At 46.2% G+C, this 72,089-nt stretch overlaps 1 protein-coding gene and 1 long non-coding RNA gene across 4 annotated transcripts; both read right to left on the bottom strand.

Annotated features, from left to right (window-relative positions):
* Nucleotides 1–34,992: 34,992 nt before the first annotated feature.
* LOC142769075 (uncharacterized) lies at nucleotides 34,993–43,352 on the bottom strand. 3 transcript variants are annotated; one of them, XR_012885642.1, is made up of 6 exons: nucleotides 42,607–43,352; nucleotides 42,375–42,517; nucleotides 40,468–40,608; nucleotides 40,188–40,282; nucleotides 38,130–38,555; nucleotides 34,993–35,472 (listed from the first exon to the last, which is right to left on the bottom strand). It is a non-coding gene; the product is annotated as an uncharacterized LOC142769075 (long non-coding RNA). The 3 variants fall into 3 exon arrangements; XR_012885641.1 differs by having other exon boundaries at nucleotides 42,375–43,341; XR_012885640.1 differs by lacking the exons at nucleotides 42,375–42,517; nucleotides 42,607–43,352 and having other exon boundaries at nucleotides 40,468–41,169.
* Nucleotides 43,353–47,873: 4,521 nt separating this feature from the next.
* LOC142769074 (uncharacterized) lies at nucleotides 47,874–60,864 on the bottom strand. The gene is made up of 5 exons (XM_075871927.1): nucleotides 60,270–60,864; nucleotides 55,622–55,768; nucleotides 53,859–53,894; nucleotides 50,404–50,637; nucleotides 47,874–48,151 (listed from the first exon to the last, which is right to left on the bottom strand). The coding sequence occupies exons 1-4, from the start codon at nucleotides 60,609–60,611 to the stop codon at nucleotides 50,428–50,430; spliced, it is 735 nt and encodes a 244-aa protein (XP_075728042.1). The 5' UTR covers nucleotides 60,612–60,864; the 3' UTR covers nucleotides 47,874–48,151; nucleotides 50,404–50,427.
* Between the last annotated feature and the right edge of the window lie 11,225 nt (nucleotides 60,865–72,089).

Genomic DNA, 72,089 nt, shown 5'->3' with positions numbered 1-72,089 from the left:
ACACACACACGATGTCCGATGCATCTTTCCAGATGTACTGCCGAGAGCCACCTTGAAAAGCAGTTTAATTTTCGTTGTTTAAAACATCTGTCTTTTGAATGCTTTTTGTCATTGCTTTCGTCCAAGAACAGACGCTTTTACCGTTTACTGTTACCATTATTTTTAGTTGAAGCTGTTACAAAACACACTTAAACATGTCCGTTAGCAGGTGAACCCTTCAGAGGTCGAAGCTTGTTCACTGATGTATTCAGTTATTCTATAGCCTTTGTGGCGCAGGCTTCACACAGCTGCAGTCACGACTTTCTGCCTTTTTGTTCTTTATAACTATAGGATGGAGGCTCTTTCTGTGAACCCCGTATACTGATGGTCATAACGACATTTGGGCTACCGTGTCTTTGGCCGCTTCACTGACGTGGCAACACGCCGCTTCACCTGACTTGGCAACACTGGCTCGGTGAACAAACAGCTCTATGTACCACGCGACTCAATGCGCTGGTGAAATCTGGCGAAAACACTATCCCGTTTTTTGTGCCTGTGGTGGGCGTTGCTGCTCGATCGGTCGAGTATGGCAGTCGGTGTTTTGTTGTTTGAAATGTGCCTGCGCTCGTCCTTAAAGTTTTGCCAGTGCTGCCTATTGCGAAGATGCACTACACTGACGGGGAGACGTGCACATTGATACCGTGGTACACTCGACGTAAAGCGGTAAGTACCGCTCGAAGGTTCCCACGGACAGCGCGTTGTTAACTGCGTGAGCACTATAATAACGCTGCTAACCAAGTTTTTTTTTTTTTTTCGTGACAGGTCTACGATAAGTGAGCATTTGCTCACGTTGGAAGCATGCCTGTGCGTACTGTTTCGTCGGGATGATGGCAAAGTTGTGTGATGTTAGGTGCAGGCAAGTTCTTCGTTATTAGTGATGAACAGAATATGCGCGCGCGCGACTGTGATTCGTCGGCGGATTTGATCCGAGTTGTGGCGGCGCCCTTCTCTGTTGGCAGTTGTGTTTGGTGCCCGCTAGCAACGAGCCACTATTTTGGTCCAGGAATAGTTGCGCAAGGTTTAATAATCATTGAGCCAGTTAGCTCTAAGCGTCAACAGTGTCTAAGGCCCACACGCTTGGACGTATTGGTAATGCATGTGCACTGTTTTTTTTTTGGGGGGGGGGGGGTCGCCCAAAATGACCGTGGATGGGAGACAGGGACATGGTGTCCGCGTCGTTCTTTTTGGGTCCTTGTTCATTTTGTACAATAAAACTACTGTGGATGATCAGTGATAACGAACATATTGCTTCGTGTTACGTGCGCCCCTGAAAGCTCGCCTATACGTGATAATACAGACTATTTCGTTAAGATCGTACCGACGTTTTCATTCACCCGCAACGTAGACGGCGTGATACTGATACGTAGGCGGCGTGTATATAGCCGTTCGTTGAACTGTGTTTAAACGGATCTTTCATGTGTCGAGGGGGGAGGGGGGGAGGCAAATTGCCGTACCTGAACTGTCCAAGCGCTAGTTTGATATTTTCAACCTTAGTGCTGGCGTTAATTCCTCCACATTTTTTTAGTCTGCAAAGCTTTCATCATGTGGATCTTTCGTTATGTTGTTCTTGTTATCGAAAGTTATGTTCACCTAAACCCGCTTTTGGTGTTTGACTTCGCTGAGTACGTTTGCGTTCTCTAGTCACATGCTACAAAAGTTCTAACTTATCAATACCATTTTCTTTGATACACAGAAGACGCGCTCTAGTGTTATACATACTGCACGGTCTCCATGCATGTGTTGCCTCCAAAATGTCAAATTAGCCAGCATATTCGTCTGAATACACAACAAATATAGAACTGTTCTTCCTTCAGCACCTTGGCTTTGAAACAATAAATACATCAGGAATCAGTCCCACCAAATGATCTGATGTTGTGCAATCGTGTCGATACGAGCCACCTGAAAAACACTACTTCACCTTTAGTCGCAGCAAACACATACCTACACACAACTTAATTTTACACGTTACTTTCACTGGATACATGATGTGTGTACATACCATCATCAATGCGTAGTGACATTGCGCTTTTTTTGCAGCAAATAAGATGTTTATATGGTGCGCATCACATTGCGTTTCCTCTAAGAAACGCCATGGTAGATTTAAAGTACCATGGTAGATCTGCAGAAATATACGCGCGCCGGTGTGGATGCGTACATGCACCCTGCTCTATTAGTGAACTCATTCGGTTATTCGTCTACAGTTAATGTGAGAACAAACTGGCCCTTATTTGGAATAGGCCTATGCTCAGATATCATGTGTATCCACATAAAAAAAAGGGGTCCTTCACCAGGTTTGACGATTTTGAGCTGACGAGTGCGATGCATACATGGGCCGTTCGCGATCACGTGTGCCAAATTTGGCAACGCTACACGCCGCGGAAATGGGTCGAAATTCAAGGCGAACACTGGTTGCCCTGCTTTTTCGTGGACACACGCTCAGAGAATGACGGAATGACGTAGACAACGAAATTGCCCTAAGTATACGGTATATGCTTGATGTCGGTCCTCTGCGTAGACGACTGTGCTATGACGTCGCCAGTAGCACGTGACAAGGCGATAATTATTTCACACATGTGTAGTTTTGTGTAATTTGTTGCATTGAATATATGAATAAAACTTGAGATAAATAATGAGACACACACAGGTGATGTGTGCGTCTTTCATTTTTATCCCGTGAATTGCAACAAGATGCGGGGCTATAGTGTGCCTGCGTCTCGCATACGTTCGTGTCCCTGCGGTTAGCGCATCGAGAAGACGCCAGCCTTGGAAACAAAGTGGCTCTGCGCAGGGGCTTCCGAACCGGGGGGGGGGGGGCAGTGGGGACCACCTCCCTCAGGTTAGATACCATGCCCCCCTCCCCCTAACAGCTGCGATGATCCCTCCCTCTGCCCGCACACCTCCCATATACTTCCGGAGCCCCTGGCTCTGCTCGTTTCAGCACTCGTTATGCTCATATATTCACGGCGTCTAAAGCGTTTCCGAACGAATGCGCACTGAGGCATCCATCCCGCAGAAATAGACTGCAGACCACAAAATAACGGTGGTCAACAAAACAATGCCGCTCGTGTGCTGCAGGTTTGGGCTTTCTCGGGCCTCTGGCACATCATGCGCACGTGACCTCTTGCTCGGAGAGTGTGGGGACGAGATTTGGCCTGCGAAGGCTACGCGGGGCGAGCAGCAAGGGTTTCGAGCACACATCCTCGCATCCTGGTTCCACGCCGCTTCAAAATGCTGCTTTTGTCGGCTCGTAATGAACCGATCGAAAGAAACCTTGTGGCATAATTCTCTTCATCACACACATAACTACTATAGTGCCTTACTAGACTTTGTTATAGGGCCTGGTGAGGCGCTTTCTAAAGGTTCGTGTGCGGGCGATTATTGATCGGCTGCCGTCTTGTAAGATCACTTATACTACGTGAAGAGTGCAAAAAGAGCGTTCCCACACCCGCCCTAATGGCTACAGGCGGCGCTGCTGACCGCCGTCGTACCTCAGAGGTACGGCATCGGACGCGTTGTTCGAAGGTCGTCGCTTCGGATCCTGCCGGTGGCAAGTTATCTTTCCGTCCACTTTTCTTTCTTCACATTTACATTATAATTACTTTGTAACAACATCCCGTAAACTTTCCTTGGTAATATTGTCTGTTAGCTCGCGCTAATGATGTGTATCCATTAAAACGCTTACCTTGTACCATTATCGTTGATTTCCCTTGTGTTTGATTTTTAATGCATTTTTTTAACATTTGAAAAACTATATTGATTGAATGAAAGTGCTTGGAAGAAATTCAAGAGTGTACACTCGTCGCCCGTGCCACTAAAGACCGGAAGACTAACTCCGTTCCGTTCTGCAATATCTCTCTGTATCAGGGTTGTCAGTTGCGCTTATAATAAGAGGATTTGGGCTTCCTTCTACGCCCAGTCGCTTGTAGGATTTTTCCAGTCGCTTGTCGCGCTTACGGGGCTTAATTGCATTTTTCTAGGCATTATAGGTATATCAGTCATCAAGTTCACCAACACACGTTTGTCGTTTACTGATAGCGTGTTTCTCAATGACGCAATGTAGCTGAGTGTATAGGCCTGTTTGAAGGCCAAGATTAATCGCAGTGCCCCTCCCCCACCCTGTCTTGCTGATTCAATGCACGGGGTAGATTTTTCGCCCCCTCCCCGTTTTCGAAGTGACTACAGGCGAAGCCGGCTCCCCTGATTCTGTCCTCGTGTGCAGGCTTGTGGTTAAGTGTCGAAGTCAAAAATACGTTGGCGGAGTGAAAAAATACCGTAAGGCGAGAGCTGAGGTTCAGTGCACCTCAACCGCATATACCCCAGGCAATTCCCCGACGCTGGCTGTATCCTATGTAAACACGAATGCGCAGACATGAAACACACTCTTTGGAAATTCCCACACGCTACACGGCTTTTCGGGCACCGAAACCCGGACCTCCTTGAAATGCGTTTGCTCGACGCTCTGGCTAGCTCAGAATTAGAAGACCCGGTTTGGGCCATCCAGCAGGCCCGAGAAGCGGCGGAAAGGTTAAGCCTTACCGCGACCACCCGGCTGAACAATAGGCCCGGTCGCTAATCTGCAGGTTTTTAAGATAATGTTTTGTACATCCATTTATCCAAGCCTGCGTTCTACCGAAGGAATACTGCCCTGAGACGATGTTAAAGATGACTATGTGCTTTTGTTCGTAGTGGCGCATTTTTTGGCTCTACAAGACAAGAACATTACGCGATTTATGAAACTCTCCTTCGTACTTTAATGACATTTTTAAGCATAATCAAAAATATTGTCAAGAATCACAAAACTTAATTTTTCCGCTTGTTTTGACTTTTTTTTTTCATCATGAGTGTTTGCTTGCTTGCTCCGTGGCATCGGTCAACACTGCTCTGTATACATGATCTGATGGCGCTATATCTTGCAAAGAAAAAAGCGTTCAGCAAAGCACAAGGCATTGCTTTTTCAACAAACAGAAGGAAACAAACTTTCAAGGAAGCAGCAAATAAATGATGTAGGTAAAACTTTATTCTACCACTGAGCCACGCCAGTGCTTGGGACTTGGCAAACTTTCCTTGGGCAGGCTTGATGTCGGGGAAGCAATCGCGTTAATATGACTTATGAAGCGTTTTAAAACAGCGAAAGAACAACCAGTTGTCCCACAGTGCGAATAGCGTAACGAGTGGGTCATCCAATGCTCCAACTCATTACAAAAGCTTATTCTTGTTCACCTATTAGCTGTGACGCATACCTACTTCAGGCATAATTAATCATCGTCGTCAGCCACTGCATGATTGAATGATGCAAAGTTCCTTGCAAGTGTTTACCGGATACCACGCTTCTCAGAAGATTGACGAAAAATAGCATAGCGATTGCCGGTCTACTAACCTAATTTTTTTATTGTTAATGCCGTAATGTGCATCAAGCAAGTGTGCTTGCAGCAGTTACCTGATGAATGTTTAGAAAAGGCTCTGAAAGGCCACTCTTCTAGCTTTCTCTGTGACTGTGCTGAGTCTTCCTCGCAGGCCTTGCGTTTTTTTTTACCCACCAAGGGATTCGGACAGGTATGGTGTAGTGGGCATCAGGCAAGTGTGCTCGCAGCAGTTACCCAATCAGTGCTTAAAGAATCAGTGCTCCTATAGCTGCTCTTCGACTGTGAGGCTCGACTGTGAAGAAGCTGCCCGGGCTCAGGATCGGGCGGCAGTATCCTTATTGTTCTTTGAGAGTTCTTTATTTTCCGGTAACTGTATTGGTCTTTCTCAGCTGAAGCGAGTCATTCAATTTCGATGTCATTTTCTTCTCCCGGCCAAGGGCACTCCCCTTGGTTAGCTTCCACTCCCGCCAAGGATTGGCCGATAGACTATTTGTTACGCAGTGGAGCGAGAAGTGTCCCTGTGGCGCTGGTACCTACAGATGGGGGCAGTATTTCGATGAAGAACCCAAAGACGATTCAAATGGAGCTTCGAAAAGCTTTCGCATCCCCAGGAGATCACTGAGGTCCGCCAGTTTGATCGCGGAGGCATCCTGTGCTGTTCCGCAGATCAGGAATGCATTCGTGAGCTCCTGCAATGTTCCGAATTCGCAGCGCATCCGGTAAGCCTATTTATTCCGGCACACCTCGCATGCTCGAAAGGATTAGTCCACGGTGTAGACACAAGCCTGACACCTGCAGATGGGCTCGATTTGTTTTCGATGGCGGGTGTAATTTCAGTGTACAGGTGCACCCGTACAATTGACAACATAAAATCACCAACGGAATCGGTGATAGTGACCTTTTTAGGAACAGTCCGACCTTCTGAATTTAAGGCATGGCCACTGATATATAAGGTAGAGCCACTTTCCCCCAAACCCCTGCAGTGTTTTAAATGTTGGCGATATGGACGTAGCGTCAGAGGGTGCCGATCAGTTCTTAGATGCCGTCTGTGTGGTGAAAATCATGACAGCCGCTAGTGCAGCTCTGAGAAAGAGAGGTGCTGCTTATGTAATGGGGCGCACCCTGCAGACTCCGCAGACTGTGCAGCAAAAGAAAGGGAGCTTGCCATATTGGATATTGTAGAACGCAAGAGGTGCTCTCGGAGAGAAGCCGTTGCAGAAATGCAGGAGAGACCCAAAGGTTATGCAGGTGTTGCAGCACGTAATACCACCGCCATGGATGCATCTCTCGTAACATCTAGCGCAGAGGCCGTAGAGAAGGCTATGGAAAAGGCAATGGAACGCCTCGCAAAGAACCTTTTTGAAAGATTGGCACAATTGGTTTCCAATCAACTATCTCAAATTCTAGGTGTAGCATCTACGAACGATTGGGCTCCTCAGACATCATTGGTATCGCAGCGTACGGAAATAGAAAGTGCGACAACACGTCAGCGAGTGGTTTCTCCTGAGGCAGGGACTTTCAAAACAACGGAAGACGGTGATCTTACGGATGATTCGGAAGCATGTGCAGATATGGATATGGACTCTCATAAGGCTCTGAAGCGAACCCGATCTCCCCAATCAAAAAAACTCTTCGCATAACTCGAAATCTAAAAAGTATCTATCCAAAAAAGAATTCTTTGAGAACATGTCTAAGAAAGACTTTTTGCGAAAGGACATTTTGGACCAAGTAGTTTCTGCGATGGTTCTGTCGTCAAAATAGGTTCACTAACCATATTACAGTGGAATTGCAGATCTATATTTTCCGCAGCCACAGACCTATCATACCTTTCTTCACAACTTTCCCCGGATATTATATCACTGCAAGAACCCTGGCTTTCAACCAGCCAGAAGTTTTACCTAAAAAATTATCGGCTATTTCGATCGGACTGGCCTAGCAGAGGTGGTGGGCTTGCTGTCTTGATAGCAACTAAGTTTAGTCACAAAGCTACGATCTCTTATCGTTGTGTGACTCCAGATTGTGAAATTTTGATAGTAGACATAATATTACCAGACGCTTCTCCCTTGTCGTTTGTAAATGCGTATTTCCCAGCCGGGGTGCAAGACACACGAAGTCTAGACGATATGTTCTCTGCCTGCAGAAAGGATATATTAATCACTGGAGACTTCAATTCACATCATGTGGTCTGGGGTTTTAAAACAGATTTAAGCGGAAAACGATTGTGGGGATGGGCTATTGACAAGAATTTATCTTGTTTAAATTCGCAATCTGCTACTTTTGTCCGAGGTCTCTCTAAATCTGTAATTGACTTGACATTTTCAAGCTCATCTCTAAATATATGTTCGTGGCAAACTTTAGACTGTGCTACTAACAGTGACCACTTGCCTATTAGTTTTGTACTGAACTTTCCAAGAATACAATTCGCCGAAAAGGCCCGCTCATTCCTCAACTATAGAAAATTAGAAAAAGACTTGAGGGCTACTTTTGATCACCGCAAGGACATACAAGGTGACATTAGGGCTATGAGTCTGTGTGCAGTGTTAAAAAGATCAGTAAAAGATGCAACGTTTAAATTGGACTCGGCCACAAGAGGTGCTTTTAGTCCATGGTGGACTGAAGAGTGCACGAGGAGCTATAGAAAACGGAAAGCTGCATGAAAACAACTGCTGGTCAACCAATGTTCAAAAAATTGGTGTGATTATAAATTCGCAGCAGCAGACTTCAAACGCACAGTAAGTACAGCAAAAGATGGTTATAATATGAAACGACATGAGTATCTTTCTAGGGCTAAAAACAAAAAAGCGCTCTTCAGATTTTTAAGATCTCAAAAGATGTTACCACCCGCTGAAAATATTGACTCTTCTGTTCTTTCCCCCGTGAGCTCTCTGATTTAGTAGAAAATATTGCGAAAGGGCTCCAAGATAGATTTATGTCAACTATACCACAGCACACTGTTAACACAATGGCAGGCGAGGATTTCGAGGAGGTTACTTTAGATGAGCTGGCAGAGATAATAAGGCACTTATCTCCTTAGGCACCTGGACCAGACGGGGTAACAAATTCAATGCTAAAAGTAATATTCGAGATTTGTCCAACTGAAGTACTTAATCTGGTGAATTTTTCTTTGACAAAAGCTTGGATACCTGCGGAATGGAAGCTGTCTAAAGTGATTCCACTTCTTAAAAAAAGCAGGAAAAAGGATTCGCCTTGGACAATGTAAGGCCGATATCACTCACGTCAAATCTGGTTAAGCTAATTGAAAGAGTTTTGAATGCCCAGGTAATGAAATATATTATTATTAACGCAATATTAAACCCCAGTCAAATTGGTTTTAGATCCAGTTGCTCAATATGGTGTGCGCATGTTGATTTAGAGAGCCGAATACAACTGGCTCGGCGTCGGCGCCAATACTGTGCTTTAGTTACTTTAGATTTGGCTAAAGTGTACGATAGGGTTGAGCATTCAATTTTATTAAAACAGATGGAATATCACCACTTTCCTAACTACATCACTGCGTGGGTGTCGGAGTTTTTAAGAGGGAGAGAATATTGCCGCGAGGCGTATTGCGGATAGTGTTGCGCATGCCGATACCGCCGGCACGTGGCCTTATCGTGGTCCAGGATGCACCGCGACTCATTTGCGAAGATCATGGCCCGCACGTCAACCATTCGTTGATAACGAGATAGCGCCAGACGCTACGGCGACTGTATCTCGGATGGTGAACGCGCCTTGCGTTCCAGTGGGACATTTCTGTTACCCGACGGCCATCGAACGCGCCTTGCGTTCCAGTGGGACATTTCTGTTACCCGACGGCCGTCGAACGCGCCTTGCGTTCCAGTGGGTCATTTTCCGTTCCCCGACGGCCGTAGAGCGCGCTGTTCGCCTCCCGCTAAGCCGGTGTGTCTGTTTTCCTTTAGTGGGCGCAAGTCCGCCAAATAAACGGATCATCAGCGGGCCACTGACAGCACAACTGAAGAAGGTTAAGGCGGCTTGGGGCGGCCCGCAGATCCGCACAGCGGGAGGCCACCTCCTCACCCCATCGGGGCGATGTACTGCAAGGGTGACATTCGATGGTCACACATACCTTGCCACTTTCTTGGTGCTACCACAGTGCTCCCGTGACGTCATTCTCGGCATGGACTTCTTGACTAAACATCACGCGGTTATTGACCTGGCGTCCAGATCCATCAAACTTTCCTCGGATGAAGCCATAAATTCATACTCGGTACCACATAATCGCGCAGCCCTCCGTGTGCTCGAGAATGATGTGAGCGTCCCACCCCGATCAACGACCCTAATCCCCGTAACCACTGGTACTGCCGAAAATGCTCATGGTGTCGTCGAAGGTAACATACAGCTTTTGCTTGGCCGTGATATCGCAATCGCAAGAGGCATTGCGGACTTCCGGAATGGACAGGGCCCAGTGCTGCTAACAAATTTCAGCCAAGAACACCGTCACCTGGCCAAAGGCACGACCATTGCCTTTCTCGATGAAATCGCGGAAGTCAGTGACACCCTCGCCCTCTCGAATCCAGCGACCATCACCCCACAGACCCACAACTCGCAGCTGTCACTCGACATTAACCCTTCCTTGCCTCAATGCAAGCAGCAACTGCTCCAGAACCTCCTTCGACTTTATGACGAATGTTTCGCCACTTCTTCACAGGTCCGACACACTTCTCTGGCAAAGCATCGAATCATAACACAAGAAGACATCCGCCCTCTCCATCAAAGCCCTTATCGTGTGTCGGCACGTGAACGTCAGGCCATCCGAGAGCAAGTTGAGGAAATGTTACACGACGATGTAATTCAGCCATCGAAAAGCCCATGGGCGGCACCAGTCGTCCTTGTCAAAAAGAAAGACGGAAGTCTTCGGTTTTGCGTCGATTACCGACGGTTGAATAGTGTAACCAAGAAGGACGTGTACTCTTTACCAAGGATCGACGATACCCTAGATCGTCTTAGTGATGCAAGGTACTTCTCGTCCATTGATCTGAAGACAGGGTATTGGCAAATTCAGGTTGATGAAAGAGACCGAGAAAAGACCGCCTTCATCACGCCGGATGGATTGTATGAGTTCAAAGTGATGCCATTTGGACTTTGTTCCGCTCAAGCAACCTTCCAGCGTCTAATGGACACAGTACTGGCAGGTCTCAAGTGGCAAATATGTCTCGTATACCTGGACGATGTGGTAGTCTTCTCCTCCAACTTTAGCGACCACCTGAAAAGGCTCCGGACGGGACTGGACGCAATTAAGTCATCAGGGCTGACACTGAAGCAAGAAAAGTGCCATTTTGCCTATGAAGAACTACAGTTCCTTGGCCATGTTATAAGCAAAGATGGCGTAAGACCAGATCCCGAGAAGACAGCCGCTATCGCACAGTTTCCTCAACCGCAAGATAAGAGAGCAGTGCGCCGATTCTTAGGACTGTGCGCCTATTACCGACGCTTCGTCAAGAACTTCTCACACATTGCTGCCCCTTTGACGCAGCTGACCAAGTCGGACGCCCCTTTCAAATGGAAAGCTGAGCAACGTGAGGCATTCAAAGAACTTCAACAACGTTTACAGTCGCCGCCTGTGCTGGGTCACTTTGATGAAAATGCCGAAACTGAGATACATACAGACGCCAGCAGCATCGGCTTGGGTGCCGTTCTCGTTCAGAAGCACAAGGGCTGCGAGCGCGTCATCGCGTATGCAAGCCGCTCACAGTCTAAATCGGAAGTGAACTATTCCACGTCTGAGAAGGAGTGTCTTGCGATAGTATGGGCCACCTCGAAATTTCGCCCATACTTATATGGCAGACCCTTCAAGGTCGCAACGGACCATCATGCGTTGTGCTGGTTGGCCAGTTTGAAAGACCCTTCTGGCCGCCTCGCTCGATGGAGCCTACGGCTTCAGGAGTTTGACGTGAAGGTAGTCTACACATCTGGTCGTAAGCACTCCGACGCAGACTGCCTCTCAAGAGCCCTGTCGACGCACCACCAAGCCATGAAGACGACGATGCCTTTCTTGGGCCTATCAGCAGCAGCACCTTTGCATTACAGCAGCGCTCAGACCCGATCCTACAACAGTTGATCAACTACATCGAAGGAAAGGCCTCCATACCGCCTACACTGTTCAAGCGTGGGATATCCTCCTTCTGTGTGCAAAACGGGGTGGTAGTTAAAAAGAACTTCGCACCGAATAAGGCAGCTTACCTTCTTGTCGTCCCAAGCAGCCTCAGAGAAGAAATTTTACAAGCGTTACATGACGAACCCACTGCAGGCCACCTCGGTTTTACACGCACACTCCACAGAATTCAAGAACGATACTACTGGCCCCGCCTCTCCTCAGATGTTGCGCGGTACGTCAAGAGTTGCCGCGAATGTCAGCGCCGGAAGAGACCTCCAACAAAACCAGCTGGATTTCTCAAGCCAATTGAACCCCCGTCGAGACCATTCCAACAGATTGGTATGGACCTGCTTGGACCTTTCCCCACGTCAACATCCGGTAACAAGTAGATCATAGTGGCCACTGATTACCTTACCCGATACGCTGAAGCTAAGGCCCTCCCGAACGGCACAGCCGTAGAAGTTGCCAAATTTTTTTGTCGAATCAATTCTCCTCCGTCATGGTGCACCTGAGGTACTAATAACAGACAGGGGAACAGAGTCTACGGCTGATCTTACTCAGGCAATCTTACATTACAGTCATACCGAAGAACAACTGCGTACCATCCGCAGACAAATGGTCTCACGGAACGCTTGAACAAGACCATTGCCGATATGCTCGCTATGTACGTGGACCCAGAACACAAGACCTGGGACTCAATTCAGCCTTACGTGGTCTTCGCCTACAACACCGCGGTGCAAGAGACCACTAAAATGTCACCATTTAATCTCGTCCACGGGAGGGATGCCGTTACTACCCTGGACGCCATGCTGCCTATTGGCACCGATGAAAACAACCTAGACGTGGCCGCCTACCTTCAGCGCGCAGAAGAAGCCCGGCAGCTTGCTCGTCTGCGCATAAAAGACCAACAGCGAAACGACGCAAGACGCTACAACCTGCGGAGACGCGATTTAACATACAGGCCAGGTGACAAAGTTTGGGTTTGGACGCCCGTTCACCGCCGAGGATTAAGCGAAAAACTCATGCGCCGTTATTTCGGCCCATACAAAGTCATCCGTCAAGTGGGTGAAGTGGACTATGAAGTGGTCCCTGATGGGGCTAGCTCATCCCAACGACGCCGCGCACGACAAGAAGTGGTACACGTCGCCCGTTTGAAGCCCTATCATGCGCGCTAAAGGAGGCTCCCTGTTCGCACCTCTTGTTTTGTTTATGTGTGCGTGATTCGTGCTTATTTGCCATTTACTTTCGCACAGGCTGTCCTTTTGTTTTGGTTTTATTTTAAACAAAGCATCGGGTCGATGCTTACGTTGAGGAGGAGAGCAATGCCGCGAGGCGTATTGCGGATAGTGTTGCGCATGCCGATACCGCCGGCACGCGGCCTTATCGTGGTCCAGGATGCACCGCGACTCATCTGCGAAGATCATGGCCCGCACGTCGACCATTCGTTGATAACTAGATAGCGCCAGACGCTACGGCGACTGTATCTCGAATGGTGAACGTGCCTTGCGTTCCAGTGGGACATTTCTGTTACCCGACGGCCGTCTAACGCGCCTTGCGTTCCAGTGGGACATTTCTGTTACCCGACGGCCGTCGAACGCGCCTTGCGTTCCAGTGGGTCATTTTCCGTTCCCCGACGGCCGTAGAGCGCGCTGTTCGCCTCCCGCTAAGCCGGTGTGTCTGTTTTCCTTTAGTGGGCGCAAGTCCGCCAAATAAACGGATCTCCTTCTATTTCTACTAACCTCCCGGTCTCCTGTCTTCGGGCTACCCTCACTCTTACGTGACAATATTACTGCTTTAAAGATGGGTACTCATCGAATAGATATAAGCAGACACGTGGCGTACCACAGGGGGCTGTCTGTCGCCAGTTTTATTTAACATTTTCTTAAGCTCCATTCCATCAACTAAGGATATTCAGTTATATGTGTACGTGGACGATAATGCTTTCTTCGCAAGTAATACCGACCTTCAATCATTGTAACAGAGTCTACAAAATTATCTCAATATGATAGAAAGATGGCTTAAAAATATTCATATGATTCTGAATGTAAAGAAAAGTGTGCTTCTTGCATTCTCTTTTCTGCAGCCTATCAACATCTCGTTAATGTACAGTAATGAGCTCATTCCGCAGGCGAATTCCCTTAAATATTTGGGCATCATATATAATGACACATTAAATTGGAGAAGTCACATTGATGATGTGTACTTCAAGTTTTCTTCGTTCAGCGAACTGGGAGCGCAGAGAAAGCACAAAGGACGAAGCGAGGAACCACACAACACGAGCGCTCAACTAACAACTGATTTATTTTCCACATCGGACGGACATATATAAACACAAAATGCGCATGTCAAAAAAGATTATGACGAAATCAAGGGCAGCATGCGAAGCGTGTAATCAAGGCACATGTCTAAGGGTTATCTAGGTAGCTGAATTCACAGTCAAGTAGTGAGAGGGAAGGATGACTTATACATTGGTCCGTATTCCTGGAAATGTGATAGGCTTCAGAAATCTCGCGCGTAGTTTGATGAGGATGCCGGAACAGAACAATTGTATTCTCAAACAGAGGTTGGCACTTGCACGAAACGCAATGTGACGCTAAATGGGAGTAAGGTGTACTTTTCAACGAGCTTCTGTGTTCCCTGAGACGCACGTTCACACATCGGCCGGTTTGGCCAATGTACATCCGTCCGCAAGAAAGGGGTATCTTATATACCACTCCGGTGATGCACTTAACAAACTTAGTTACGTGCTTCTGGAGGCATCCTCTACCTTTAGATGCATTATGTGCCCTTCTGTGCACCATTGAACATATACTGGCCAATTTATTGGGTGCCGAGAAAACCACGCGCACACCGAACCGGTTTCCCACGTTTTTTAACCCATGGGCCATTTTATGAATGTAGGGGATTACTGCCGCGCGCTTCTTATTCTCTTCCTTGTTCTCTGAAGAAGTACATGTGCGTTTTTCATTATTTTTGACCGTACGCAAGAGCTTTTCACAGACTGAGGCTATTACGTAGGAAGGGTATCCCGCACCTATCAGCCGTTCCAACTGTGCTACGAAACCACTTTGCAAGGTATGCAGGCAACATTTTCCGAGGGCTGAACGTAAGCATGACATTACGATTCCGCGTTTAACAAGCTTGGAATGTCCGGAAGAGTAGTCTAGAACGGGTTTTTCAGAACGAGGATTATATCGCCAGCAAAGGTGCTTATCACCAAAAAACAGGGAAAGGTCTAGGAACTGCAATTTGTTATCTTTTGGAAGCTCGGAGGTGAACCGGAGGCCCATGCCTTCCTTCTCGAAACATGCCTTCATACTTTCAACGTCCACTGCTGAACACTTTTTGATGATAATCAGATAATCGTCAACATAACGGAAAACTTTTGTGCCAGGTTGAAGTTTAGTGCTTAAGGCTGCATCCACCTTCCCAAGAAAGATTTGGCTTAAAACAGGGGCCACACTTGAACCTATACACACACCTGATTTTTGCATGTACAGGTTCCCAAGCCATACGACGAAGGTGGACTTCAAATAGAACGTCAAAATTTCTAGAAAAGACTGAGTCGAAATTCCCGTGCTATTCCTGAACGATATCTCATCATTGTCTTCCACAATGCACTGCTCTACGCTGTTTAACAGTTGATCATGCGGCAAAGAATAATATAAGTCGACTACATCAAGACTAAAAGCTGTAACACCGGAGCATTCACATGTGTTGAGGTATTCAACCACGACACCAGAGTTTTTTGCGTGAAAAGGGTCATTTACGCGCAACGCAGAAAGATGTTCTTGCAGATACTGAGATACAACCAACTGCCACGTATCCCTTTCTGAAACAATCGCGCGCAGCGGCATTTCCGGTTTGTGTGTTTTAATGGAGTAAAAAAGTTCTAGCTCTACACCTTTCGCCTTTTCTACTGAAGAGCCGAGTTTTTCCAGGTTAAGCCTTTTCAGCAGCGATATCGCTCTAGTCTTTACTTCCTTGCTTTTTACAGAGAGTGGTTTAAAATTTCTTTCTAAGGCTTCCTCAGCCTTCTTGAGAAAATCTAGTTCATTAATGATAACGAAGAACCCTTCTTTGTCAGAAATGAGTACCCTTAGCTGATTGTTCAAACAAAACTTAACAACTGGATGAACGCGCAGTCTTCTACTCACATCGCTAACATTGCTCGAAGCTGCTTGAACACATTCTGTTACACACCTATAACGCTCTTCCTCCTTGGCCAGCTTGGAGACAGTCCTTGCTGTGGCAATCTTTTCTTCAGGTCGAAGGGTAGGTTCTACGGAGAACTTCGGGCCTTTTTGCAGAACCTGCTGAATTTTTTCCGGCACAGACACATCACTTAGGTTCAAGAAACGAATAGATATAAGCATGCTGCCCTTGATTTCGTCATAATCTTTTTTGACATGCGCATTTTGTGTTTATATATGTCGGTCCGATGTGGAAAATAAATCAGTTGTTAGTTGAGCGCTCGTGTTGTGTGGTTCCTCGCTTCGTCCTTTGTGCTTTCTCTGCGCTCCCAGTTCGCTGAACGAAGAAAATGAATTACCAACTGGCCCACATTTTGATCCTTTTGCAGTGTACTTCAAGGCAACACGGGCCATGGGGTGGCTACGGAAACTTGCAAACCGTAAAGCGGGTTTAAGAAGAGATGTGCTAATAATGATATATAAACTTTATGTGCGGCCCATCATGGAATTCGGATGTGTATTATTTTCTGGCAGCGCAGCTTATAAAATGAGACCCCTAATACTGCTGCAAAGAGAAGCGTTGCGTTTGTGTCTGGGTCTACCAAAGTTTGTTGCAAATAACGTGTTGTATATGGAAGCTCGCCTACCTTCTCTGCTAAATAGGTTTAAAATTCTTACTGTGCAAGCATTCTTAAATATATACAGTTCACACCAAAGACTCTCATTTTACGCTTTCATTCAAGAACCGACTTTATTTTTCGAAACCCATTGGTCGCGACTAAACACCATGCATATAGTATTTGCACAAGCGCTACTAAAGCAACTGAATGTAAAAATTAGACATATTGGTCCAATACACAACCTAAAGTCAATGCTTAGCATACAATTCGATGATACATTTCCTCATAACGCGAAACAATTGGCATATAGGTATTTAAATGACCAGTTAGCAGATTATCTAGCTCACCTAGAGATAAGCAATATCATAGCGACCGATGCATCTGTGTCAAAAGAAAAGGCTGGGGTTGGCATCTTCTCTCCTTCTTTGGACTGGTCCTTTTCGATTCGACTCCCAGATTATACCCCGGTATTCATTGCAGAATTATTGGCCATTGTTCTTGCCCTACGCGAATTACCCTCAAGCGAATCATTAGCAGTTATCATTAGATTAATTATGAGCTTGTAATGCACTTTCTGCGGCAGTAAATTCAGAGCTGATGAGTACGTTTCGGCATTTAGTACCGAAAAACGCAAAAAAAAACTGCATTTGCTATGGGTACCAGGCCACCGCGGATTATATTTGAACAAAATGGCGGACTCTTTAGCAGCAGTATCCCTGGGTGGGCCCACCATCCCAGTTTTGCCAGATACGGCTTACGTAACCGCGCTAAGGTTCCGAAATGCTTGCCTGCAATGGGGAAAAGGTAATTTGGATAAATTCAAAGATTTCGAGCATTTGAGCTATTGCTGGAATAAACAGAGGTGTGTATCTCGCCAGTTAGAGGTCACTTATACCAGATTGCGCTGTGCAGTTCCACAACTAAATTATTACCTTAATAAAGCTCGGCTCAAGGTGTCACCGCTATGCATTTGGTGCAACGAAATTGAAACAATTGAACATTTCTTTCTATTCTGTCATTTCTTGTTATTCTTATCAGAGAAAAAGATTTTTAGTAGCCCCAATACAAAAGCTAGGAATACAAGTAAATCTACCAGTAAGTTTATCACTTCGCGGAACTTCATTTGGTTACTGCCACAGGGATGTATGCTCCGCTGTGTTTGATTACATCAACGCAACTAAAATATTACCATGCTAGTGAACCACTACCTTTTCAGATCTTTAGTTTATAATTCGTAGTTATGTCTTTCAAAAACAAAAGATGGTTTGACCGCTTGCTCAGCAGACATTTTTGCTTTTTGGTAGTATTATTTTAAGCTACTTTTTCAGATTGGCTTCATTTTCAGTTTAGTTTCATTTAAGTATCCTGCCGCCCTGTTCTTGGCTCATCCCCCTTTGTGGGTAAGCGCCATCCATCAGAGGTCATCAGCATCAGCATCAGCTTAGAAAAGGCTCTGAAAGGCCGCTCTTCTAGCTTTCTCTGTGACTGTGCTGCGCCTTCGGCACAGGCCTGGCGTTTTTTCCACCAAGAGATTCGGGAAGGTACGTCACTGGGTCCCCGCACGACCCTATTGCACTACGCGTTCATGACGTCATGTAGTGGCATGACGTGGGCGACCAGGTCAGTGGCGATCTTCTGCTTGGCCTTGTCCGTTGAGCGCAGCAGTGTAGCCCATTCCTCTCATGTGGTAGTTTATTGTTGTCCTCCTGTAGACATGATTAAGAACTACGTGACATCGAGGAATCGTTCGTTCATTTGTCAAGTTCTGTCAGACTTTCTTCACACTTTCACTTGTCTGAACTAGAATGACCGTGTACGTGATCATTGCCCCGGCAAGCTGCAAATGGAAAGACATGTGATATTGAAGCTTTGCATATGCAAGCTGTTCTTCTTTTTGTTAGAAGAAGATATACAGACGCCGTCTTGTGTACACCTTTACATATCATTTCAAGAGGTGGGAAGCTACGTGCTTAAAAAGAGAGGCTACAACGGTCACTTGCCTAAGTCAACATGAATATTATGGCGCACACTCCACATTCTTCACTCGAAAGCATTTCTTCCAAATGATAAATTGAATTCGACCATTACGGGGTTGTATTTTAACCAGTGCAGTACAAGGTTGAACCTTAACTATCATAGCAAAAGTTCTGGCACCTACATCAGTACCTTTGGTTTCTGACCCTAAAATTTCCTACCAATCTTTTTTTTTTTCGTTCAAGACTGCAGTGTCAGAAACATACGGTATACGGGCGCATGGCATTTGGACATCTCCATTATGGAAGTTTAACAATGCTTTGCTAGAGTTTACTTGTGAACTATAGCTGTAACGTTATATGTGACAAGAGGAGCAAATTGAGCGATGACAACGTTAGTATTCATGTTGTCAGGCAACAGAGCAACATACAAAGTCAGAGTTATAAGCTCTGCCGTTTTACGTGCCAACAGGGCCACCATCTGATTATCATGTCGGTCGAGCTGAGGACACTTTAATGCCACGAAAATAGTTATTGCAGCCGGCCTTTACAACTCAGCGAAACCTTGCGACGCACGTCTTTCGGCCCAGATGCTCGTCGCGAACCTAGCGGTGACCTCGAGCAACTCGAGTTAGGGGACACACCTGCTGCGCTCGGTTGGACACCTGTCAATTCTATCACCGTGGCCCAGTGAAACGAGCTAGGCCTACTGCCTCTTGGTATGTTAGGCCCAATCTAGCACATTTATTATCATCTGCACGAACTAACATGCTTCGGGCTCGTCGCTAGGCCTAACCTCCACAAATTTTGTAGTCGCAACCTATTCGACCATTCCATCAACTATAGGCGGCGCAATGGTGCGTCGAAGTGGCGGACGAGACGGTGATGCCGCGAGCGTGAACGTCAGCGTTGCAGAGCGTGAAGACGCGCTGAGAGACTGAAGTGCGACGCAGATTATCGCCATGTGACAGCTTTGGAGCACGGCCGCATGGCGCCACCTGCGTCGCTGGAATGACCGAATTTTGCACAAATTATGGCCGTAACTGCTTTGTAAGAGTCGCTCGCTTTCTTTAGCTTCTTCACGGGCTGCATTGTAGTTATTTCGTTGTAAGAGCTAATCTAGCATAACCTGGAGTGGTGTGTTATACCCTCACCAGCCAGTTTTAATGTCTTTGGGACCTTGAGGATGCTCGAAAGTAAAACAAAAAAGCAGATACCGTCAAACATGTCTCTTTCTAGTGATAACGAACAGTTGACGGTGTTCCAGAGAAGCCGAAAAGCGGGAACTTTACATTATTTTTGTTTTATTTGTCAGTGACAGAAACAGAAGACAAAAGAACTGCCCGCTCATCTTCGAGTTAAGTGTGGTTGACACACTCCATAATGGAATAAATCTAAGAGTTCATGTAGTTTCATAAGGGCGGCCCGGTCAGTGGCGCATTGTGGAGCTCTTATCTTTTTTTATATTTGCATTCAATATATACTTTCAAGCTTCCTTGCTCTCGAACGTAGCGCAATATGCTTGGTACTTAAAGACTCGCTGACACTATAGCCTACAATGAAAGAATTAAGAGTGACTCTTCATTTCTTACTGAAACGAGCGTCGGTAATTTCAAGGAGAAGAAACCAGCGGCAGATAACGCCATCTCTCCGGGTTTCAAGGAACTCCTCAGAAAGATCACCTGCAAAAGTCGTATTGTTCGAGCATATGGTTCAAGCAAGCGGAGAATGTATTCAGTGACATGTGCTTGCTAACAGTGAATAAGCAGTGCGCTTGGGGGTCGACGAGCATCTTTTATCGGACGTATACATATGCAGGGTGATCCAGCTATATTTAGCGAGAGTTTCAAAATATGCGAATGCAATGACGACGCGACCAAGTGCCTGTTGCCGACTCTCGCCAGGAGCTAGTCATATATACTATACTTTTGAGTTCTGATTAATAGCTTACTTAGGCTACTTTCGTTAATGGACTTCTGAAGCAACGAAGCTGGGCAAACATTTCAGTGAGAAAGTTGTAGATTGGTTCACAAAACTTCCAATCGGACTGTTTCGAACCTATCTGTTAGTTATTATAGTGCTTTACTGTTTAAAACAGACGTCCGCGAAATACAAAGATACCTCGTGTCATGCCCGCCCGTGCGTCAGAGCGCACTGCGATTATAATGCTCCCTAACACTCCACATACTAGCGGCCATAGCAGTTGCGGGGTGGTGCTGTCTCGACAGGGGCGCGACAACGGTAGAGATTATGCGATAAACACGCTTTAGTGGAGACGCGTCCGCAGTTCGGCGTCTACTGAAAGTTATCGAGAACAAATGCGTACTTGGTCGACATAGCTGTCGCTTTCTGAGGAAATCACGACTTCTTGCAGGGTGCGTCGCACGTTCCGAACCTTCAAAGAAAGAGAAAAGTTGATGGTAGGGCACCGTTAGGAAAGTGACGTCAGTGTTGGACAACTCCGCGCTTTCATAGTGTCCCCTGTTCGTGACGATGAAGTAGGCGAAAAAGAAATGCTATTGCTCACTAGATTACATACAAATTTGGTTCCACAAACACATTCTAATTCGGTTCCACAAAATTATGGCACTTGACATTTGTGTTCACAATAAATGTGTCACATGTTTGCCCTCAATTGTTCTGGCACCCAGCAGAACAAAAAGTGTTTTTTTAGGTAGTTCTTGGGCCCTGAATTGGCGAACACGCCAAGACAACCCGGTTGTGTGTGATTTTAATGAAGGCACAGGACCATCGCTTCATGAACTCCTCCTCTCCCAGTGAAAAGAATTCTGATTCCAAATTGCCCGTTACAATTTATACAACCGCATTAGCAAAGCCTATTGATTTTTACGGGTCTTTCCTTGGTGCACAGCCAAGCCCCTGTTTTCCCACAACACGTACATGCCAGCGGTCAGCACTAGACGTGTAAGCGCCCAATTTAAACACCGTTCCTATTTGACAAATCTTTCTACACCCAACGGGAGGTACGCCCTGTCCACGAGGGACCAAAAAGTCTTGGCCACTCGACAGGTTAACAAAGCGTGCTCGTTGTCCTCGTTCATGCCGCAGTGCACGCACGATCGGACCGAACGTAGTGCCACTTGTACATTCGGTCCGCCGTGGGCAGGACAGACCACCTGTAACGCGACACGACATCCTGGATGCTTTACGGTAGCCAACTGGGCGTCAACAACACCCACGGAAAACCAGGGTTTTTGACCTCGCAGCCCGAGTTTACAAGTAGCTCTTCAGTGAGCTCCGTGTTACACACCTCCAGGATGGGGGTGTCCAGATTTAGCGCGGCTATACGCTTCTAAAATCCTAATACATGCCCGTAGAGGGGCGGCGGGTTCATCGCCTTCGGCCCCGCGGGTTGCGTCGGCAGGAACAAACTGCCTTGCACCCCCAAGAAATACATTGCCAGTTTCCTGGCGTGGTGTTCCTTTTGAAGCTGCAAGACCTTGAGGGTCGTCTTCAAGCATACATGTCCGCAAGGGCGACCACCGAAGGGATGTTCCATCCGCCCTTCTCGCGAGGCGATCCCAACTGCTCGTATTTAACGCGGTCTGTTTTGGCATTCCAGAAAAACCTAATTATTTGGGACTTGACCTTACGCGCGATTTGGTGTGGTATGACTACCGAGGTTGTACAAAACCGCAGGCGCCCAGTATATACGCCCATGAGTAGATATCGACATACGTAGTGCGGAAAGTTAAATTCAATTGCCCTGGTTATTTCCTGTTTTAGTGTTTTCACCTCCTCCTTCCAACTCTGGTTGGACACGCCAGTGGCCCTGTAATTTCTTCTTAGGATAGTTACATCGTCTACCACGGAGATTCTGTGCAGACATGTTACCGAGGATACACATAGAGACACAAAGACTTGCATTCATGCAAATAAAGTTTCGCTCCGGAGAGCTCTGCATAGGTTGAGAAACCTTTAATAAGGATGGTGGCGAGGCTGTCATCGCCCCTGTGATATATCGTGATGTCGTCTGCATAGGCAGCTACTTTAAGTGAGCCACTACCTGGGGTCTGCAACCCGAGGACACTTGGGTGTCTTTCTACCTGGACAATGAAAGGTTCAACTGTCAGCGCAAACAACAGGAGGGAAAGGGGACAGCCCTGTCGCACGCTTCGCGTTACCGGAAAAAAGCTACCGTTTCATCATTCATCGTTAAGTCACTATTAATGTCATCATACAGTTCCATGATTAGGTACACTAACAGTGTAGTAAAACCAAATGCCAAAAGAATGGCGAAAATGTATTCATGTTCTACACTATCGCATGATTGTGCCTGGTCTAGGGATGGAAGCCATCCCTTCGCTTGCCGCTGCCTCGTGTAGTCTATTACATATCTATTCAACAAGTTCAGGGTTTGACAAGTGGGCAGAACACAAGCTGGTACATATAAAAACGCTTTGTTCAGTGAGATTTCGCCCACAACACCAGTTTAACCCTAATCGAGGCGATCAAGACGTCGGCCGTCGGTTACCTGCTTGACTGTGAAGCGCGTCAGCTTTCATAAACGCCTTATCGAATCCTCCAGCGCTATTTACTTGTCCCAGCGTTAGATCGAAGACAAACCCTTCAGTGCGCAATTTGAGGGGATGAAGCTCCTCATGGTCGAGGTTTGTGCCCCAATCGCCATATCCAGCTGCTATATTCGGAGCGCTCACAAGAGGTGCAGCTGTGTTCTCGCTTCTAGTTTAAATGGAGATCACTAGATGGCTCTGCAGCGCTCGTTACATGCAGATGGCTCTGCAGCGCTCGGTTCAAGAGGACTTGTGGGGAATACTGGACACACTATAGGTGTGGAAGATGGAGTCACTAATCGTTTAAAGGGTATCTATAAAAGTAACAAGGTAGTTATAAAGTGAGAAAAAACGGTATCCAAGCCCCTAGAGGTGAAACGGGGGCTTAGGTAGAGGTGCCCCCTGTCACCTTTGTTATTCATGATGTACCTACAAGTATTACAGGCCAAATTAGAGGGAAGTGGACTTAGCTTCAAGCTCTCTTTCGTCAAACAAGAAAAACTCATTGAACTGGCACTACCAGCATTGATGTACGCAGATGATATAGTACTAATGGCCGACAACAAGGATGATTTGCAAAGATTGATGAACAGCTGTGGTAATGAGGGAGACAGGTTAGATTTTAGATTCAGTAAGGAAAAATCAGCAGTCATGATTTTTAATGATAATGAAGGTAGTGAGCTTAGGATACAGGAGGTCACGCTAGAGATAACAGATAAATACAAATATCTGGGCGTATGGACAAGCAATGGAACCGAGTACCTAAAGGAACACGAAATATACGTAACGACTAAAGGTAACAAGAATGCAGCAGTGATGAAAAACAGGGCACTGTGGAATTACAATAGGTATAATGTTGTGAGAGTAATATGGAAAGGGTACATGGTTCTGGGTCTGACGTTCTTGTGCATCAGAACAGAAGTTCAAGCAAGATTAGAAGTTAAGCAACGTGGAATAGGTCGGCTTGCTGTAGGAGCTCACGGGAATACACCGAATCAGGGAGCACAAGGTGATATGGGATGGACATCATTTGAGGGCAGGGAAGCTAGCTGCGAGATAAAATTTTAGAAGCGATTGAGAGAAGTGGGGCAGGAGCGTTGAGCTAGGACGGTTTTCAGCTACTTGTGCATGAAGAATGTCGATACAAAATGGAGGAAGCGAACCAAAAAATTGACGGGTAAATCCTTAGAAAACGGCATGGGGCCAAACCAAAAAGAACTATCAGCTAAGAAAAAGGTGAAGGAAACGGAGACTGACATGTAGAGAATTGGCATGAATAAGAAGTCCGCACTAGAGGTCTATCGAACTTTTAAGCAGGAAACTGTCAAGGAAAGGATCTAGGATAATACTCGGGGTAGTTCTTTACTGTTTGAGGCCAGGACAGAATTATTGCGAACCAATGAAGACATATCGGGCCAAATACAAAGGGGTAGACACGGTATGCAGTACATGCGGAGAGGAGGAGGAAACTGCCGAACACTTGATTATGTTCTGACAAGGGCTTCACCTTATAGTTCAGAATCATGACGCAGAGTTTTTCAAAGCACTGGGGTTTAGGTACAGGCAGGGCCAAATAAACTTTAAGCGGGTAGGATTAACTAGAAGGAGGTTATCTGATTGGTGGCTAAAGTCACGGCACGAGTGAAAATTAAACTATTCTCTGCAAAGTACCAATCCTATACTTCACTATTTAAAGGAAAAAAAAGATAAATCTAGTTGGTGGTTCACTAAGTATTACGGCTAGGTGGCATTAGCCGCCACCCGATCTAAAGAGTACTGCCACATCCGTCCGTCCGTCCGTCCGTCTATCCATCCATCCAACCGGCGCCTGCCCGCCCGCCCACCAGCCCGCCTACCCGCCCGCTCGCTCGCTCGCTCTCCGCGCGCTTTCTCTTTCTTCCGACAGTGGTCAGTCAGTGCGCTTCGTTCATCACATGAATTTAACCTTCTGCATTGTCAATAAGGCTTGACTTAATTAACCCCAATCTACTGCATGTAACCATAGCCGACCGCTTCGCTGAAGACACTGCGATGTTCGATTGGTCGTGCGGCGTTCGAGAACCAACGTCAAAAGTGTTACTCTTCTCTTTTTGCAATAATGCAACAATAAAACTTATTGCACACGCATCAGGAGCCTATGATTTTATTCTTTAACGAAACATGACTGCTTGCAGAACTATGAAGTATTTAAATGCATAAAAAGTACAATTGCTTCTGAAACGCATACAAGACAACACATTACTTCATTTTCTTTTTTGGAATGTTACATTGCGTGCCTTGGAATTGCGTTGACTCAGTTTGACACATTCGTCAAAAACGAATCGTAATTCTCGCCCCCTGAAAGGGATAAACTCAGTTGCTCATGGCCTGCGCGTCTTGACAGAACAGTATGAAGCAATTTGTAGCATTGAGGCCCGGCCTTTGGTGAGCTGTGATAATTTGTGTGTGTGCTTGTGTGTGTGTGTGTGTGTGTGTGTGTGTGTGTGTGTGTGTGTGTGTGTGTGTGTGTGTGTGTGTGTGTGTGTGTGTGTGTGTGTGTGTGTGTGTGTGTGTGTGTGTGTGTGTGTGTGTGTGTGTGTGTGTGTGTGTGTGTGTGTGTGTGTGTGTGTGTGTGTGTGTGTGTGTGTGTGTGTGTGTGTGTGTGTGTGTGTGTGTGTGTGTGTTGAAAGCCGACCACATAAAAACATAAAGGATTAATTATTGCACATTAGTTCTGCAGGAGGGAGGGTTAGGAAATAGAAATTGACCACCACACGTTTCGCCTCACAAATGTGCACGAAACTCCGTATGGATTTTTATAGGAACAAAAGCTTCTTCGTTGCCGATACATTCGTCCTGCTCCGGGGCTCGAACCCGGGACCAACGATTTTCCGGGGCCACCAACCCGGAGAGGCGTCCGTCCCAGGTCTAATTTTCAGCCCAAGATGAGTGTTTCGGCAACAAGAAAGCTTTCTTTCCCATAGAAATTCATGCGGACTTTTGTACGCATTCGTGCTGCGAAACAGGTGGAGGCGAATTTCCCGAATTTCACTTTCCCAGCAAACGAATAAACTTATGGGGCAATATATAGCTATCACTTTTTGTCCTGGACACTTACATTCACGAAAAAAGTTCATGTTGTATATATACTTATGACTTCAACCACTACGTCCTTTTGAAAGTAGTTTGAGCGTCCCCTTTCACATCAAATCTTTTACAGTATCCGGTATACTTGAACCGCTCCTCAGGGTAGAAGCTGGGCGCTGTATTTCAGCAGCAGTAAAGATGCTATATAAAGTTTCTGACTTATGTCAAGCGAGTGACGAAACTTTTCAGCAAAGTACATCGCGACGTTTTTTAACGCAGCTCAATTGTGGATGCTGGGTCGAGTTTTTGCGACGTACTTGAATTAAAAAAAAGCGCAAAATGCATATTACCAGTAAGAGCGCGTTTACACTAGAGCGACGTAACACTTACACAATCCTGACGAAGTCACAAAGCAGACGCAGACCATTGACCGACGAGTCGACCAACGATGACGCCTCAAAAGACAGCACGTCCTCGTAGTGTAACATGATGAGAAACCGAAAACACCAGCAAAACGTATCGGCAGACCGATTGCCGGTGTGTCTTCGCGAGATATGCTGCTGTGCGTAAATTTCCTTATGTCTTAGCTTCAAACGACCACGAAGGGGGAAATGATAGAAGAGATAACAATGCCCCCTCCGAGACTTCCACGTCGTTTGAATAAGCATCCTGCGCACCCCACGGAAGTCTTTTCTTCGGTTCCCTTTTGTGTAGCACAGCCCCGTCCCTTTAAGCCGTGGATTATGGCGGGGGCTGCGCTGCGTAGCCGGAGAGTTACAATGGCAGAGCAGGGAGCATTGCTCAAAATGAGGTGCAGGTGTGCAATTTCAGTCGGTGTCGCTGTGTGACTACGGAATGGGCCAACGAAAGATTGTGAGCACGACAAGGCGGAGACGGAGACTTCCAGAGACCATCGGGTGACTGTTTGTGTTGTTGCAGTGTAAATATGACGACGACAAGGCAAAAGACACTCCCGAAGACAGTATCCCAAAGCCATTGTATCCTAGACATACACTTATCTGAAATAAAGAGCTGATTGATTGATTGATTTCGATTGATTGGTTGATTGATTGAAGCCCCGATTGATCAGGTTGGACAGGTGGCTAAGGCCAGTGTGGTTCTAGAAATAAGTTCCCACGCATTGAAATGACTTATGTTTCATTAATATATTTCTGTTCTGTTCTCAAGTTGACGCTCGATAGTTATAGCGCGAGAACAAAACGACGACACAGAAGCAAGGACACTGTCTCTGTGTCGTCGTTTTGTTCTCGCGCTATAACTATCGTCATGCCATACCAACTAGCCCAAGCTGCCACACTTCACGTTCGGATTCGGCATGGCCCAGCTTGTGAGGAACGCGGCTGCGTGTTACCGTGGTAGTGGGGCCGCAGAGTGGCAGGCGCATGCAAAACCGCTGACGTGGATGGTGGTACTCACAGCGTTCTCTAGATGGACGCACGGACGGACGCATAGACGGACAGACAGACAGATGGACGGACAGATAGACGGAATCGTAAAGCGGGTATGTGCCACAGGGTGTACCTACGCATGATGTTGCTCTCGTGTGACACTAATTCAGGCTGTCACAAGGAGGTTGTTTATCTTTTCGCGCCAGCTTCTTCAAACTTTCGTCAAATATTATGGTATCAGAAAGGCGATCTCTGCCCGGCATGACCTTCTTTGTCGGCTAACCCTTTTCGCCTCATTTTTAATGTTCCGACTCGAATGAAATGCTTTCGTTTAACCTGCAAGAAATATGCATACATAGATGATACTTACTTCTCTGACCATTGCGTCGCTGAGAATGGCGATGTCCAGAAAGTCGAGGACCGCCGAAACGGTGTACGTAATGGAAAGCACGTGCTCCACCGTCCAGAACTCTTCGAAGAAATTCAGGTAGATGACGCTGCAGGAAGCCCAAAGGACCATGGCACCAGAGACCACTATAGCATGCTGCCAGGTCTCGTTCAGACTTCGCTTGATGTGCGAAATCGCGCCTAGGTTCAACCTGACCTTTTCGACCAATCGTGCTCGCCTTTCCGGGCCGATGTAGTCGTTGTCGCCGCTTCGCACGATGAGCCTGAGAACCGCGTGCTGGTGCTCAATGTACAGCCGTATCACTTCGCAGCAGGGCCTGATGACCAGGAAGGGAGCCGCATCGACCACGTAAAACACGAAGTTACCGGCGATGCAAGTGACCTTCAAGGTTGTGCCCAGCACTGGGCCGCAAGCAAGTTTGTCTACGAATTCGATCGAAAGTTAGCTACTGGTGCATACGTTCACAACAGATGCTGCTAGCAGCAGGAAACGGATCAAATAACTGGCATTTGTCGCTTTAAGACCATTCTTGGGTGCAACGAAGCGGACTCGCTGCTCGTACTTGTGCGATTCGTGAAAAAAATTCTGCAAGCTTCTCGCTTTGAGGAGCATGAGTGTTGCGTTCGGCGCAATCTTGGAACTGTCGAGGGCGCAAATGAGTACGTACAGGTGCGTTGTGAAAATCAGTTCGTGCACCAACACAGTGATCCAAAGCTCGTAAATATAAGCGATCTCGTTGATGGCGCACAGAAACATGCAAGCGGCGGAATAGATTAGGTAGCACTTTTTCCAGGAAAGGAACTGCTCTTCGGACTCCGAAGTCCTAGAACTGCGCAGGAGCAGAAGACCTAAATATTTGCAGATCCTTCCGTACCCCTTGAAGTGGCGCCTCATGAAGGACGACATAATGGTCGCTTTGACAATTTTTAAAACAATCGTCGTTTTTTTTTCTTTTTTGTGGGGAATCGGAGTGAGCAGTCGAGGACTGTATAGTAAACCGGAAGTTGTTGACGTCACACCGGTACTCTGCCATAGAAAAGAATGAAAATTGGAAGAGTTAGTAAACTGATATGCCTCTTTTTTGTTAGCACTATATCGTACTATATGTGAGGTCTATTAGACTTACTGAATGCTTAATGATGAGCTAGTATTTTGCTACTTTATTAATGAAGCAGGGTGCAAAAAAATTGTTCACGCACTTATAGGTGGAGGACGCAAACAAAAACCCGCTGAGTCAACTGTAAGTTGCTTCTTACGTTAAATTACGCACAGTTGTGTAAAAATATATTCACATGAAATCATTTTCATTATGCGTTCATGAAGCTTGTATAGTTTCTTAACTATACTTACTACCTAACGCTTCTTCAGAAGGAAAGGCATCCTAAATAAATGAATGTAGCAGATACATTATTCAGTAAAGGAAATTTCACTTCTGATGACTTATCTGTATTGGCTTTGTCTGTTGGAGCTCACAATTGTTCAAACAACCATCATAGTTTGATACCTATACATGCTTAGTTGTGTTTTTCAGTGTGCCGCGTACATCGGCAATCAATGCCGGGATGCAAATTACTTCGGGTCCTACCTAAAGTTGTACGCTTATAGATAAGCTGCGTCGCACGACACGTTAAACCGCTATAGTTATTTTTCTACCACGTTGCCAATTGTGAGCTGAAATAACTTGCCAACTGTTAGCCGGATCGGGTCGCCACTTACCTGAGCGCTGACTTCCGACTCTGCAAGTACTAATTGTGCGCGCGCTTAGTTGATATATTTGGCAGTTTCCGACCATGAACGATGCTCTTTCGGAAGTTTTCACCGCCACCAAACTGCCGCCCGATGTTCTCGTGCATGTCGGTCGCCCTTGATTCAGTTGCGTTACCATGGATATCATACTTCTAACCTCTTACGATTGCTTTTTGAGTCAGCACAGTGTTTCCCTCCCGTGGCTGCGCAGGCCAGACCGCAGGTCTTTCGCTGAGAGTATTGGATCTTTAACTCGCAAGAATCCCATCGATTTCAGTTGTCGCTATGCGTTTCGCGGAATGCGTTTTCTCGGCACTCAATACGTGGTGGGGACTGCACATTTTATTGCCGCAGGAGACGCCTTTTTGTGTGTGTGTATGTGTGAAACAGCTTTATTGCGTGCGATATCTGAGCGCGCGTCCACGTTCGACAGTTCGAACACCTACTTACTCGTTAATGACGTCTAACACGCGAGGCAGTATTTGACTGGGTCTCTTCATTATCGCTTCTAATTGTTTCGATGATGGATCTACATGTGCGCAAGCACACGGGTCGTAATGTCAGATTTGGCGTTAGTGTGGCGTTCGCCATGTCTGCAAAGAAGATCGGCGCGTAGGTCAGATGCGATAATAGAAGAAAAGCGGCTGCTCCGCCACGTGTTTGTTGGGTAAACGTTCGTTTCAGGCGCCGGTCGTAAGTCTCCATAATATGATGTTGGTGTATACAGGGCAGGTCTGTAAAGAAAAAAAAAACAAAAGAACACCTATACATAACGTGATCTTTACAGGCCGCTGGCATGATTGCTCAGTTTTGTTTCCCGCTAAAGCTAGACCAAAACGTTTGTGCTTTTACCCTCATCCCACCCAAGCCTAGCTCGACACAAGCAAAACGTTTGTCAAATTGGCATATTTTTGATGATGCATGCAGTTTATCCGTTTTGCCAAACGTTATGCAAGCCTACCTCAGCGTTTGTCAACCCGTGTCAAATCGTACGGTCATAAACGAGCGCTCAATCAAGCGCACGTCCCCGATTTCAAACGGTGCATGGTGTGAAATCCCGGCGCAAGTTTGTCGCGACTGGGAGCGCACAGCGAAAAAAAAAATAGTGACAGTTTCCCTGCAAGGATGAATCAATGAATGCGATAGCAAGAAATTGTAGTCCTATACGAAGTGAGCCTGGCAGGTAACTCCTTAGCATTCAATCTCACGCAACTCTACAAGACGCTGTTTTAAGAGAGCACGACCGCTCCAAGGACGCTCTTCGCACATTCTCTTCGCGTTGAAAGCGCAGCGCGTATACAAGGGTATGCGAGCCGCCCGCCGCCGAGATAGCTAGATAACGATCGCGCTAGCGTTACCACACTCGTAAAAGCAAAGGTCGCAGTTGCGGCTGGAGGGATTCATTCCCTCCGATCACGTCTTTTCACGCTCGATAAAGACGGGCAAGGGGTTTCCTGTCTGCTTGAGCATTCGACCGCCGGTTTACCAGCCGCTGGGCTCTTATCGCATGTGCCTGAGAGCGACGGATATCGGCCGGTTCGTTTGATTTCCGCTTCAGTCGCGCCCGCTCGCGTGCTATCACCAGCGTGTAGAAAGTACGATGCGCTGGGGCCCTGGGGGATCTTATCGATTTCGACTTTCTACGTGACATGACAGCGACAGCAACGACAGAAAGCCGTGGAGACGGTACGTGTAATTGCTATCGCAATAAAAGCATCAAAATAATCGAGTGTGTCTCCTCTCCCCCTCAAAACGACAACTGTGACGCTAACGAGAGCTGGTACAGTGTCGAGTAGCGCCACGGTGAGCGGTAATTGATGAAGGCAAAACGGAATGCAAAACTCAGGACAGCATACCAGTTATGACCAATAAAACATATTGTGTATACCGTGCGCACGCGTTGTCACTCATTTACATGCGCATGTGGACGGGTTATAAAGCTCCCGAGTTCTTCGCTCACTCGTCATGTTTCACTGCGGGGAGATGCGTGGATTACTTTTTTTTTCTGACCTTGATTTTCAAGAAGCAAAAAAAAAAAAAACTGGAACCCCGGTTATCGAGCCATGTCACGACCTCCTTTTCCTTACATAAGAGGTCGTGCGGACTAGCCCACTGGTCCCACGCCCTAGTTTGAGGAGTCTTTAATTCCACGCAACTGAAGTGTCGCACTGCTGTAGCACCATTAATAAGCATGCGTGCACCCATCGCAATAAACCAATCGGGAAGCCAGCCGACTCTCGGTACCGAATCCAGCACCTCCTGCAAGGGAAAGTGATGCCCGGCCACTTTGCGCCCACCTTGGTGGAAATAATAATGAAAAACGTTGTGTCAGTCTAATCAAAATGTGACGGCCCCTCAAAAAAATTTGGGTGTTTAGAGGTTGTGTGCAGGGGTGTAGCCAGAGGGTGGCACACCGGGCACGTGCCCTCCCCCAAACATTTTTTGGCCATTGCATAGAGAGCGAAAAATGGCCATTTCAAGTGGGTGCCTCTTGCCAAATCAAGGTGGTGCACCCCCATCCCCCGAAAAACATTTCTGGATGCGTGCCCGGTTGTACGCATTCCTTTTTTTGCAAACTGAGACCGACAGCGGGAAACAAACACTTCACTCTTCCACCACTGCACCAGCAAAGATAACTTCTTCGAGATGGTCTGGGCATCCATTTTTGACCCGTAAGTGAAATTACGTGCTTCATTTTCATGTCTGAGCCCTCGTACGCACAGCGCAACTTTCAGTTGAATGCGGCAGCATGCGACAAATTTTTTCAACTCCGCTTGTACTGCACGGATTCTAAAAGTAATTTTTCGTTTTGCATTGCTCGATTACCGTTTTGGAATATCTTGCTGGAAAAACATTCTCGGTTACTAAGGGTATTGATATTGACAGATATGTGGAATTCAACGTCCCGAAACCACCATACGATTATGAGAGACGCCGCAGTGTAGGGCTCCGGAAATTTCGACCACCTGGGGTTCTTTAATGTGCACCCAAATCTGAGCACACGCGCCTACAGCATTTCCGCCTCCATCGAAAATGCAGCCGCCGCAGCCGGGATTCGATACCGTGACCTGCGGGTCAGTAGCCGAGTACCTTAACCAGTACCACCACGGCGGGGCGGTTACTAAGGGTATAGACATGCAAATGTGTGTAGAGACAGAGGAAAATAGAATTGTTATATCTGCTTAGACCACTGAAGGTAAGCCTTCAGTGAAAATTTCTTCTCTCAAAGGGACGCTGAAGGGAAAAACAATTTTCCGCTTTGAATTGCTCAATTACTGTTATGGTATCTCTTGCTGGAAAACCGCCCACTGTTATTAATGGTATACACATGCAAATATGTGTACAAAGAGGAATATAGAATTGCTATACCTTTTTAGACCAATGAAGGTGGCCTACTTAGATATAACAAACCAAACGTTGCTATGACAAGACGAGTGTCACATGGCCCAAGGGGTCTATCAACATGCAAGGTGTTTAGATTTAGTGCCTACTTTCCAACGATAGGTTCTGTCTAGCAAGTGCCAATGTGTGCATGCGGTTACCAAACTACTTAATACAACATCTACTTTTTACATCTGTTGAGACTATGCTTGTGTGAATAGTGAATTTTAAGTTCGAAGCGAATTGTGAGATTGGTCGAATAATTTCGAATCGAATTCATGCAGTATATATGACATATACAGAAAAATGGGCATACTTATCAATTAACCTGCAGAATAATCAAGAAGCATGAAATAAGGCTCCTATGCAAATTCTTTTTTTTTCATTCATAGAAACGTAAAACAACTGTCAGTAGTACCAGAATTCCACTTTTGGTAGATGTAAGTGATAACCTGTCAAATATGTAACATATCAAAATTTTTTGTATACTTATATGGAGCATATAAGCCCACATAACAATCTTTAATATATATGATGAATCGGTTTGTGGGCGATATGTTCATTTAAAGGAGCCCTGCAACACTTTTTCAAGAAGCCTTGGATTCACTAAAGAATCTTATTGCCTCACGAATTCACCACCGTAATCTTTTATAGAATCCGTCAAGTACGAGCGAAGTTGCGAAAATTCGCGTGCTGCAACTGTATTCTTTCTTCCAGTGCTGACGAAAGCGCTGAAAGCTAAGCAGGAAGGGATGACACGGGTAAAGAAAATACGTCACGCACGCCTCGTGACCTGGAGCACTTTTATGGGCGAAGCTCCTCAGGGTGTGGGTCTGTCCATCCCCCGTTGGTGTATGTACCCACCGGTGGCACATACCCGTTCTGGAGCGGGTTTGTGCCACAGGGGATGCGAGATGGCGGTACTTGGAGTGTTCACTATATGGACGCACGGACAAACACATGGGCGGGCGGGCAGACAGACTAGCAGACGGACGGACGCGCGGAGCGGATATGTTCCACAGGGCATGCGAGATGGCGGTACTCGAGTGTTCACTGTATGGACTCACGGACGGACAGACTAGAAGGCGGACGGACGCGCGGACGGATAGACGCACAAACGGACGGACGCATAGATGGACGCAGGGATGGCCCCGCTGACGGGTGGAAGCAAGAACGAATGGACGGACGGAAGCACGGACGGGCTGACGGACGCTTCGCCCCACTCATCATTCACTCCGTGAATATGCTGCGATTTTTTTTTCTTCAAATACGCGGCTTTTCAGTGCGATCGCGCACGTGGACAAGTGCGGCCTCCCGCACTTGTCCACGGACAAGTCGCGGCCTCCCGCTGCGACCCCAGTAATGACCCAGTGCGCAATGCCCAAATCAAGCAATGACTGATTGATTGGCTGTGACGAGGATTTTTGAGCTTGTGGCGTCATTTGCAGACAGAAGAGAGCAATTTTCAGCTAACTTCGAGGATTTGTTGTGAATTTCAGGCCGCGCGCTGTGCCAAAATATTAAGCTCGCGCGATCGGTAGCCTCGACTACCGATCGGCAGTGACCATGCACAAGAAGTGTTGCACGGCCCCCTTTTGGTACTCGGCTGCTGACCCGCAGGTCGCGGGTTCGTATCCCGGCTGCGGCGGCTGCATTTCCTATAGAGGCGAAAATGTTGTAGGCCCGTGTGCTCAGATTTGGGCGCACGTTAAAGAACCCCTGGTGGTCGAAATTTCCGGAGTCTTCCACTACGGCGTCTCTCATAATCATATGGTGGTTTTGGGACGTTAAACCCCACATATCAATCAACTCAATCAATTGCAGGGCCCCATTGTATTTGAAGTAGAACTACGCGGCAGAACGGATTTTTCTTGGATAGGTGCTTTCACGCCTTGTCACCTCTACACCTCAGTGAAACCACTTTTACAGGAGACTACGTGCAAAATAATATACACTTATTTGTTCATTGCGAATACTTCGAAAGTTTCAATACTTCAAATTCGAATCAAAGCAGATTCGAATACTCTACTACTATTCGTTCAAATATTCGCAGCATTTGAATATTCGCACAAGCCTAGTTGAGACTATGAAGCATAATATCTGTCTAGTGGAGGTTTACATTACTCTATTGATCACATATGCAGCATTTGATTCACCTTGTAAAACACTTTATTGCCCTCATAAAAAATTTAATGCCTTCTTTGGGACTTATTGCACTTCCTATTTGGACCCACCCCTCCTGTTATTTGAAACGTGTTTTTTATAGGAGGAACATAAATTTCTATTGTAATTTTCCTTCAGGTTTGCCTTCACTGTGTCCATGTGGAATTCAAGCAGATGACTTCACGTCACAATTGTCTGTAGACACAAGTTGCACTGGAAAGGCTTGAGGCTATGACAATTCCAAAAAGTTGAAGCCTTATTCAGGTACTGAAACTTTCGCGAACAAAGTCTATTGGCACAAGACTCTTCCCGACTGTGGCAGGCCCTTCCGTATCTTCTACCGTGCAAGCAGAGTTCGCTGTTAATCTGTGTCTACCTCCAGCTCCTATTACGCCATCATCATCTGCTTCTTCATCTTTTCGACTGCTGGTCCTCAGTAAACTTCTAGAAGCTAGAGGCATCACTGAAAAGAGGTCAGAAGACAAAATAAGCTTCACTGTTCCGGTGTCGGGAGACTGGCATGAGAGAATATAAAGTATACGAGGAAGTGTAATACAATGTTTTTGGTGTTTTGCATATTGAAACTATACAAATATGAGGCACGCTGTAGTGGATGGCTCAGGAAATTTCGCATACCTCAGGTGCATGTAAATTTATTTAGGTACACTCAAACCTCGATATAAAAAACGTGGATATAACAAATATCGGTTAAAACAAAGTGAATAAAAAATAGTCTTGCAACAGCTGTAGTGTTAAAATTATATCTTTATAACAAATTTTTGGATGTAACGAAGTTATTTTCGTGTAAGATGCAAGTTTGTTATAATGAGGTTTGAAGTATATAAGCCCCTGCCATTTTCGCCAGTAGAAAATATGCGACCGCTGTGGCTCGGATCGAAGCTGTAACTTTCGGATAAGCAGCTGGGAACCCTGAGGACGCACGCCAAGGTAGTGGGCAAACTGGGAACGTTGAAAACACACGAACCCCGGTGAAAGCTTCCAATTCTGCAAGCCTAGTATGTCCTAGTGAAGACGAACCAAAGTGCACAATCATCGTGAGAGTTGTGCGTGCTCACCACATCATGACACCCCAGCTTAAAAGAGCACATAAGCCCTGTCCTTCGACTCAATCACATAACGAACACCACCTTATCAAAAAACAAATCTAGGATCACCAAGATTGTAATAGCAACTGTGCACTGCTGTAACGTTGTTGTGGCTCATCACCGAGGTACTACTGCCTGAAGTAATTACACAGTGAGGCATAGTTAGTCCCAAAACACAACCTCCGGTTGTGGTGTGTCGTCACTAAGGCACAATCTGCTGATGTTGAAGGCTTCCAGCTCTTCCATAATTTTTCCTTCACATTTAACGGCCATTATAGACACATGTGGCTAACCTAAAATCAACAGAAGTCATGATTATATGGGAAACTACTCACTGCATGAAGGCAAAGCTGCAGGTGCCCCCCCTTACCTTTTCTCAATATGTATATCGTCAATATACAGTTCCCTTGCACCACAGGATAGTCGCCTGCGCCTGCAAAACCTTTTTGATGTCCCCGAGCGTTGCTTAAGTAAACTAAGCTTTATCTAAATGATCGCCTCTGTCGGTATTGATGGCTAGTGATGTGGATGGCTGCGCAATCCTACAACGTGTCTAATGGCCTCCTCTCCTTTTTTCGTATCGTTGGGACCCACGGTTGATAAGGTAGTGAGGTGTTAGACCAAATAATCTTTTGTGATTGTGAGAAAAATTAAGCCCGTAGACTTAAGGTTTGCGTGAACCATGCTTCTGTGTTATTGTGTAAATACTCTTCAATGTACGAAGAAAGGGGGTTTTTAAAGTTCTCAGGCCACTATCTCATCTATTCCTATGGGAACATGGCCTCGTAGTGTGCCCTACTCCACCCTGTACATATTAACATTCATTAACATTTTGAGACAGTCAAGTTTTCAAGACTTCACAGTGGTGCTCGTAGCCACAACTTCAAAAACTCTTATGTGAAGCAAATGTTGAGTTTTATGTTCCATGAGAAAGCAACTTAATGACTGTCTAGCGATAAAATATTGTATATTGTTTATATGAAATGGTTCTACTGTGGGCAAGAATATTTTGGCATACGTTTTCTTTTCTGGCTTACTAAGACTCCACTTCTGGCAAGACTTGGTTTGCAGCGGACCCTCAGTGCTAGTCCTTTGTGTACGTTCGTTCATCTTGTCTATTTTGAACTGTCTTTAGCTTTTGCAGCTGGTTTGTGGAATCTCACAAGTGCATTATTCAGATATGTGAAATGGCTTAACGTGTGTTTTCTAGACAAATAATTTGCCAACATTCTTGGTGGTCATTGTGGGTAGATTTGCCCCCTAACATTTCCCTAATAGACTGCAGCAGAAGCTTTCTCGTGGAGATTTTTTTCAGACAGTGCATAGGCATTGCCTGGAAGTTCATCACTTAGCACTTATATGGCAACACAAGCCATCGTTAGCTAATAATATTAATAAAAATATTAATTCTTGGTGTTTCACATCCCGAATCGACGACATGGTGAGGGATGCTGTGGCGGAATTTCCAACACTTTAACCAACACAACCCAGCACTTAGCCATTGTTTATGCAATATTAGCCATCATTATCTATCACTATGCAAGATCAGCCAGCTCCAGTGAGAATTTCCCCACATTAAAATCATTCAGATACTGTGTGTACAGTTTTCATCATCTACCAATTGTATCCACCCAAAGTATGTGATACGATAACTTGCCAACCTTGTGATTTTATTTCTGCACCGTGAATTGTAGTGTTATAAGTGGCTGCAAGTATGAAAGTTTGTATCACTCCTGCCTTGGCCACCAAGAGGTGGCTGGCAGTATGCAATAAATAAAAAAATAAAAAATGAAAAACCCAATTGTAAGCTATGTTTACGTGGTGTGGCCGGTGTACTGTCCTGCTTTCTTTTTGCAACAACTGTGTGATTTGCTTACCACAACAACACTAGTGGCTGACTTCCTTTCTGAACAGACCGTCCTTGCTGCCCCTTTCACACAATGACAAACACAAACGCATGCTTTTCTCTGGCACATGAATGCGACTGCTAGATGCACAGTGGTGTCTTACGTACGATTAGCGATGGCGGTTCCTCCGGCAATCAAGAAGCATCGTCACTTTCTTTGAGACCTTCAAACTGCGTTCAGCTTGAGACCTTGGGAGAGTATAAGTTGGCCTCAGAGATGCCTTTGCTCCATGTGGTTTTGTGAGCAACATCTTTTCGAACGCAGCACTGTGTAAACGCATTGATCCCTTTCAAGACTTCTGTGGGTCCTTTGCTCCATGTGGTCTTGTCAGCAACCTCTTTTCGAATGCGGGACTGTGTAAACGCATTGATCCCTTTCAAGACTTTTGTGGGTCCTTTGCTCCATGTGGTCTTGTCAGCAACCTCTTTTCGAATGCGGCACTGTGTAAACGCATTGATCCCTTTCAAGACTTTTGTGTGTCCTGTTGCCACTGATCTTCGTCCTCTACAGTCCAAAGGAAACTACTTCGTAGCCTATAGACAAAGAGAGGTAAGATGTCACAACAAACTGGCAGCACATTACAAGTGAATCTCAATGCACAATAATAACTGTGGGGGCCTAAGGCTTAACGTTACAAAGCCACGATATGGTTGTGAAAGATGCCGTAGTGCATATGTGAATATTAACCGAAATTGAGCCAGGCAGAAACGAGCCTTGTCCCTCACCCTTATAGGGCCACTTACCAGGCCCCATACCAAATTTTAGTTACAGTGGAAGTTGTTGGTTGTTCGATGAGGAACATTTTGCCACAACAATTTTTTTAATCGGTTCATCACAAGCGGAGAAAACGGGTTTTTTGAAGCGACGCGAAACGAGGATGAGAGGAGGCGACTTGAAACCCTTGCCGCTCCTCTGTGTAGCCTTCGCAAGCCAAAGCTCTTCCCCACCCTCTCAGGCATTCGACCAAGAGGCCACGTGCACATGACGTGCCCAAACAAGTCCAACCCCTGAGCACGCGAGCGGCGTTGCTTTGTTGACCAGCGTTAGTTTGTGGTCTTCTGCCTGTTTCTGCGGGATGGTTTGGAAACGCTGGCTTAGACGCGGTAAGATAGATGAGCACAATGAGTGCGCAAACATGTAGGAGCGTTCCACGGCAGTCTTCTGCTCGATACGCTGACCGCGGGTGCATGAACACATGCAAAACACTGACACACTAGCCTCGCATCTTGTTGCAATTCATGGAAGAAAAATGAAAAAAAGACGCTCACATTACCTTATTGCGTTTCATTATTTATCTAGAGCTTTTTAATCTCTTCAAGCAATAAATTACACAAACTAAGCATGCCGTGTTAAATAATTTTCGCCATGTCATTTGCCTCTGTTTGCAACGCCAGAGCAGAGTCGTCTACGTACAGGGCCAACGTCACTGCATTGACGTGTACATAGGGACATTTATACGCGCACGTCATGCCCTCATTCTCTGGGCGTGCGCCGGCAGAAGGGAGATGGAGCAGCGTTTATTTCGACATTTGACCCATTTCCGCGGCGCATAGCATTGCAAATTTTGACAGACGTGTTCACGAACGTCTTGTTTACACATAGCGCTTGTCAGCTCAATATTGTCAAACCTGTTGAGTGGCCCTTTAAAACAGATTACCCTCAACACCCCTAATGAACTACAGCGAAGCACAAGGCATGCAACAACGCGAGTCCTGGTGGTACCTTCTACCCAGGAGACGCCAAGCATGTGTTAATTAATTCCCCTGTAGAAGGAGAGATGCAGCAAGGCTGAATAAGTGCCACTTCAACATGTACATCCCTAATGCACATTGTCCACTTCAGCGCTGGTTTTACTATGCACAATTGTTCATATTCCAGCAATAAAGTTATTCACTGCATGAGCCCGACTCGAACACACCCGCCATCCTGCTTCATCTATGGTGATTTCAATGCAGTATTTTAGGCAAAAAAACTCTTCTTTGATGCAACCAGACTTTAATCAATACTTCCGATACGCCATGCACTGCCTAGTCAACCTGTCATATGCTTGATGTACTACTGAAACTGGACCTCGTAACTTCATTACAAGAAGTTAGGGTAGTACTTCACAGCATTTGAACTAAGACCTGGGCTTGCATGTCCTTTCATTTGCAAGATGTACTCACCCCTCCTGCTTCGTCTAATTGCGTCTCGTTCGACTGAAGGAGCTTTCGTATTTCAATCACTGATTTGTTTAAAAAGCTGATCAATGGTGGCTCTCCTGAAAAAATAAAAAATCATGAACAGTTAGAATTTTCATCAATTTCCCTCGTTCAAGACCGTTTCGTGTGCTATTGTTCACGCTGCAATGAGAACAAATATTACTTTCAAAAAACAATCTATCTAATCAAATGGCAAGAACTATATCTGCATAGGAAACTTCGGAGATCCGCAGACCGTACTCACGTTGGTGCTAAGAGTCAACTCATCGTTACGGTTAGCTGCTTATCGCTGCGCCATAGCAGCGGTGCGATCTGCTGCGGTGTCTCCACTCGAGGGAACAGAATGGCGCTACAAGCATGCGGAGGGGACGTTGCTGTTTTGTACCTGGAAGTGACCATGCGACCACTCGTTTGCTTTTGGTTTGCCAGTGTTTGTTTTCGTTAGTTTCAAACAGTGACTGCCAGTAGCACTGAGAAGATCTCAAGCTGACTAAGAGGGTCTTACAGGAAGACATTTCACGAGAAGGTACCCAAAGTTGCATCAAGTTTTTCTCTCGCACTACTGGAAAATAGGCAGTTAGGTGTAATTGGGAATTGCCTGCATTTTTGCGAGATCCCCTACATATTAACTCTAAGGATAGGCTGAGCACAACCTTGGCTGTTACCATATGTTGGCAATATAGCTGGCTACATCGCAGGCTTTTTGTGTAGGATTCTGCAGCAGTGGATCATCTGCGCAATGTGCCACTGGTGGAGCATCAACAGCATCAGCATTGCATGAGTCAACGAATACGTTCAAGTTTCTTCACTAGCGCAGGTGACACGACGCATGCACTTATTACGGTATACTCTATTGGAAAACCCGGTGGCACTATCCCAGTGCCACATATAATTGTACCAGTGTGGCGCAGGATGCTTGGAGGCTGGCACACTCCGCGATGCACGCTCAATGCTGCTGCAGGGCGCCCTCGTATTGGGTCAAAATCAGGCTATTTAATTGTTTTTAAAAATTGCGGTCATGACCAGATCATAAACAAGCACTGCAACAAGAAAAAACACGAGAAAAGGATAAGAATTATTAACGAGTGAGGCTCAAACCCATGACGTTGAGACACAATACAATGCAAAGCTGACATGCTACTGCAGCTTGACAAGACAAGGTGAAACAGCAACTTCACGCCCCGCTTATAGCCTTTATGTGGCACGCACGGCTGCAATATTTGGCTCAACAGTTCGTAGCAATGGCGGCTTTTTGCAGGATGTATTTTTTTAACAAGCCAAAGGGGTGCTTCATGACCAGCATTAAGTATAAGAATGTGTCAGCATCTACACGGTGACTGAGAAATACTGCAATGCCATTTGTCAGACGCACTTAAATGAGTCCAATGGACAGAATCAAATAATTGTTTTGGCTTAACATCCACAAAACAACATTGGCCACATGCATGCTATGAGGATGACGAAGCATATATGCACTATACAGAAGCCAGAAAGGGAAAGGAGAATGCTCTGGCATGCAGTTTTAAAAAGGCCAACCTGCTGCTTTCTTTATCGGTGCATTACGACCTCTGCCTTGACGTCGCAACAATACGATCATGAGGGACGCTGTAGTGTCGGGCTTTGGAAACTTTGACCACCTGGGCTTCTTTAATAATACGCGCCTAAATCTAAGTACACAGGCTCCCAGCATCTTTACCTCCATCGAGAATGTGAATGAGATTCGAACCCGCGACCTTTGTCAGCGCAGTAGAGCCCTATAACCACTGCGGAAGATAAGCCCCCCCCCCCCAAAAAAAAAAAACATTCAAGCATAAGGGACACGATTTCTTGCTTTTCTGATCTGGAATTAATGTTTACGCGAAGCCACGACCTTCGAATCGGCGACAGTTCTCCATTTGAAGAGCATTTCCCGCTCAGCATTCTCCAGAAATCCTCGCGAATTTTCCTGCAAGCAAATTCGCAAGAAACATGCCTCGAAGAGGCCCCAAGCAACGCGATCGTGCTAAATGCTGCCAAAGGATGCAAGTATTACGAACATGCCCAACACTTGAACGTTGTAGTACGTCAGGTAGTTCATTTCTGAAAAAAAAAAACTCGGGAGCTTTCGCTAAATAGCGCAAAGTTTAGGCGCAACGGTCATATATCACACACATTGCACGAACGGCCAAACTTCAATTAACGCCTCGTTGCTCCAGTTAACGCCTCGTTGCTACGGCTGGCGTCTGCAGGTTTCAGCATTTGTAACCTTGTAGCGTCCCCTCGTTGGGCTCCGTGGTGGGTGGCCGCCAACGCTGCTGAACAACAATAAGGAAGACATGCATGGAGCATTCTCACTACTGTCTGATCGTACCGGCTTAAAGTCGGTACGCACCGATGATCTCACCAGAGAAGGATTGGCCACCCTGGTGCAGTATCTGGCCACCCCCTCCCGTAGGCATTCGTCAATTAACTCACGGCCCTCAGTCCCCACCAGCTGCGGAGCAACTGACCACGGCGGCGGTCAGATCTGCAAAGCAGCAGAGGATGCTAGGAATCTCTGGATACGGACAGGCCACCATTGGAACTTGAACTTAGCAACGTTTAACGTTAGAACGTTATCTAGTGAGGGAAGTCTAGCTGTATTATTCCAGGAGCTAGAAGGCATTAAATGGGATATAATAGGGCTGAGTGAGGTTAGGAGGACAGATGAGGCCTATACTGTGCTACAGAATGGGCACGTCATTTGCTATCGGGGATTGGCAGACAGAAGAGAACTGGGAGTAGGGTTCCTAATTCACAGAAACATAGCTGGCAACATAGAGGATTACTATAGCATTAATGAAAGGGTGGTAGGCATTGTAATTAAACTGAATAAAAGATACAAAATGAAGGTAGTACAGGCTTACGCGCCTACATCCAGCCATGATGACGCTTCAGTTGAAAGCTTCTATGAAGACGTGGAATCGGCAATGAGTAAGGCGAAAACACAGTATACTATAGTAATGGGCGACTTTAATGCAAAGGTAGGGAAGAAGCAGGCTGGAGACCAGGCAGTAGGAGATTATGGCATCGGCACTAGAAACGCCAGAGGAGAGCTACTAGTAGAATTCGCAGAACGCAATAATCTGCGTATTTTGAATACCTTCTACCGAAAACGAGAAAACCGCAAGTGGACATGGAGGAGCCCTAATGGCGTAAATAAGAACGAAATAGACTTTATAATGACTGCACACCCAGGAGTCGTGCAGGATGTGGAAGTGGTTGGCAAGGTAAGATGCAGTGACCATAGAATGGTACGGGCTCGAATCCGCCTAGACTTGAAGAAGGAACGACAGAAACTGATACGCAAGAAGCAAATCAATGAGCTAGCACTGAGAGGGAAAGTACAGGAATTCAGAGTGTCACTGCAGAACAGGTACTCTGCTCTTAGCGAGGAAACCAACCTTAGCGTAGATACAATGAATGATAATCTGACGAGTATCATCACGGAGTGTGCAGTGGAAGTTGGAGGCAGGGTAGCTAGACAGGACACCGGCAAGCTTTCCCAGGAAACGAAGAACCTAATTAAGAAGCGTCAAATCATGAAAGTGTCAAGTACAACAGACAAAATAGAACTGGCAGAGCTTTCGAATCTGATTAATAGACGTAAAGTATGCGATGTAAGAAGGTATAACATGGAGAGAATTGAGCACGCTCTGAAAAACGGAGGAAGCGTCAAAGCAGTGAAGAGGAAACTTGGGATAGGCAAAAGGCGGATGTATGCACTAAGGGACAAAGAAGGCAAATTAACTACCAATATGGATAGGATAATTAAAATAGCGGAGGAGTTTTAGAGAGATCTGTACAGTAGCCGAGACAACCACGACCTTAATACTATAAGAACTAGCAGTAACCCAGACGACACCCCACCGGTAATGATAGAAGAAGTCAGAAAAGCTTTGGAGAGCATGCACAGAGGCAAAGCTGCTGGTGAGGATCAAGTAACATCAGATCTGCTGAAAGATGGAGGACAGATTGTGTTAGAAAAACTAGCCACTCTATTTACGAGGTGTCTCCTGACGGGAAAAGTACCAGAGTCTTGGAAGAACGCTAACATCATCTTAATACATAAGAAAGGAGATGACAAGGACTTGAAGAATTACAGGCCGATCAGCTTGCTCTCTGTAGTATACAAGCTATTTACAAAGGTAATTGCTAGCAGAGTAAAGAAAACATTAGAATTCAATCAACCAAAGGAACAAGCAGGATTTAGAACAGGCTACTCAACAATTGACCACATTCATACTATCAATCGGGTAATAGAGAAATGCTCAGAGTATAACCAACCACTATACATAGCCTTCATAGATTACGAGAAGGCGTTTGATTCAGTAGAAATATCAGCCGTCATGCAGACACTGCGGAATCAGGGCGTAGATGAAATATATAAAAACATTCTGGAAGAAATCTACAGGGGATCAACTGCTACCATAGTGTGCTTCATAAAAAAAGCAACAGAATACCAATAAAGAAGGGTGTAAGGCAGGGAGACACAATCTCCCCAATGCTATTCACTGCGTGCTTACAGGACGTTTTCAGAAGCCTAGAATGGGAACAGTTAGGGATAAGAGTTAATGGAGAGTACCTCAGTAACCTGCGCTTCGCCGATGACATTGCATTGCTGAGTAACTCAGGGGACGAATTGCAACTCATGATTACGGAGTTAGACAAGGAGAGCAGAAAGGTGGGTCTTAAAATAATCTGCAGAAAACGAAAGTAATGTACAACAACCTCGGAAAGGAGCAGCGCTTTGCGATAGGTAATAGTGCACTTGAAGTTGTAAAAGACTGTGTCTACTTAGGGCAGGTAATAACCGCAGAGCCTAACCACGAGATTGAAGTAACTAGAAGAATAAGAATGGGGTGGAGCACATTCGGCAGGCACTCTCAAATTATGACTAGTAAATTGCCACTGTCCCTCAAGAGGAAGGTATATAACAGCTGTATCTTGCCGGTACTTAGCTACGGAGCAGAAACCTGGAGACTCACAAAGAGGGTTCAACTTAAATTGAGGACGACGCAGCGAGCAATGGAAAGAAAAATGGTAGGTGTAACCTTAAGAGACAAGAAGAGAGCAGAGTGGATTAGGGGACAAACGGGAGTTAAGGATATCATAGCTGCAATAAAGAAGAGGAAATGGACATGGGCCGGGCATGTAGCACGTAGACAGGATAACCGCTGGTCATTAAGGGTCACCAACTGGATTCCCAGAGAAGGGAAGCGGGGTAGGGGGAGACAGAAGGTTAGGTGGGCAGATGAGATTAAGAAGTTTGCGGGTTACTAGAAAAGGCATACATAAGTAATTTTAAGGACCGTAGCGCTTATCATGCTGCGCTGACCATGCTACGCTTGCACGGAAAGGCGGGTGTTTCCAGCGCTTTGCTAAAGCAAGACGGTGGTGGCACCTACCCGTCGCCTTGTGTTCTACACCTTATCACCTCTGAGACGAGCGCGCACACCCGTCTCAGAGCTACGCGCTTTGTTTTTGAAAAAAACTGCCAGATGGCACTCATGTCTCACGTGTGACGTGACTCGATGCGCTCGTTCGCCTCCACTGCACGCTCGAGGCACTCTAACCCAGCACTCCAGAATACCATTCACCGATTTTCTTGAGCAGGACATAAAATAAATGTTTTCTTCACTCTCTCCACACTTAAGAGTATCGTCTTTCGACGACATTTGCAGGTTAAATGCAGATACGGGGCCAACTTTTCGTTTTATTTTTTCTTCGCTGTGAACAAGCTTTCCGTACAGGGGCCGAAATGTCTTGTTTTGTCTTTGTCTGTTCTTGATCAGACATATTTCTATCCAACTATCGATGTCATGTTAGCGTTTGTTGCTTTGGACATGCCCTTCTCACAAAATGTAGACTGGTCACGCTGCACAAAACGGTTCCCTTGAAGAACTGCAGTTGATTGTGCCAGCAATGCAACCTGATCGCAGCATGATATAAAGCATCCAAGAACGTAAGAACCATTAAAGCCCTATTTCACTAGTTGAACTGGAAACAAGTATGCCTGAACCCTATCCATTGAAAGTAAAGAGGCATCAGCATCTACAGGGTGACTGAAAATACTGCAATGTACCTTGTCAGACACAACCAATTAAGTCAAATATACAATACGATTGTTGGGGCTTGATGTCCGAAAACCAGATAATCATGAGGGACGTCGTAATGAAAGGGTACAGAAATTTCTGCCACATGTGGTCCTTTCACATATGCACCTAAATCTAAGTCAATGCTTCCTCTACAAAGATGACAGGCGTGTGAGCCAAAAATCTTTTGCCCTTGCCTTTTACCTCGTTTCTATGGGGCATGGGGTGATTTCTAAATATACAGTTTGGAAAGCTCGAAGATATTCCTCTGAAGTTAGCCACCATTTTACAAAACAAAGGATGTGTTGACCTTAGTTGACCATTAAAACGGCTCGTTTCTCACAGTGCACCCACCGCATTGGCCAAGTGGTGATGGGTGGCTTTTATGGAGCCTATGTTTGTGGTGGGGAGAACCTCAATATCAGGAAATCACATTATCACAGCAGGCAATTTAAAGGCATTCTGGTGCATCACATGAGGCTGTGCTATATTATGTGACGGTGCCTGTAACCACAAGAGAAAAGTGAATAAATTAATAGCTTAACTCGTCATGTTTTATGCATGCCGCATAAATCTAATGCCCCCTTGTCTCATACCCCAGACCTCATTATAACAAAGTTGCATCTTATACAAAAATAAATTTGTTATATCTAAACATTCGTTATGCAGGTTTATTCCTAACACTATATCTATGGCAAGACTATTTTTCATCTACTTTCTTATAACCTATATTTTGTTATATCCTGGATTGTTATATCGGGGTTTGAGTGTATCGCTTCTGCATAATAAAACTTCCTACAAGAAGTACCGCACATAAAATTGTACAATGGACTGCTAAAATATATCGTAGGTGGTTATTATTCGAGAAAAAAAGTCAGTTTCGCCAAAGAGGCGAAACAATGAATGCGATCTAGCTTCGGCTTCTCAATGCTAAAGTTCTGCACGCTTCAGTCTAACACCGTGGAGAACCTAACGACCATCGATCACAGTTAAAAGGCGATCCTGCAATATTACTGAGAATAGCTGAGGCTCCACCCAGTACCGCACAAGTACCTTTCGGCCGTGGATTCTGCAGCGTTGGCACCACAAAGACACACAACCATCCGCAGATTACATACGTATTAACCCACAGAATACCAATACATATGCCGGCGAAGTGAGAGCACACTGACACCGAACCATAGCACATGGGAATACACAGCTAGCACCGAAGGGCAGGAAGAGATTATCAACAGATTTTTGTGAAAGGCAGTGCAGTCCAGTCCTGCACTCGGGGACAAGCTGAGACTCGTCAAGAGGGATGAAAGGATGGCAAGGCAGGATGGCGGGTGGAAAAAATGGTTCAAATTAGTTTCATCGAAAATAGAGCAAGAAATCTGACACCATCAAATCTACCGATAGATGCGAGCTTTCGACTCATTTATTTGCTAATTATTTGCTGAAAATGACCACTGCAAGCAAGCGTGTGCTTGCCGAATCGGCACTTTCCCTTGGGCTGTGTTAATGTAAGACGCGAGGAGACTATTTCAATATACAATAATCCGTGGGCACAGGTTGCATTGGAAAGGTCACAGCACTGTCGTAAGCTCAAAGCCTCCAGATCTTGAAACCTCCATGAGCGAAGTGCGCTGTCACTGACGATGAGAAGTGCGGGCTCTCGATTGACTGTGGCAGGGCCTTCTCTCTCCTTCTTCATTAAAGGTGAGCTTGCTGTCAGTCTGCACTCATCATCACCATCTGTGATGCCATCACCATTTCAATATTCCTCCATTCGACTGCTGGTCCGTGTTGGATATTCCAAGACTAGAGGCATTGCTGAAAGAAGCCAGAAGTCTGAATGAGCTACGCTGCAAAGGTGTTGTAGAAGAATTCGTAGCTGAGCAAGTTGGTGATAGTTCTTTAATATCTTGAAGGCAGTGTATAAATGACACAGGCAAGAAAAGAGTCCTTCACTAGCAGCTAAATATCTTTACATAGAAGCAGACTTAATAGCTGACAACAGGCTAATGCATGTGAGGACTTCGCGCACATCATCTGGAGGCACCATTCTGAATCTGATAACCTAAAAAACATGAAAATTCTCATCCCTTCCACGTGAACAGCCACAAAAAAAAAGATTGATATGGTGAGAAACGAAGTGATCAGTGCATCAGCTCTCCCTCCATAGCCTGGCATGATAATGAGGTTCGGGACCACAGCAACCTTCTTTGTGGCTGCTAACATGAAAGTGATTGGAATTTTCCATGCCTGGTATTCGTTTCTAGAATTAAAAATGGTGCCTTCTGACCTCACATGTAAAGTGGCCACTTTTGCGACAGGTCGTCAGTATTTAAGTGTGCTTGTATTTTTATTATCATTTATTTCAGAAGTTCAGTGCTGCTGTAATACTTCTTTTTGTCTGTGTCATTTCTGAACTGTTGTCAAAGTTTTCAGATGCAAAGGTGCTGTCAAAGCTGGCAGACTGGTACAAGAGCGTACACAGTCCGAGAGAGAGTAATTAATAATAATTTCTGGAGTTTCACTAGCTAAACCATGATACAATTAGGAGGCACGCCATAGTGGAGTGCTCCAGATACTTCGACCACCTGCGGTTCTCGAATGTGCGACTAGATCCAAGTAAACGGGCCTCCAGCTAGCCTCCATTGAAAATGCAACTGTTTGCAGCCACGATTGAACCTGCAATTTTCGGGTCAGCAGCCGGGCCCCATAACCACTGTGGGTGGGACGACCAATCCGAAGGGGCATTTCATGGCACTGAGAGAAAGAAATTGCTGCCACATCCGCAGTGAAATTCAAAGACAATTTTGCGAATCCCAGCAAACACTTCAATTCAGCAAGCGTAGTACTTTCTGCTGAAGACAAACCTTGGATACGCACAGTTACCGTAGAATTTGTGCGTGTACTCCACATAATGACACTCTAACTAAATAGTGCACGCAAGAGGCGTTCTTCAACTCTTGTGACAATCCCAGCTTTATGAAACAACTTTAGCTTCACCACTGACTCTAACAATAACAGCACATTTGGAATACCATTATGACTTACCACGAAGACACAGATAAACTGAATAACTATTGGCCATGAAATCGACCTAGAGGTGGCAGCGAAGTCGCCGTGTTAGTGCAGATACAGTCGATTCTTGTTAATTCATCAAGTCACAGCAGAATAAAAAGATGAAGTGATGTAATATTATAGGGCCCCTGCTCAGCCCTTGCCTGCTCTGCAATACTACAGCACAAGATGCAAAGGCATCACATAGGCGACCCGCACCGCGAAGAGCCCACGAAAAAAATCGTCACAGAGTAAATGTTGCCAAAATTTCACTATGTTGTAACATTACCTCGTAACATTTTCATTCTCCGGTAAGAACAAATTGAGTGATTACTGTTGTGGCGCAAAACTTCGCCTTGCTTGGTTTCCGCAGCGTGCAGCAAGAGTGACCACTGCCAAATGTGGGCAAGCTCACCCCCCCCCCCCCCGGCTGGTACGCCTATGACCATGCATGTGCTTCGCTTCAAACATTTGTTTACAAGCAAAGCGTTGCTCCTTGAAGCCCTGAGGTGCTTATTTCTCATATTTAGACTGTTGGAAATATAAACACGCAAACTTTTAAATAGTAGTGGAAAAGCAGCACATATTTTCTGATAGGGAAGTGCAAAAAGTATGAATTAACCAAATGATTAAGTTTGAATTAAGAGCCTTTTAAATACATTGAAAAAATAGAGGGCAACTAAAACAAATTTTTGTTAGAATCAACCGAAAGTAAGAATTGTCAGAGTTAGAATTATTGCGAGTCTACTGTATATTGCTCGCAGTGTGTGTGGAAGTACATGGGGCTGCTGGTTTTATGTCATCATTCTGCGCTCCATAGGTCTTGAAAACATTTCAATTTTCAAGGGGAGGTATTGTTTGGCGCCGCAACACCACACATACAGCACTAAGCCAGAGATTAGTTTTCATTCCTCTACAGAGGAGGCCCAACATCACCAATGGGGGCTTTTCAGGTGTTGGAACTTCAAGGCACTTTCAGATGCTGCTGATTTGAAGATGCAAAGTGGTGCACTTACACTTTGGGACAGCGGTTCCGACGATCAAGAAACATTGTCGCTGTCTTCGAGATCGTGGGATTGCATCCAACAGGAGACCGTGGGAGAGTACATGTTGGTCTGATAGATGCCTGTACACCATGTGGTTTTGTCAGCAGCCTCTTTTGCATATGCACTGGCACCTTCCACGACTTTCACAGGTCCTGGAGTCGCTATTCTTGGTCCTCTACAGTACAGAGGATGCTGTTTTGTAACCTAAAGACAGAGAGAGAGATAAGGTGTCACAACAATGTGGGGACACATTTGACTTGCAATTCGATGAAGGATAGCAAGTGTTGGGGCATAACGTCCCGAAACCACGATATGATTATGAAGGACACCATAGCGAAGGGCTTCGAAAATTTCGTCTACCTAATGCCACTAAATACAGTGACCTCGGACATTTTAGCCTCTACGGAAAATGTGCCCACCGAGGTTGCGATTCGATTCCACGACCTTTGCATCAACAGTTGCGCACCACAACTGCTAGAGCAACGAACGCAACGGGTAAATCCCAATACAGCGAAGTATCGTAACAAAACATATAGAGTATAGTCAAGAGTTTGACGGAATCTCGTATGGTCGGGGACGAACAGCGGAAGAAAACAAAAACACTGACCAAGGTAAAATGCACAAAAATTTTTTAAGACTTTTTGGTACAGAAAATTTTAGCGAGTGGCGAGTTTGAGTGAGTCCGGCTCAGGAAAATTTTTCTGAGTGAGTCCCAAGTGCAAAATATATTTAATGTGAGAGTTTGAGTGAGCTCCACAATTTTTGTCGACCTATGTAGTGGACTAAAACAAAATTCACTGAGCAAAGTAAAATAAACAGAAATTTTCAAGACTTTTCAGTCCCTTATGTGTAAAGAACCAAAAAGTCTAGAAAATTTAATTGTTTTATGTAACAATTAAACCTGACAGAGTGCAGAATAAATATGATATTGATTGCATGCTAATTGCACATAGCTACTCAAACTCATTCATTTTCTCATCTCATTTTCTTTCTTGGGATCTAATACCGAGTGCCTTGAATTTATGTTGCACGAGTTCGACACATTTTCATGTAGTCCACTACAGCGCGCACCTCAAGGGTTTAGGCCCTGCTTCAATTATGCCATGCACTGCTTTACGAACCTATCGTAGATTAATCAAATGACTGAATCCAAGCCTCGTAACTTCATTACAATAAGTTGTAGCAGTACAGTAAAAGCTCGTTCATTTGGATTTCATGATACTGGAAAAAAATTTCCGAACTGACAGAATGCCAAATAATCGAAAGTATCAAGAAAGCAATAAACAAATGTCTATTACGTCAACGCAATTTCATATTGCCACGAACGAAATAACAGACAGCAACGAATCGACCTCTTGCTCGCCCCCCAGACCAGGAAGCAAAGGCTTCTTCTTTTCTTTACTTCCAAGCAATTTCATGCTACAGTTGATGGCTCATACCCATTACCTGTGGCATTATTCCCTCTCCTCGAAAAACATCGTCTTGATGCTGGTAATGAGGGTTGAGGAAAAAAATGAAAAAAAAAAAGATGCTACCATGGAATCCAACAAGTGCGTCGTAAGGAAAAAAAAATGGGCTGGTGTCATAGTACTCAATAAAGAAAGGAGTTAGGACACAAGACAATCAAAAAGAAACAAGTGACAAAAAAATGGTCATTGCATGGTAAGTCAGTCCACGTTCGATAGATGACGCGAAAAATATGGCTTGAGCCTTGACAGACACATGCACCACATCACTTTGTGGAAACCGACGGGAACGTCTTGAGGTGCTCTCAGGGAGAACTTCGTATGTAACATCATAGAGTCGGCTTAGAACTTTGTACGGGCCGAAGTAGCGCCGCAGCAACTTTTTAGAGTGACCACGCTATCGGATGGGAGTCCACACCCAAACTTCATCGCCTGGTTGGAAGGTTGTAGCGGCGTGCGTCCGCAGTTTGGTGAGCCTGAATACGGCGTCGGGCGAGTTGACGGGCCTCCTCTGCGCGTTGAGCGAACAGGGTAGCGTCCGCGTTGAACATTGAACCCAGAACTGCAGCGCGAAAGACGGTGCCCAGGCTGATGGCACTGAAAACGAATGAAACGCTGCAACCACGGAAAATGGCATCTGCAAAATGTCAGCGCTCATTCACGGCGACGAGCTCGAGGCACTTCATGAGTAAGGAGCATCAAGTGAAGATCGAAGAATTCGTCAGGCAAGGAAAGCTAAAACCAGACAGGAATAATGCTGGAGCCAAAGGTCCAAAGCACGAAGACAAGTGTGTACACTCTGGCGCTTCCACCTCACGCACCAAGCAGCAGGCCAGCCGTAAAGGCGGTGGGACCTACAAGGACAGCATGAGAGGCTGGCAGCTCCTGAGGTCACACATGGAATTGTGGACTGACTGCGCCGGTATGTGGTCTTGCGCGATGTGTGCGGTCCGTCATGGCCAAGGCTAGCAGCTACTGCATCACGTCTCTCTCTCTCCACTTTTGCCGAAGGGGAGGGCACAGTATGCGAGCGGCGGCCGCGAGCCTGCCAATGACAAAAGGAAGAGAAGGACGACGATCGCGGGTGTGGTCATGGCACACAGTAGCAGCTGGCAGCGGGCAGGTGTGGCCTGGGTTCTGGTCGATAAAGAAGGTTCCTGGTCTGGCTCCGCGTCTTTCCTGGGGTGTCAGGGCCGAGCAGCCTCGAAACCTTCTACAACGTGTACCACAAGCAGATGGCAGATTTGTCACTATTATGTTGCGAATTGCTGTCACCACCATGACACGTCGCGAAATTACCTTTGCGATATCAAAACCAAAAGTGTATTTTCAAAGTGACGGTATTAAAAATAAACATGGCGTATTCCCATGCACCGCATTCTTTCAGAGTTCTCAAATCCGCATTCTTATACAGAGCAACAGTCCCAAAATATTTAAAATTTGTGTCAGCCCTACTTTAAGCTGCCTCGAAGGCATTATTGCCACGGAGACAGTTTGAGTACTATGCATTGCATTTTTTATAGCAGTAAACAACAAAATACATAAAACAATGTAAGTAAGGCAAAACCGACAATATATAAACATTCTCTAAGCAGATAGAAAACTCAAACAAAATGGGGGCAACAATTCAAATATTTCTTAATATGGGTTATACAGCCGACCTTTACAAAAGAAAGGTTGTTTTCGGCAACCATAAATGAAAAAGTACATAATACAGCAAATAATGTACAAAAACTTTATAAATTGTACAGCACTATTTGCTGGCAATGTAAACAAACCTACGCCACAAGTTCGAGTTCGCTGGCACGTGCCTTGCACTTCTTCTAACTGCAATTTCCTCCTTTGTCCCTGCAACTTCGTGTATGCTGGCAGTGCTGTGATGTGAGAACTGCGTACCTGCTCTCATGCGCAGCATGTGCATCACAGTTTTGAGTGGTCACCGTGGCCAGCTGTGCTTACCTCTCTCTGGAAACTGCTTCTGCTGAGGTTGGCACTCTGAAATGAAAACAGAGAGTGGGTGCTAAACAAACGAACATCGTGCACTCACACAAACAGTTTCCAGCAGTGATAAGTCGGTATTAAGATACCTACTTCAAAAAAAAAAGCAAGGTGATATATTTTTGTGTTAGCGCTCCTTTGAAGGACCACTCCTCAAGTTTGACAATTTTGAGCTGACGAGCGCAATGCATACATGGGCCGTTCACGATCAGTTCTGCCAAATTGTGCAACACTACGTGCCGGGAAACTGGTTTAAATTTCAAGATGAACGCTGCTTGCCCTTCCTTTCATGCACGTCCACCCTGAGAATAAGGGAATGACGTAGAGTACAAAATTGCCCAGTGTAAATCGTATGCTGTGATGTCAGTCCTCTGCATAGAAGACTGATCTGACGTCCCCAACAGTAGCACGTGAGACAGCAAAATTTATTTCAAAAATGTGTAGTTTGTGTAATTTATTGCCTGAATATATGAATAAAACTTGAGATAAATAATGAGACACACACACAGGGAATGTGTGCGTCTTTTTCATTTTTTTCTCGTGAATTGCAACGAGATGCGGGGCTAATGTACCTGCATTTTGAGTGCGTTCGTGTCCCCACTGTTAATGCATCGAGCAGACGCCAGCCCTGAAAACTAAATAGTCCTGCACATTCGAGCACTCAATATGCTCATCTATTCTAGCGTGTCTATACCAGCATCTCTAAATCCATCCCGCAGAAACAGGCACTAGACCACAAAATAATGGTGGTCAACAAAACAATGCTGCCCGCATCTTCTCGGCGGAGGGGCTTGCTCGGGGACATCATGCACGTTTGACCGTTTGCTCGGATGCCAGAGACGATAGAGAAGAGATTTAGCTTGCAAAGGCAACGTGGGGCAAGCAGCATGGGATTTGAGCTCGCCTCCTGGCATCATCTTTTTGCACCGCTTCAAAATGCCACTTTTCTCAGCTCGTAATGAATTGATCGAAAAATTTTTTGTGGCATAATGCTCTTCATCAGACACCAACCACTGCCACGGCCCAACTAGGGGACCTGGCGAGTAACCTTTCAAATGTCCAAGTTTTTCAACAGTGCAATGGGTGAGGGAATGTGATAACGGATTTTACCTTGTCATTACGTTGAAAGTCGGGCAAGTTGTTATGGCAGCATATCCTGAAAACAATGTGCAGCAGAACAGGACACATACAAAAAAAGGATAAATAAAAGTAACCCTTCAAATGTCCAAGTTTTTCAACAGTGCAATGGGTGAGGGAATGTGATAACGGATTCTACCTTGTCATTACGTTGAAAGTCGGGCAAGTTGTTATGGCAGCATATCTTGAAAACAATGTGCAGCAGGACAGGACACATACAAAAAAAGGTAAACAGGAGACAAAAAAGGTGCCCACAAGCTACAAGTTGTGCTTTTTTGTCCCCTTTTTTTGTTTGTCCCATGCTACTTCAGTCTTTTCAGAAGATTATCACCAGCTTGTCAATTTATGCATCAAATTTTGCAAGATTGACAACAAGTAGATAGCCCTTGTGCCAATTCAAATACCAGTTATCAAGTTTTGTGGCATTCGAACATTGCAAGTGCCACATGTACGAAACATTCACACATCTGTACCAACAGGAATCTCGCCGTGAAAATGACGAGGAATCTGTCATTGCAGTATGCAATCCTAAAATCCTGATGTAACTTTTAATGACGGTAATAGTACTAATATGCATAAAGGTGCACCTTTGATTGGCTGTGGCACATTCGCTGGTGGGCAGGCGTTGTAGAAACCTTGTGTTCAATTTGCGTCGATACATGGTGTATCTTGGGGACTATATTAGCCTCTGTTGATTTGGACACGGTTTTCTCACACGATGTGTACTGGTTGCGCTGCAAAGAACGGTTATATTGAGCAACTTCTGTTGGTCAAGCCGATGATGCAACCTAGTGGCAGGAAAAGCAGAATGTGATATAAGGCATCCAACAATGTCATTAACTGCAAAAGCCGATTTCACTAGATTGAACTGGGAATTAGTATGCCTGAACATTGCACTTTAAATGTAAGTGGGAATGGGCGTCTACACGGCAACTGAGAAAATACTGGATACTAGACAAAAAACGCTAGACACCAAAATAAATCCAAGAGAGATAACTTCGTTGCAGTTCAATGTCCCAAAATAATATGACCACGAGAGATGTCACAGTGAAGGGCTTGGCAAATTTCGACCACCTAGGGACATAGGTCATGCATTTAAACCCGAGTACATGGGCCCATGTCATTCTCGCCTTCATAAAAATTTCCACAGAGATTTGATTCTGTGACCTCAGCAGTGGGACACCACAGGGAACATTTCTTGCTTTTATCTGTCTGGTAACAAGTATGATAGGTTAAAATGACTTATAGTGGGTACAAATCCACAACTTTCGAATTGGAAGGCTGCGCTTTCGGGTCGTCTGCGCTGGGCATGGACGAAAGCTTTCCATCTTAAGGACTTTCTCTCCTAACCTCGGATTTTCCAGCATGAAACCTTGTGCAGCGGTGCGAGCAATTAATTTTGTAAAAACCGCAGCCACAACGAGGTTCTCAAAGAGGCTATGCGGCAGAAAGAGGGGTCAAAGGATGAAAGTACCACAAAGTACCTTACACTTGTTTATGTACTCGTGTACTTCAAAATGCAAGGCTGCGAAATAACGAAAAAAATTGGCGCCTTCATCTTTCTACGGGGGGGGGGGGGACTTGGGTAAATCCGTCGCTAAGTGGAGGGGATATGGCATGAATGTTGCGTCTACTCGAGTCAAGGAAAGCGTTAAGTCAATCGACAGACAAGTAAAGACGCCCTTCACTGAATCCCGGAACGCCCGCTCTGCGGCCTATATACACACCGCCCGCATTCGAGGAAGACGAGCCGAGCCGACCATGCGCAGTGGGGGTGCAGACAACGCAGACGCCAAAGTGCAACATCGTAAGACTAAGAAATCCTCCGCATTTAAAAAGTTCGCTCTAGCCGTCTGAAGCTTAAAAAACGGCAAAGCTGGTCAACGACCCACAGCACTTGCCAGCATTTCATGTGTTTTGCATTGTATCGAACCAAGCTTAGCGTGATAGATTACAGTTAAAGGGACCGACTATGCATTTTTTTCAACACAGTGTTTCCCGGCTTGCCTTTCGTAGTGTTCGTTGTGGCAGCAGTTAATCCCAAAAGCATTTAGTTGTTTATAAGCAGCATTTTTCGATCTGAAAGGCTCTGAATACTGATTTTCCTTTTTGTCCAGTGAGCATTCATAGTCATGGCGGTAGCCCTTCTCGTGACTTGTGCATGCTGTCGTTGTGCTTTCGCAGCAGTTCCCATAACTACACTTAGCCACATTTTTTCTTAGCTTTACAACTATTTTCTTAAAATAACAAGCCGTTACAATGAGATCATGTGGCTTTATACAACTTCCCTGTATTTGTACTGCATTGCACGTGCCTGTGTCGTGGATGGCTTGTCCCAGTCATCATTACTCTCTCAACACAGGAGCCAAGCCAAGTCACCAAATATGTCACTGCACATAGCGCGGCTGTGCCGAGCAGAGGCACACGTTATTTCTGAGACAAAATGTAGGTATAAGAACCACGTCACCCCAAAATCTTGGTGACCTGTATACTGCATGCATGGTTTCATGAGCACGCAGAAATGTTGCTCAAGAAGCGCTGACGAGCATGGGATGATTATGTCATGCAAGGGCAACACCACTTCAACACGTACTACTAACGCAGGCTTATATGTACATTTTTATGAAGTAATATCTTTTACTCTGAAAAAGCAAACAATCTTTCAATACCAGCAATAAAATATTGAGCATGTATACTAGTCTACGATCTCGTGACAGGGTACATCAAATAATAGTTTACGACTCCAGGTGACGCCACAGGCCATTTCTCACAATTTTCAATGAATAAATAACTACCTAACTCCACTTCTCACGAGAAAAACAAGGTTGCTCTGAGTCACTATGAGGGACAATCTTTCCATTCGTGCAGTCATCTCGTTTCATGTTTTGGACAGTTGTCAGTTCATTTGAAAAATTGCCAGGTCTGCACTGAACGAGCAGCCGAGTTGCAGCGAAAGCTGGAAGAGTGGCTTTTCAGAGCCTTTTCTAAACACTCTTTGGGTAACTGCTGCGAGTACGCTTGCTGGGTACCCACTAGGCCATAATCATGTTTGTGTAGATGGCCAGCATTCTCTATGCCATCTTTCGTCGTTCTTCGAAGAATTGTAGTATCTGCTACTCACTTGCTAGAAATCTTGTGTAATTTTTTAATTCAGTGGCTGACGACAACAAAAAATTATGCCTGAAGGGGGTATGCACCACAATTAATAGGTGATCAAGAACAAGTTTTCTAATGGGTTGGAAGTCGCTCGTTACCCAGTTTGCATGGAGCAGTGCCTGGTTGTTTTTTTTTAATGTTTTAAAACACTTAATTACTCATATTAGTGTGATTACTTCCCGACATCAAGCCTACCTAAGGCCAGTTTAGAAATGAGTTTTAAGCACTGGCGTGGCTCAGTCGTAGTATACTGGGCTGGCATGCAGCGTACCCGGGTTCGAATCCTATTGTGTCCTTCCTGTCTTTTATCTAGTTTTTTTTTCTCCTTGCTTCTTGCGATACTGGTTACGGACACTAGCAGCAGAGAACTACGGCGCCGCACGTTACCGGTGTTTTGATCTCAACAGCCTTTGCTGTAAAACTACAGCCTGTCATGAGTACGGATCCTGAGGGAGGGTGATTGCTCCCCCCACCCCCAAAACCTGTGTGAGCACCAGTCTCCCCCCCCCCCCCCCCTTTAAGAGTGCTTGTCCACCTCTTACCACCAATTAGAATAAATGAGTGGGACCATTTTGAGTACACATAACTCCTATTTATGCTTGACGGCTTCTTCCTGCTACTAAAAACAAAAATGTTAGGACCCCAACCCCCTCCGGAGTTACTTTAGGCCGCTGCCCCCCCCCCCCCCCCAACATAAAATCCTCCTCTGCCTGCAACAGACCTAGGTCAAACCCCAAAGCCAGAATTGCGAGCACACCTGGATGTGGCCCCTCAGGGTAGAAGGGCGGGCCTTTCGTCACATAATTGTGCTCGGCTCGACTCTCACATGGCACACTTCGCTTGGCCCGCTTCCTCGCCGCGCTCGCTTCGCGTTCCCGTCGAGCATAGTCGGGATCTGATTGCCGTTTACGGTTACATTCTCGGGCCGCAGCACGCCTAGCTTCGAGGTAAACGGCCTCCTCTTCGGCTGTGCGAACTTTGCACAGCCGACCCGTTGCTTCCGAATGTCTGAACCGTACCCTAATGGTGTTGCCCGAACACGGCTGAGCAAGCGCTGGCGCGTTCCTACAGAGAACATCTGGAGCTATGAAGTAGTCATGGTTGCTAAGTGACAACTATGCCGACGTCACACCAGCTGCGCAGTATGAATGGTTAGCAGGGATGGCTAGAATGAAAAGGTCTATTTGGCATGGAGGACAACTTTGCTGATAAACAGTGGTGCAAACATCACTGTAGTTGCTGCACTCTGCCCGAACTCGGATCTTGTTGGAGCATGGAGCAGACCGATGACGACGTGACGGTGCTGTTTGTCGTTGATGCTACTGCGGCCTTGGTCAGGTTGTAGTACAACCACAGGGGGTCGCATACCTTGCAGATGTGCCCGAAGCTCCTATCCAGGAACTCGCGCTTGAACTGCGCTGCCTTCGCCGCCGACTCGCATTGCCGCGCCGCTTCGAGATTCGCTGCTCGTTGTTTACGTTTCGCTTCGGCTTCGCGTTGCCGCTACGAGATCTGCTACTCGACGTTGACGCTTCAATTCGGCTTCCCGAGCTCGGAGAATGGGGTCCGCTAGCCGCCGTTTCCTTTCGGCTTCGCGAGCCCGAAGTTCGGGATCGGCACGCCGCCGCTCCCGTTTCGCAGCCCGAGCCTTCTTCTCCGCGGCGCGCTGGCATTCATCGCGGCGTTGCGCAGGGGAGGTGCGCGGGCTCTTACACCGCTATACACCGCCGAACTACCGTCCCCAGCGGAGTGTGCAGCTGTCTCACCACCTGTCATGCGCAGAGGGGAGGGGACCTAGAGGGGAGGGGACCCCACGGGAGGGATGGACAAAGCCCCCACCTAAAAGTGCGGCAGCTTGGGCTAGTTGGTATGGCATGACGATAGTTATAGCGCGAGAACAAAACGACGACACAGAGACAAGTGTCTTTCATGTCTTTCTTGTCTCTGTGTCATTTTGTTCTCGCGCTATAACTATCGCCCCACCTAAAGCTGCTTGGAATCTAAATAGGCGCTGCGCAGTGCTCCCTACCGGTTGCCCTTCTAACCACCACCATCTAAAAAGTTCTTCCTTTAACTCACGTGCAACCTTGGATGTGGAACGCCGGCAGCAGGGCGGGCCTTTAGACCGGCCAATTCTCGCTGTTTTCGCCTCCGTGCCGCTTCTGCCTCGCGCCTTCGCTTTGCATACTCCGGGTCCAATCTTCGTTGTCGCTTCTCCGGGTCCAATCTTCGTTGTCGCTTCTTGATTCTTTCACTGGCCATGTAAACGGGATCTAATCGTCGTAGACGACAACGCTCACGGTCCGCTGCACGCCGAGCCTCGCGGTAGGCGGCTTCTTCTTCGGCCGTGCGCTTCTTCCTCGGTTTACCCATGGCCAGCGTTGTAGGCAAACACGGCTCGCTCGGCGCCAGGTGTTCCATGGCCAGCCAGGCTCCGCGACTAATCCACACAACACCTACCACTTATCTCCGTCACGGACAGCAGGAAAGAAATCACTACTGCATGACAACAGCTTCGGTGCTGCCCTACTCTTCGTGGCTCGAGTTAGTTACTGTATAATGCTTTCAAGGTAGCATATACAGTACCTCTAGCTCGAGCGAGCGCGCTGCGCAATCTTTACATGTGCCCACAGAACACCTGCTGCCTGCCTCTATGGTGGCTAGAAGGAAAGGTGCCACTGAGCCAGCACCATCCCGGCCGCGCCTTGAAAGGAGACGTGCTGATATTTCATTCGGCCGTGGAGCGGCGCGCAAGTCGCCACCATGATCAGTTGAGAGCGCTTGTCAGCCGCTAGTGCGGCACTTTTAGTCGCTTGCTCGTGTGCTCGCAAGCTGCAAAGTCTGCGCTTTCCCTATTTGGACTTGTTCGGGATCAATACGTGCCAATGTGACCATGCAACAGTGATGAGTAAGCAGCAAAGACACTTCTTTGCACCTGGATGCATTGCGGGATATGCTTCGGCCCGCAAACAAGGGAAGAAAGCGTCTCTCTTCTCTGCTCCAGCCGACGATGAACAGCGCAAGGCCTGAGAGCGTACGATTCCTCGCGCTGGCAAACCATTGGAAAAGAACTTCTTTGTGTGCGAAACTCATTTCGACGAAATATTCATCGTCCGTAGCCACAAGCATGTTATCAACGGCTTCTTAGCAACTTAATTGGGAAAAAGCTGTACCTAAGGAGGGTGGGTTCCTGAGTGAATCAAGTGCCGGAGGACTCCACGTCACTCTAACCAGCGCCCTTTTTATCCGGCACAATGTCATGAAAACATTGGGCTATAAATACTTGATGACGTCTTGCCTCTGCCAAGACGCACTTACAATCTTTTTTTGGAATTCTGAAGCAAATGTCTGGCTCGATTGATCACCCTTCGCCGACACAATTTTTGATATCTGTGAATTGCCTCAGTTTATACAGTTCGATACAGTCCCCCTCGAATGGAAACATACCTTTTGGAGTTCCGAGCAGCTTTCTATGTCCTGGCATCCACAGTGATTCAATAAAATTGCAGGATAACTGGATGAGCTGCGAGATTTGAGGCGCCTCAATGAGCTTCATGGAATTGTTATTGCTCGTGAACCTCTCCCTGACCCCACTGATCTAATTGGACGCAAAAGTGACTACCTGATCACTTATTACGTCAGTGGCTATGTGGCCCGGGAGGTGGTGAAATATACGAAGTTCAACGAATGTAGCATGTTGTTGCTTTACCCAGAATTCCAGCTTGCTACCGGCAAAATCATGACTTCTGTACCCGTCCGAGTCCCCAAGAGACCTTTTCAAAGCTAAGGAAGATGTATTCGCCTATTGCTTCAGTTTCAACAAGTTGAAAAGTGACAGCATAACAGACCTTATATCTTGCCTGTCTATGAAGAAGTTAAATATGGTCGGCTGTGAACACCACAAAGTGGAAGTGACAAATCAGATAATTATATTCTTTACACTGACCAGAATGCATTTTCTCCTTCCTGGAGAAAATGCCCCCACTAAAAAAAAGTGAAGTGTTAACTCAGCGAACAAGGTTTTTTTTATGTTATTGAGTATTACTCATGCTCTGTTGTTTCTTGTGATTTTACTATTGTATTGTTCGCATTGTTATAGATATCCCATTAACAACTGGGATGTCACTGTCTGGTTGTGCTTCACATATATAGAAATCAATTGTTTCGTGAACTGGTTTGTGACTGTACCTATGTTTGCCAATGAAATCTCAATGTGATGTGTGTATGTATGCCCATTGTATCATCGTGTATTTACTGTTCTCTTTAGTTGTCTCATTCACTTGCTTTAGCTGAGTTTCATATAACTTGCATTTTTCTTCAACCATAATGCATACGTTGTGTTTATTTTCATGTTGTTTTTTGCTGTCGAGAAAATAAATGTCTTGCTTGTAAAATTAAATCTTGATTGCGCAAGTCATAAAAATAACGGCTGCCGATACCTTTACATGCATTGAAACCACGGAGAACACTGCGGCATCAAATTTTAAAACTGCACGGACTTTGTTTTGGTGTCAAGTTCACGGCAAGTTACTTGATTCTCTATCTTCTAAGCTTCGTAGCTGATATACTACGAAGTGAATTGAAAACACTAGTTTTCAGTGCCAATACGTGCTTTGCAGCGCGCCGTCAGAATTGTGACAGGTGGACTTTGTTATAATCCGCAGGGTAGCGTGAAATATTTGCAACGAAAAACGACTGATGCGCGGGCGCGAGAAGGGGCATCTCCACGCAGGAATTCCTCCGTGGGCATCTCGAAAGCGACCGCAGCGTCACCGCATCCGGATGAATTCTCGCTCGCTCTCCGGCGCGCCGATTGCTGACGCCTTTCCTTCTAGACGCTCGCGGCTAGTGTTGCCAAATGTCCAAAAGCAAAAGTCGCTAAATAAGTGTGTAAAAGTAGCTAAATATATTTTTCACCATTTTGAAAACAACTTTGAGCATGTTCTCCTCATGCAACAGATTTATTGGTGGCCTTGTCATCTCAAAGATTAGAGACAGCTGTCACATTACGTTTTCTTGCAGGCAGAACATGATTTAGCAACAAAACAATGTACGCTTGTTTTAACCCCTATAATGTTTGCAGACTTTTTAACGCGCTCGCAAATTACGAGCTGCGAATGTATGTAACATTGTAACACGGACTGAAAGAGCGAGAAAGAAGAAGAGGGAGGACGCTCTTGAGCGATGGTGATTCGGCAGGGACGGTTGAGCGCTGGCATTTTCAGTGTAAATAAACCCATCACATACTGTAATTTTTAGCGAATTGGGCAGCCGCAAAAAAAAAAAAAAAAACTGAGGGAACAAGAAATTTTCTCGGCGAGCGGAGTTCTTCATTGGGATGGGCAAATAGCCAGAAGCTTAGCACACCAAGTTGAAAAAAAAACTTCGTTGCGACTTTGTCATCAAAATGCGAAAGAAACACGTTGAAATCTGTGACGTCATCATTGGAGATAACAGCGGGAAATTTAAAAGGAGGTCTTTTGACCGATATTTATGTCTATTAACCTTGGGCGATGGTATTAACGACAGTGGAGTTTTCAGGTTCTAAGGTATCTGCTAAACTAATTTATGTTGTTGATATTTAGTGTCATTTTAACTTAACCTTTCATGCTATCATGCTTAACATGCTATCAGATGTTTTAACATACATCAACGAAATTGCGTGGTTGAAAATCGGGAAACATATACACACCTGACACACATAACGTACATTAGAGATTTTAGCTTACCTCTGAATGTACAATGAATTGCATTGGCGAATAAAACATCATGGCCTATATTTGTATACAGGAAGCCATATATCATACGGTAAATAGTAATGATGAAAGCCTGCCTGCCAGCTTGAGAAGTGAAAAAACGAATTCGCAGTACAAGTGTAAAGCCATGTCAGTGGTGCACAGAACTCCAGGAATAAATCTGCAAGTTGCATGGCATCTTCTGCCGCTGCATAGGATGCCATCGTGCCGATTTTCGCAGCCACGTCATCTAGCAGGTTATATTCGTGGCACTTTTTTTTTTGTATCTCCGAAGGCCGTACAGCATTTTCAGTTACGCATTCAAAGTGTGCAGCCTGTAGCGACACCTGCACTTCACAATGCTCATGTCGCTCACCGTTCAATGCCGGCATTCGAGAAGGGCAGCGACAGCACTGTCATGGCGAGTTCAGTGAAAGGGTTCTCGCCGTGCGCATCCTTGTAAGAACTTACTTCCTGCCAAAAACAATCGGTTCTGTTTGTACACTGCAGCACCATTTTACGTGCCGCAAGTTTTTCCACTGCGTTTCGCGATCGGACAGGGCTTCCACAAAGAGGAACTACGATGCCGATTCCGTAATTAGCTCTTGTATTAGCTTCAGTGCGTGCTCTACAGAAAGGAGAGAAGTCTTTTGCAAGAACTGAATGTTTTCGGAAAGCCGTTGCATCTGCTTGCATAGTTCCACGATGCTTGCATAGTTCCACGATGAAACGTCGACAGCGAAGGCGTAGCTCTTTTTCGTCGTCACTTGGAAAGGATGCGTCTCGGAGTGCTGTTTCAAACCATTGACCAAAGCACGAATTAGGGTAAAGATGCTCGTTGATATTAACTGTTAACACGTCGTATCGGGAAGCTGGTAGGGATACTTTGTTGGCTGTTGACTTCACAAGAATCATCAGATCTTCGAACAATTTCATCGGGTCTTGGTACTCCGCTTGATATGATTTGTTGACACGCTGCACTTCAGCTAAAAACCCAGTCCAGCAGGAGTACGTAGCATTTGTTCTTGGGGTCACTGTACACTTAACAGAGCATCATTGCCGTGTAGGAATTTTTTGTTTTTCTGTGCATTTCCGAAAACTTCCTTCAGTTCGGTCCATTAGGCAAGTGTTCTTAACTGCCGCATGTATTGACAGCCAGCGCGTCTCACAGGCTAGCGGTATGGTAAGCAAAGCCTCTCCGTCGTTTAGTTCACGGTATAAGCTTTGGTACTCCAGTTTCCTTGTTGAGGGGTGAGCAAACCAACGGTATGACTACCTCGCCAGAAATTCTATGTTTCTCGGCAAGGCAACCGACGCACGTGAAACAGCAAGTTGAAGGGAATGACAAACGCATCGCACCATAATAACATGAGCAATTTCATTTCTCAGACGTGTGTAGACGCCACTAATCACACCAGTCATGAAGTTCGCATTGTCTACTCCTATGCCAACAAGGCTTTTTGGGTTCAGACCCTTGGACCGCAATCCTTCTAAAAGCGCTGAAGTGATGCTTTCAGCGTCGCACTTTTTGAGTTCTTGTAGGGTAAGGAAAGTTGAAATAACCTCAGCGTTTCACAGAGAAAAATGCCTAATGGTGAAGCCAAGGAGCTTCAGGACACTAATATCGGTCGACTCGTCGATCAGAACGCTGTACTTTTGGTGGCCAATATTGTCCCACAACGATTTTTCGAAGTGCGGTCCAAGGACGTTCCTTGTTATATTGGTGCACTTTGTGCGGTGAATCTTGAGCTAAGAGGCAACCTGGCTATCTTGAAAAATTCGCTGGCAAGCTTCTCCGATGTGATCGATGGTGTTCATGTCACAATGCTCAGCGACAAAAAGTGGAAGGGTTGCTTCTGCCTGCTGTATTGGGCTAGCCATTACACATGGCATGGCATCGGATGTAGTGCACTGATGTAGTCTCTTGCTTGGCACACATGCCACGTGTTTTGAAGACGTGGTGTGCTTCTCAATGCTCGCCTTCTTTGTCTCAATATAACATTTACAAAATTTGCAAAAGGCCTTGAAGTGGTAAGTCTTATGGAATTGTCATTAGCCACTCCTTGTACTTATTCTCTATAAGCCTGCAGAGCCTGAAGCGTTGTTTGTATACTTTGCTCTTGTCTGTTGTGTGTGAGTTCCTATACACCTTTTCACAGGAAGGAAAAAAACACCGCCATGATGGGCTGTGCGCGGGAGTACAAAGGCTAAGGGCGCAGCGTTGCCAGTGCATTTTCGAGGGGACGCGCCAATTTGCACAGCCCAAGGAGAGTTATGGTGGCGCCCAGGGAGGCGTTTATAAAAGGTGAATAATACAACCCTTAAAGAGTATGCACGCCGCGCACTCACAAGAAAGGCCGAGTGTCACAAAAGAGCGCTCGACTCGGCGCGCACCGCTGCATGCAGAAGACGGCGTAAAACAGCGGCGCCAAATTTCCCCAGTGCAGCGGAAAAACAACCACCAATAGCTACGAGGCAGCGCCAGGCGCCGATCAATCGTATGCGAACAGTCGGCGAAGACACCCCCTCGCCCTTGAAGCGCCGTCGCGTCGGGAATTTAGAGAACCGCCGAATGATCACGAGAGAACATCACGTGACGCCGAGAATCCCAGCCTTGGTTGGAAGGTGCCAGGAGGAGACTCGGAGGTCACAGTCGCATGAAAACGCTTCACGAACAAAATGCTTATAGACAGTATTACAGAACGAGACCGCGTATCCATGCGCAGAGGCGGTTCTCGCGAATGCATACAGCTCCCGGCCAAACAGAGACCACGGAGAAATAACCACCGCACGGTAAAGATCCTCACAAGTTAGTGAGGAATCTTACGGTAGACCTTTCGTTCTCACCACCTAAACGTCCCCAAAAAAATGTCCAACACAGCGATTCTGTCGCCGTATATTCATACATTTTAAGCCAAGTCAAGCCGGTTTTAAGCGGCTATTGGGTGAACCGAGCGTTTTGGCCCGTAGTTTTGGCCCTCAAAAGGTTCGTGCCACCCGGTGGCAGCAGGCGCGGCCAATCCCAAAACTTGCAGAAAGAAGCGAGATTCGAAAATTTCATGTATAGCATACCCTTTTCTTCTGTTAGTGTTCATAGGACATGCATGCATGGTATTGGTTTCGAAACACACATTATTAAGGGCGTCACAACGGTGCAACTAGAAAATATCACTACACTGCAGGTAGACTAACTGAAAAAGCCAGAGTAATCTGGCCTTTTCATTTAGCTCCAAATTTGGAGCTAGATTGTGTATAAATAGCTTAAAGAGCTACTTGTAGCTAAACAAAAATTTTGGTAGCTAGTAGAAAATAAATTAGTTAGATCTAGCTACAAGATAGCTAAATTGGCAGCACTGCTCGCGGCTGTTGGCTGAACCCACGAAGGAAGGAAAGGTTCCTGAACCGGGCCGGCGCGCAGCCCAGGGTGCCGAGCACCGGGGAACCATGGTAGAGACAACCGTTCGCGGCAACCGGCATGCGCAAAAGAGACTCAACTCTCGCCCGCCACCAAGGCTTGCTTCCGCCAGGGTAGGGTGGCTAGAATTCTAGCCACCCTAGACAGGAGTCACTGCCGGCGATACCCTATGATGATGATGACGATAGTGGTGCTCAACGCGAACACAGCGCCATCTATCGCCCGGTTGTTGTAACCCGAAATGCGGTTTTGGGGCGAGACACGTGTGCCACGCGGCGCAAACCACATTACAGGGGGTGTCAGCATCACAACCTGGACGAATAGATCACACGTTTTCCAGATCTCACCAATGTTTTTGTTAAGGAGAAAGTATTACATGCCTCGTCAAATGCAAGAGCTGACTGTCAGCGGCATTGACACAAATGATGTGGACATAATCGTAAGTCGATGACATCACCGATGGCTAGAACTTGTGACGTCATGGGACGACCTCACCAAATGACATCGTCGGTTGGTCAAAAAGTGGTCCCACTACAAGGCTACCTTAAAGATAGAAAGCTTTCAATTCCTGTCAAACCTGAGACATTGGACACCACGTATGTTGTTGAAAGGTTTCAGGAGAGACCAATGCAACGGAGCGAAAAGAGAATGGCTCACGCCGTTTCCGCCATCTTAGGCAAGTGCTCAAGAGACGGTACGATTTTTTTTTAAAGACGACAGTCTTTGTTAGGATACTTGAACGCAGAAATTTTGGTCTGCGTCTGTCTACCACTCAATTCATCCCCAGTTTTAGCACTTCCGTATGACACAGTCATCTTTATCTGGTGGCAGCGTTCATACTGGTGAACATTGACGATGAAAAAACAAAACAAATGTTACGCAAGTAGTCTCAATACGCAAGTATTAGGTGGTGTGTTTCTCGATTTGGGATTACAAAAATACCTAATTCTGCCAAACCTAAGTAATTCTACACCTTACACGAATTACGTGTTTCTTACGGTGCGATGAAAAAGTGACGCTCTGCACGAAAACGCACCCTGTGGACTACACGGTTCAGCCATTCGCCAAAAGCTCCAGGTTCTGTACGATCTCCTGTTTGTCGGCATTACTCCTACTTGTCCATATCTCACACAGCGCCTCCACACAGAAGACTATCGTTTTCCGATTACATTTGCAGCGAAACGCGCAGATACGCGGCTTTTTTTTTTCTTACCGTGCAGTAAGTCAGTGTCGGCCGGCACAAAAGGTGTATGCGGGAAACCAAGCAAAGTTCATCGTTCTCCGACGTCCTACGAAGCTCGGCTCGACGGAGCCAAGCTCAAGGCCACGTTGTGCGCCACATCCTGGTCGAAGTATTCGCCTCGCTCGAAGTCCTTGGGATCACCGCCGAGAGTGTTGCCGAGAACGTTATGCACTTCGCTGGAATACCCCTCTCGTGGCTTGTACAGTGCGACGCACGGAGACGAAGTCCAGAATGTGAAGCAGTACACGTCGTGGCCCGTAGTCGGGCTTTCGCTCTCCGGAACCAACGAGCACGCGTGAATTCGTTCTTCGGTTATGGCCAGCGAGTCGGTGGGGACGTGCTTCGCATCCATCGTCAGCAAGAAGCGGTCCAAAAGTGCCTCCTGGACGTCGGGGGCGTGATAGAGAATCCAGGGACCGATGACCCTATTGGACATGAGACAGGTATAAATCGCGCAAATGCACTCCAGACGCTCCTTCACGTCCGACATGGGAGTGATGCTCGAGCGGATTGCAGCGATGGCTTCGGGAACGGACATTCCGGTGATCTTCGGGATGGGAAGAGAAATGTCACCGTCCAGGCAATACAGTTTGCCCGCTTGGACACTGGACAGCGTCGAGCACAGCCTGTCCAAGTCTACGGCAGCCATCGGGAATAACAGAAAAGCACGCAGACGAAGGGTTCCAACTCAAACGACTGGGGAACCACTCTCGAAACGTTCATATTTTTTTCTCCACTGGCACGTGCAACGAGGGACACTCTTCAAAGCATATCCAGTCGAGCGTTTACTTCCCTTTGGGAGACTATGCATGAATCTTGAAAAAAAAACGCAAAAAAACGCCAGTCTTGCGCGGAAGGCGCAGCACATTCACAGCGAAAGCTAGAAGAGCAGCCTTTCAGAGCATTTTCTAAACACTCATTAAGTATAACGGCTGCAAGCACACTTGCTAGGTATCCACTACGGCATTAATAATGATGATAGTTTTTGGGTAGCAGGCCGGCACAGGCTATGCTATCGTTTGTCGTTCTTCTGAGAATTGTAGCATCTGCTAAACACTGGCAAAAGAATTTCGTGCCAATTGTTGATGCAGTGGCTGACGACGATGAGGAATTATGCCTGAACTGGGTCTACGCCACTGTTAATAGGCGAACAAGAACAAGCTGTTGTAATGAATTGGAGCATTGGATGACCCACTCGTTACGCTATTCGCATTGTGCGACGACTGCTCGTTCTTTTGCTGTTTTAGAACGTTTTATGAGTCGTATTAACGCGATTCCTTTTCCGACTTCAACCCTGCCTAAGGCAAGTTTGCGAACAAGTCCCAAGTACCGACGTGGTTCAGAGGTAGAATATTGGGCTGGCACTCAGCGGACCCGGGTTCGAGCACCACTGTGTCATTGGTATTAATTATTCTTATTTCGTGCGAATTCGTTAGGATGCCGCCGGTGGCGGAGAACAACTACGGTGCCGAGCTAGACCCGAGTTATGATCTTATAACAAATTTTGCTGCTTAGTAGATAATATTTACGTCGGCTACAACAACGGCTATAACAGTACGGCTTATGTCGAGCTACGCGCGACCGTTTCAAATCCTGCCTTTGCTTAGTTAAAAAACAAACAAACAAAAGGACATTAGTTACAGTTGGCAAAAAAGTAGGATAGGGCAATGGCCTGCAAATTTTGGAAGGCTAGATCCGCCGGCTACCTACAACATCCAAATTCTAATCCTAATCCTACTCAGAAGTCGAACCTTTTTTCTACGTACTTTTCCGTTATTCCTGATGGCTGCGGTAGATTTGGACACGCTCTGCTCAACGCTATATATCCAGCGTCCAAGCGGACTAACTGTACTGCTTGGACGGTGGCAGTTCTCTTTTCATCTTGAATATCGCCGAAATGTCCGTTCCGGACGCCATCTCCACAATTCGCACGAGTATCGCTGTAATGTGGGACATAAAGGTGCGTCTGGAGTGCGTTTGCGCGATTTATACTTGTCTTTATGTTCGAGACGGAGATCGGTCCCTGGATTCTCTGTCACGTCCCCAACGCCGAGTGTGCGGCCTAGGACGCACTTTTCCACCGCTTCTTGCTGGAGATGGATGCGAAGTACGTCGCCACCGACTCGCTGGCTATAACCAAAGAAAGTTCACGCGTGCTCGTTGGTTCCGGAAAACGACAGCCCGACTACGGGCCCACGACGTGTACTGCTTCACATTCTAGACTTCGTCTCCGTGTGTTGCACTCCACAAACCACGAGAGGGGTATTCCAGTGAAGTACACGAAGTTTTCGGCAACACTCTTGGCGGTGATACTAACGGCTTCGAGCGAGGCGAATACTTCGATCGGAATGTGGCGCACCACGTGGCCATGTACCAACAGTGCGCTGGCAAATGAATACGAAATGTATCGGACGAAGTTCATTGAAAGATTGCGATCTGTCGGAACCGTTGCTGCACCTGGCGGAGCAGATCTGAACCACGCGTTCCTTTCTGCGTGGCCTCCGACCTGTGTGCGAAGCGCAATCAACGCAAGCAGCGCACCAGTGTACGCGAAGGCTACTGCCAGACACATCAATGACTGCGGTAACCTCTTTGATTCTAGGATTTCGCGCTGAAAGCGATTGCTGCTAAAGCGAGCGAAGCTTCTTTGTCCCGTCAGTGCGCATGCGTGAGACAAATGGACAAAGCCAAGAAAGTGTTTCTGTAGGATCTGTGCAATTCCTCGCAAACAGCCGAGTTCCATTGGCGTTCCGCGGGGATAAAGCCACCAAGGAGAAAAACCGAAAGCACCCGCTTGGGGGTAGAAAGTTGTCCCCCTTGGCAATGAGAGGATACCCAAAGACGGCCTTCTGGAACTCGGTCCTAAGAGCTGCGTCCACCCGAGGCTTGATGAAACTGAGTTGGTCAGTCTCGTCGGACAAGCCTCTGGGAAAACTGAGGCTGATGAAATGGAGAGCTGCATCCAACAAGGACTCAAGTGTCTGCCCAATTAAGGAACCCGCGAGAGAAGAAACTTCAGGAATTCGGCATGTCGTGTCTGCTCCTAAAAAAAGCGGACATCAATTTGCTCCAGTCTGACGAGGAAGGAGGATTCGCCCTGGTTCCCGAACCACTGTACGAAGAAAAGGTGGCAGCGGCTCTATCAGGGAACTTCAGAGAACTGCGGAAAGTAGCTTCGGCAAAAGCAAAACGAGAAGCCGTGAGGCTGTATGAAACAGTGAGGGACTCATTAGGTTGGCCCTACCGGGAGGACGTGCAAAAGTGCCAGCCTCTCTGTCTTCTTCACGGCCAAGACCCACAAGGAGTTGTGTCTGTTTCGGAGCATGGCTCCTGGCAGAAACTTGTCGGACGGCATCTGCAAATGCCTTGACCACTGAAGATACCTTCCTCGTGAAAAAAATCCCCAGGACGTTTTAGATTTTCTAGAGGATGAGTGCCCTCAAAGTGCTTGTGCGTTTTCGGTAGACGTTAAAGACATTTTATTCCCTACTTCAGGACATTTTGTG

The sequence above is a fragment of the Rhipicephalus microplus genome, chromosome 8, assembly GCF_043290135.1.
Source record: "Rhipicephalus microplus isolate Deutch F79 chromosome 8, USDA_Rmic, whole genome shotgun sequence".
In the NCBI taxonomy this organism is placed as follows: Eukaryota; Metazoa; Arthropoda; class Arachnida; order Ixodida; family Ixodidae; genus Rhipicephalus; species Rhipicephalus microplus.
The sequence above is the reverse complement of the archived record's forward strand: the minus strand, read 5'-3'. Positions and strand labels throughout refer to the sequence as shown.

Bases quoted from the DNA above. Each gene is read 5' to 3' on its own strand.
- LOC142769074 (XM_075871927.1), bottom strand. From the start codon at position 60,611: ATGGAACACCTGGCGCCGAGCGAGCCGTGTTTGCCTACAACGCTGGCC. The intron at 55,769-60,269 runs GTGAGTTAAAGG...CGTTCTTTGCAG, and splicing joins TTCCACATCCAAGGTTGCAC to CGCAACCAGTACACATCGTG. The intron at 50,638-53,858 runs GTAAGCACAGCT...CTCTGTCTTTAG, and splicing joins GAAGCAGTTTCCAGAGAGAG to GTTACAAAACAGCATCCTCT.